At 42.6% G+C, this 72,089-nt stretch overlaps 1 long non-coding RNA gene and 1 pseudogene across 1 annotated transcript; one reads left to right on the top strand and one right to left on the bottom strand.

Annotated features, from left to right (window-relative positions):
- Positions 1-20,930: 20,930 nt before the first annotated feature.
- LOC119543787 lies at positions 20,931-23,948 on the bottom strand. Its single transcript, XR_005218719.1, has 3 exons — positions 22,981-23,948; positions 22,050-22,186; positions 20,931-21,288 (listed from the first exon to the last, which is right to left on the bottom strand). It is a non-coding gene; the product is annotated as an uncharacterized LOC119543787 (long non-coding RNA).
- A 27,544-nt stretch (positions 23,949-51,492) lies between these two features.
- Positions 51,493-52,197, top strand: LOC119543054 (annotated as a pseudogene).
- The last annotated feature ends 19,892 nt before the right edge of the window (positions 52,198-72,089 follow it).

Raw genomic sequence — 72,089 nt, 5'->3', positions numbered from 1 at the left:
GCCGGGGAGGGGAAAAGGGGTTGACGGTGGCTCAGCGAAGTTGGAGCTTGACGTTAGTGTGGCGCCCGGGCGCTCGACAAGGGCCTTGCTGCTTGCGGGATGGACGAGGGTGGCAACGCTGCGGAGGGTTAGCTTCTTCAGTGGAGGCGAGTTGTTGATACTAGACTTGCACAAATGATGAGAGGACAGCATTGGTATTGGCCTGGCTTTTAGCAAGTTGGCGAAGTCTGCGGATAACCCAGGGTCCTAGGGTGAGAGCTAGAATAATTATTAGTAGGGGGCCTATGAGGGGGAGGAGGTAAGGGAGGAGGGAGGTAAAGATGTGGGACCAATAGTTGGCAGCTTCACGGTCTCTTTTGCGTTGTTCTAGTCCCTCTCGGACCTTCTTTAGGCTGTCTTCGGCGAGACCTGTGGAATTGGCATAAACACAGCATTCTTCTTCTAGGGCGGCGCAAAGGCCTCCTTCTTTGAGGAGAAGAAGGTCGAGACCTCGGCGGTTTTGGAGCACGACCTCAGAGAGGGAGTTAACAGAATTTTTAAGATGGGAAATAGCGTTTTGTAGGTGACTAATATCTTCGTCCACGGCTGCCCTGAGGTGAGCTAGGGCAGAGTTTTGTCGGGCTAGCGCGGCAATTCCAGTGCCAGTGCCTACAAGACCTAGGAGGGTGGCGATCGTGAGGACGGTGATGGGCTCTCGCTTTTGCAGAGGGGCAGGAGCTGCAGTTTTTTCCAGGCGGAGGAAGAAGTCTTCCTCGCTGTGGTACAGGACCCTAGGGATAAGGACAATTAGGAGGCAAGTTTCTTTAGTTATATTGATGGTTTGCACGTTAAGGCAGGGGGTAAATCCTGTAGAGGAGCAGAGCCATTGGGAGGAGTTGTGGGGAATAAGAAACTTGGAAGAGCTGCTGGGAGATGAATAGTTGGCACAAGCTGTGAGGTTGGGAGAGTTACTTGAGCGAGGGCGGATGCACTTTCCTGTAAAGGAGACTGAATGAAAGGTTAGGGGGACGGCAGAGGTATTCCAATTGCATTTCGAGGGGCTGTCCTCTGTGTTTTCTGAAAAGGAGAGGTTGGAGGCAACTGGCTCATACAGGGAGAAGGAGGTGGAGAGGCAAAGCCAACAAGAGGAGGTAAGATTGGGGTTGGAGGAATTCACTGAGGTGAAGGCCGCTTGGATAAGGCCGAGGAGGGGAGAGGAGCAGCGAGAGGAGTAGCGAGAGGGGGGTAGAGGAGGTCGGGGTGGTGGGGTTGGCGATGCATTGTTTGCAGCTGAGGTGCGGCTGGTTGGAGCTGAGGTGCGGCTGGAGGGCTGTGGAAAAAGGGGGTTAATGACTTTATTGGGACCGATAGCAGAGGGGTTTTTTAGTACAGCCTCCTTTTTTATCAAAATAAGGGAACCTGGGTCGCCTCCTGGAACGTAAATTCGGAAGCCCCAAGTTCGACCGAGTAGCCAAGAGGGATCAGTAGGAAGCTGCACGGTGAGCATAAGCTTTTTGGGGCAGGTGAGAAACTCAAACAGACTGTTGTTGGACATACAGGCATTTTCAGCTTCAGTAAGGGTTAGATAACGATCAGAAACGGGAGGTTTCCAACCTGTGGCTATTGTTTCACACTCCCAGTACGGGCAGTAATAGTCCTTTGGGGAGTTGCAATATGATTTTCCAAGATTTACTTGGGGACACATGTAATATTGGGCCTGGTTAAGACTGGTAGGGAAGCGACCTGGGAGAATAGGTCGGAGGCGTAAATGGAAAAGGAGACTTGCATAGAGATATTGGTTCGTATAATTATGTTATCTTCCCACCGCGCTAGTGTCCATTTCCAGGACTGGTGGGGGTTGGCCTGGGTAGAAGAGGCGAGGGCCAACATAACCATTAGAAGGGAAGCTATGCTTGGGTGAGGGTTGTGGAGGTGTAGGGGGCTGGCTTTTGCCTGTCTATAGAGGCGTATGGTTTCTCTGATTTCTTGTTTCTCTGGGGTTCACTCGGACTGGGGTCCAGGCCCAGGTGTACTGTTGTCATCTGGTGCACTAGGTTGCGGAGACGACGGCATTCTCGTCTCGTTAGACGCGTGGTTGCTGGTGGCGGGCCGGATTGCCCTTCCTGGGATCCAGATTGGCTGTGCTGCATCATCTGGGAAAACACAAGCAAACCCGCGCCCCTGGGCGAGGAGTGGGGAGGGACCCTTCCAGGCATTACTCTCTGGGTCCTTCCAGTAGACCATCGGGGCCTGGGTGGGCCTATACGAGGGCCCCCAATGTTTATGTAGGGGCGAAAGCCCATCCTTATTGAATGTGAGTAGATTGAGGTGAATAAGGGCTGCTATGATAAGGTCCCCTGGAGTTGCCTGGGGGAGCATTGCCCTTTCTTTTTCAATTTGTGTTTTTAAGCGGCGATGGACTGCTTCCACAATGGCTTGCCCCTGAGGATTATAGGGGATGCCGAAATGATGGGTAATGTTATATAACTGAAGAAAGGCTGCAAAGGAGGCACTGCGATAGGCAGGCCCATTGTCTGTTTTTAGGTCCCAGGGGACTCCCATGAAGAGAATTCCTTGTCTTAGGGCCTTGATACAGTGCTTGGCCGTTTCCCCGGCGAGGGGGACTGCATAACACATGGCCGAGAAGGTGTCAATTATTACATGCACATATTTGAGGCGCCCAAAGGACGGAACGTGAGTTACGTCCATTTGCCATCTAGAATTGGGTTTTAGGCCTCGTGGGTTGACTCCCTGAGGTTGCAGGGGGCCAAGCGGTGCAAAGGGCGCACAAGTTGCGCAATTGCGGACAAGATGTTTACAGGTGTCTAGGGGGAGGCCACATAAATGATGTAACGATGTAGCCGAAAAGTGAAACCTGGAATGCAATAACTTGGCTTGGTTAACAGCATCCCCTGGAGGGGCTGCCGTGTGGGTTAGCATAGCTTGGGTATTCTGAGCTGAGACCGCTTGGTCTACTATACTATTGCCATTAGCCAGGGGCCCCGGAAGGCCTGAGTGACTACGAATGTGGCTAATGAACCAAGGATCCTGTCGATGCTCCAGGATGCTCCTGAGGTCAGAAAGTGCTTTATCAATGGCCGAGTTTCCCGGGAAAAAGGTGGAAAACGCGAGGACTCGGCAGACCTGATACGTGTAGAGGCTGTCTGTGAAAATGTTTACTGGGTGGTTACAGTGGGTGTTTAGCGCGTATGACACTGCCAGAATTTCCCCCACTTGGACTGAATGAAGGTTGACATAACTGAATAGGCGGGGTTCCGGGTGGTCCTGGGAATAAGAGAGGAAGGCGAAACGGGTTTTGGAGGCGTCAGTGAAGACGGTAGTGGCACCCGGGATGGGTGCAGAGGAGGGGAAAGGATGGAAGGGGCTGCGGAAGGGAAGCTTGGCGAGCCCCTGTAACAGTCGATGGCTAGGATAGTGGCAGCTGAATTCCCCATGAAATCCTTCTAAGAGGATTTGCATGTCCGGGTTATCATGTATAAGCAGGCGGGTTTGGCCTGCGTCCAGGGGCCAAACAATTTTTTCCGGCGGCTCTCCAAATACATGAACAGCCAGGGTGACTAGATCTGAAGCTAGGCTGATCCAGAGCCGCACTGCGGGGCAAATTTTCCTAAGCCGGCTTTTAGCAGGATGCACCCAAAGTAGAGGGCCTTCCTGCCACAGGCAGCCCATGGGTGTGCCGGGCGTAGAAAGGATGAGTGCCATAAGGTTGCCCTCTCTAGTGCTGAACCTGTTGAGACAGCAGGCGGCGAGCGCCTTGTTAATGGCGGCAATGGCTTCCTTTGCCTCCTGGGTGAGCTTAATGCGCCGGGAGACTGCTAGCGGCGGGGCTTCTGGGACACTCAGCAGCATAAAGAGTGGTTGGAGCTGCGCGGTGGTGATTGGCAACGCAGAGCGGAGCCAATTGATCTGGCCGCAGAGCTGTTGAAGCTCAGTGATAGTGACCCGATCCGGTATGTCCAGCTGGGGAGCGGACGGGGCAATGGTTTTATTAATACTAAACCCTAAGAAGGCTAATGGTGGCACAATCTGAACTTTTTCGGGCTGAACTGTAAGGCCGAGGTCAGCTAAATTAGTGGTGAGGTCTTTAAGGATTAGAGGAAGCGCCTCGGCATCCTCAGAGGCCACCAAGATGTCATCCATGTAATGGATGAGCATGGCCCGCTTTCGCAGGGGGGCCACTGCGTGATTAACATACATTTGGCATATGGCCGGACTGTTACGCATCCCTTGAGGGAGGACTTTCCATTGGTACCTGCTAGCCGTGCCCGCATGATTGGGGACGGGAACTGTAAAGGCAAAGCGCGGGCGATCTCGCTTATGTAGTGGGATGGAAAAGAAACAGTCTTTGATGTCAAGGGTGGCTACATGTTAGTGGGCTGGGATGGCCACCGGATGGGGGAGACCAGACTGCGGAGAACCCATGGGAAGAATATGCTTATTGATCTCCTGCAGATCATGGAGGAGCCTAAATTTCCCTGTGGCTTTTTTATGAATAACAAACACTGGCGAATTATAGGGACTAGTAGAAGGTTCTATGTGGCTTGCGTCCAATTGTTCTTGGACAAGGGCTTGGAGTGCAACTAATTTGTGCGTGGGAAGGGGCCACTGCTCCACCCATAGCAGGGTGAAACGAGCAGTGGCGCACATTACTGGGGGGGCTGCGTGGTAAGCACTGCCCCAGAGGCGGCGGCAGCTGCCGGTAGCGGCTCCGAGGGGGAGCTTGTCGAAGGGGGAGGCGGAAGTGGGAGGCCCCAAGCGTCGCAAGATGGCGGCGTGGTAGGCGTGGCTAAGACACAAGATGGCGGACTAGCTCCGCCCTGTGAAAGGGCGGGGCCTAAGGCATAAGATGGCGGACTAGCTCCGCCCTGTGAAAGGGCGGGGCCTAAGGCATAAGATGGCGGACTAGCTCCGCCCTGTGAAAGGGCGGGGCCTAAGGCATAAGATGGCGGACTAGCTCCGCCCTGTGAAAGGGCGGGGTAAAACGCATGCGGTTTCCGGCCCGGCTTAGGGCTGACATCATCACTAGAGCACTTCCTCCCCTCAGTAGAAGAAGAAGGAGGAAGTTCGCCATTTTGGAGCAGTCTGGGGGGGCGGTTGCAAAGAGGCACACAGTGCCAAACAAAGAAACAAAGACACAAAGGACTACAGCAAAGTAATGGAGGGGAAGAGGGAGAGCTACTGGAGGAAGAGTGTCAGGAGGAATGGGGGACATAGGAAGAGAAGACGAAAGGTAGTCAGGGGCAATAGCCGGGTTAATACGGGAAAGGAGGAGCGGCCCGGGCGCGGAGCGGCGAGGGAGAGGCGGCTCCGGACGTGGAGCGGCGAGGGAGAGGCGGCTCCGCGGGGCGGCGAGGGAGAGGCGGCCCTTACCTTGCAGGCGAGGAGAAGGGGAGTTGGAGAGGCGTCCGGGCGAGCGGGTGGTTTTACTGGACCGCTGTGTGGAGAGGACCATCCTCACACGGGGCACCAGTTGCGGTCGCGTCTACTGCTTCGGGGGGGGGGGCGGCCGGTTGCTGAACCCTCGGCTCTCGGTGCTGCTCGGAGGGTACCGGCGGCGGGGGCTCTTTCCCGGAGGCGAGGGCGAGGCGGGGGACTTGGCCAGGTCCCCGGCGGTGGCGTGCAAGGTGTGGAGGGCGGCGAGAAGGGAAAGACAAGACACTCTTCCTCCAGTAGGGGTAGAACAAAAGGGGGGCAAAAGGAACTTTATTCAGGGGTGAGCACAGGTTATATAGGCTGGTAAGAAGGGCGGGGTCGGAGTGGGGGTGTAAGAGCCTTAAATGGTAATGCTGAGGGGAGAAAGGCTAGGATTGGTTCTGAGAGGACGCAGAAGCTGTTGCAGCGGGCGGGAGTTGCTCTGGCAACGGGGGGTGTGCGGGCAAGAATAGGGGGTGGGGAAAAGGCGGTTCCCTCCGGCAAGCCTCCCCTAACGGTGGTATTTTGGGTGAGGAAATGGGGCCTGCCTCCGGCCTCACTTTCTCAGGCCTGGGGGGCTGTGGAGGGCGCTGTCGCCCGTGCCCACTGTAAGAAAGGAATAAGTTTCGTTTTCACATAGAGACAGCATGGAATAAGGGAAATGGAGGCAAAACCAGTTTAAACAAGCCCCAGACAAAGAGAAGAGAGAATCTGCCTGATGTAAAGAGACATGAGGTAGTATCAGAGGCGGGAACTCACAGCAAAAAAAAAATAAAAATTTGGGGGGGCATTGGCTAATCAGTTCAAAATCTCAATAATGAGCTAGTTGGCTCTCTGGGATTGGCTGTACAAATTAAAATCTCAAAAGATGAATTAGTTAGTGTTCTCGGATAGGCTGTAACCTCTGTAGTACCCAGTCAATGGGGAAACAGGGGAGGGACTTGCGAATTAGGAGTAGGAGATTTAAACATCACCATTCTCTTCCTCTGGGGCGCCAGCCTTCCGCGTGTTTGGCTGGACGCCCCATCTTGCAAGATCGTAAATAAATTCTTTTCTCCTCCAGAACCGAGAGAGCGTTTATTCCCTTACAGGTACCACTTTATTTCCGACAACTTGGGGGCTCGTCCGGGATCCAAAGCTTCGGAGGGGGACCCCCGAGGTGGACAAAGGGAAGGCGCGCCCCACTGATTGAGTGGTCCCGGACTCCGCCATTGGGGGCCCATCTCCGGCAGCTAAAGGGCCCGAGACCAGATGCTTGGATCTGCCGGTTGTGGATGAGAAAAGGGGGAAAAGAAAAGGCCTGCCTCTGGTTAACCAGGCAACTCCGTGCACGGACCAAGGTAAGGAAAGAAATATTATATTACCTTGGTGGTTAAAGCATTCTGAGAGTCTGGGGCTGATCCTGAGGGAAAGATGCCCAAACAAGACTCAGAATGGGGACATTCTGATGAGCCTAGAGCTGATCCTAAGGGAAAGATGCTCAGGCAAGACTCAGAATGGGGAATAGAGGCAGTCAGCCGGCCGGGAATAAAGGGAAGGGGGTACCTTTAGGGTCCCCGGGGAACATTCCTCTAAATAATCCATTGGGAAACATGTTAAAACATTGGGCTAAAAGTAATTGGACCAAGGGAAAGGGTAAAAGAAAATGATCAAATATTATTGTTATGTTTAGACAGAAAAAAAAAAAAAAAAGGCATTTTGCTGCCAAATATATTCTGGCCAAAATATAAGGCAGATAAGAGTTGGCTTTGTGCTGACCTCGTGTGTCATGTTAATAAAAATAAACCTTTTTCCAAGGCAGAATTGAACTGTGCCATGTGGTGGCTGCAGGGAAAAAAGAAACTAAAACCTGGGATAAGCATTCCCCCACCTTATGGTTTCCCCTCCCCCACTGGGGCGGGAACCATTAAAGCCTGAGGTTTTGGTGGAAGCAGTCTATGCCCCCAGGCAATTGAAGAGCCAGTTAATGCTGACTGCTCCAGTAATTACAACCCACCAAAAGTTAAAAAAAAAAAAAATGGAGAGATTTCCAAAAGTTTCTGTTTCTAAAGGCTCTTAAAGAAAGGAAGGTAAGAATCATTAATAAAAAGCCTAGCAAGGCTAGCTGAATAACAATTAACTTGATTCTTAAAATCTGGTTTATGTAAATATCCCTTTCTTCGGAGAAGGGAAATGGGAAAGAGGGCGGCTATGAGAGAAAGAGAGAGACTGCATCCACCTAAAATAAAATTGGCTGTACCCATATCCCCAAAGAACGATGAAAGTTGAGGTTTGAAGTCAAGTGGTCTCAGGCTGGGAGAGTGGAGTGGCCCACATGCATGAAAAGGGTGAGTTTGCCCTGGGGGTTGAGGGTGGGCCTTCCGCCTCAATGCTCTAGAAAAGTTTTGCCGCCTCAGGACCCAGAGGGTGGAGCACATTCCCAGGGGAATGGGAAAAGCCTGGCTGCCACCCCACTGTTAGGTAGAGCCTTTACCCCGAAGAGGCAGAGTCTGGGTGGCACCCCGATGTTTAAGGAGGGTGGGGCCAAAAAGGTAATCTCCCCAACATCACCCCAGACTTTGAAAAGAAAAGGGCTGCCACAAAAGCCTCTAAAAAGGGTTGGACTCCCACTCCCTCAAGCCCCAAGAATACAATGTCATTCTGTTAATAACTCAGACTTTAAAAGGTCAGCTATATAAAGGAATTTTAGCCTAATATTCAGAGAAGATCCAAAAATCGATGAATGGCTGAATAAGCCATTAGAGGAAATATTCAGAGAGTCAACAAGCCAGGGAGGAAACAGACAAAAGTGAGATAGAGAAGTAATTGGAGCAGTTTAAAAAAAAAAAAAAAAGGAGGAAGGAAATTTGTAGCATGGGGTTTGTGTGATTCTCTATTCATATACTTATGTGGGGCTAAACAGGTATTAATAAATACATTTACATATTTTAGTGTGCTGTGTAATTAAGTCTAAGGCATGTGGAAGCTACATTTAAAGTCCCTTAATGTGTGTATCAGGGTATATAGAAAGTTATATGCACATTTTTTAGGACTGTATTTGGATGCATTCTGAGAGTTAAAACTTCATGAATCTAATGGGAGTTTAAGTTGTATGTTTACACAGGAATGTGGGATAGTTGTATTTGTATGTAATAAAGGCATGTAATATAATTACGTAGGAGTCTTTCAAACTGTTAAAGTTTGTCAGTGTGTAATTTAAAACTTGGCAAATTTTTTTTTTTTTTTTTTTTTTTTTTACTCATCTATAGTGAACTGAAGCTATTTCTTTGTGTCTTTATAGCGTTTACTAGTTTGTGTGTACTCTAAAGCTGGGCAATTGTGCGCAGTTTCACAATAGTGTGAAAAATGAAAAAAAAGTGAGAAAAACTGTGTAAAAGTTTTCTATGTATGTGTAACAGTAGTGTATTGGCTATACATGCTTGTAAATGGGAATGTATGTCTGTTTCGTATGGTTATGAGTGTGTATATAAGTTGTATGTGTCTGTATTCCAGATATATGAGACTGTGTATTCTTGTAAAAAGCAGAATAATTTTTCTGATATATTTTGGGCAAAAGCAAAAGGTCCATACTCAAAGTGCAAGTAAATGTTCCTATAAAAGGGTTTAAGGTTCACTAAAGCTGAATTAAACAAACTTAGAACAGTGAATGGTTCATATCTCTTCCCAGGTCTCCATTTGGTAATGCCAGGTTGCTATCTTAACATTAAGTCTAATAGGAATAAAGACACCACATATATTGTCAAATACTACACACCAAGGCTTGTCCTCCTCTCCCTGGAGAGTGGGTTTTTACTCATCTAACAGCAAAACTTGTGTGTATGTTCAGGGTATGCATATATGTGAATCACGTATATTCAAGCATCACTAAACTAGGTGTACTAAAAACTGAATTTTAATTAGCATTTAAGAGTGGTAAGCCTTTTTATGTTCATTAATCTTAGGTTATTGTAAATTATTGTTGTCCTTTAGTCTAATTGTTCTAGCCTGAAATGTTGGTAAGTTCTTGCTGCTCTTCATGCACATGACTTCAGGAGTGTCTGTACCTAAAGCAGGTATTAGCAGTTTTACACTAGGGGAGTCATTAGAGGGGTGCAAGCCATGTGTAATTTAGTACTTAGGCAATTACAAGGTGTAGGCCTTTGGTTTTTGGTTTGCCTTTCCCCAGGAGGACTGAAGAGCTCCCCTCCCTAGACACAAAGGATCTTTTTCTTAAGAATTATATACTGGCCTTGTCTTCTACTTTATCATCTCTCAGGCACCGTGGACTGCTGGCTCAGACCCCGCCTCTTGAATTTGCTGCCCATCGACATCAGCCTGGCAGCTGGGTTCTGATCCAGTCATGGAAAGAATCCAAACTTCAACCGATCTGGGAAGGACCCTATCAAGTCTTGCTGACAACTGAGACGGCAGTCCGAATGGCAGAAAGAGGCTGGACTCATTACACACGAGTGAAGGGACCGGTGCCTGAACCAGACGATAAGTATCCAGCAACTCAACCTGAATCCTGGAAAGTGACTCCTACCTCAGATCCCCTAAGGATCACTTTAAATAGGCAACAGTTAAAGGAACATATTAGAAGGGAGAAAGGGCTGGATTAAACCCTATGTTTGCATTGCGCTCTGTGTATAGCTTAATGATGAAATTGCTTATGCTGATCATAATGTTCTATATTCAAGGAGTAACAGGTTCTGCTAAGCTGGTTATAAGTGTAGTCAAAGGCTTAAAGTCTCAAACTGTACAATTTGATGTTTGTCAAGTAATGAGCTGTAAAAATCTAAAACATCAGCAACAACTGAGGGAGGAATATAAGCATTTATGTAAGCAGACTGTTCAAATAGAAAGCAAGATTGTTGGGGGGCGAACATTTGAGAGTATAACTTATGAGACACCTAACCCCTGTTATTCTTGGAACACTGCTTGGTGGACCACACAGTATGAGGGATGGGTCTTACCCAGGTTGGAGGAAAAACCATTAAGGGAAACTTGGCTGGAATTTAACTCTCCAGTACAAATTGACCCCAAGGTCATTAGAATACTTAAGACCAAAGACTTAAAGCAAACCACAGAAATAGAGACAGGTTATGGAAATACAAATGCCTGGGTAGAATGGGGCAAACATACCATCCAGAGTCTAAACAGAAGTGACTGTTATGCTTGTACAACCAAACAACCCACTGTTCAGATTATGCCCTTCCCCTTGGGGATGAAAAAGCATGAAAGGGAGTTTAAATGTATAACACTCCTCTTTCAAAATGCTACTCCTGGTGAAAGTTGTAGTACGTTGTCCTCCCTTTTCCCTCCAGTTCAGGAGGGAAGTGTCAAAGCCATACCAGCGTCTCACCTTGGTCCCGGAAACCACTCTGCCTGTCTCTCCAGATGGGAAGAAGGGCTCCAGGATCTTGGTACCATGGCTTTGTGTACACAGGTGTGGAATGTGAGCAAGGATAGTACTGGCAACTTCTCCAGCCTAACTATACCCCGAGCAGACCTCTGGTGGTACTGTGGGAAGGGCATCCTCTGGCCAACACTACCTGAAAGGTGGGGAGGAACCTGTGCTCTGGTTCAATTGGCTATCTCATTTACCCTGGCACTTGAAAGTAATAAAGTACCAACCCAAGGCAAAGGAGAAAAGAAAAATGTACAAAGTGTACCTAGTTCCTTCAATAAAAAATGTTTGTAGATAGTATAGGGGTTCCCCAGAAAGTTCCTAATGAGTTTAAAGCTAAAAATCAATTAGCTGCAAAATTTAAATCGTCCTTATTCTGGTGGGTCACCATCAATAAAAATGTCAATCATCAGCTAAAATTTATCAACTATACCAGGAATGTCATTAAAGAAATAGCAGAACAGTTAGATGCCACTAGCCGAATGGCATGGGAAAACAGAATGGCCCTAGACATGATGCTAGCTGAAAAAGGAGGCGTCTGTGCTATAGTTGGGGGAAATTGTCGCGCATTCATCCCCAATAATACCGCACCTAATGGAACTATCACCAAAGCCCTACAAGGCTTAACAGCCTTATTTCAGAAACTAGAAAAGAATTCTAGCATTAACAACCCACTCATAGAATGGTTGGAAAATTGGTTCGAGAAATGGAAAGGAATTGCAACATCTATTTTAATTTTCCTTATCATTCCAGCCAAAATGTTTATAACAGCTGGGTGCTACATAATCCCGTGTGCTCAAAGGCTAGTTCAAAAAGCCATCAAAACCACTAGAATCAAAAATAAGAAAGATCCCTATAATGAGGAATGTAAAAAAGCCCTTAGCAAATTTGAGAATCTAAAATGTGAAAACTAAAAGTGTTTAAAAAAAAAGAGGAGGGAATCTGTAAGAAAGGAATAAGTTTCGTTTTCACATAGAGACAGCATGGAATAAGGGAAATGGAGGCAAAACCAGTTTAAACAAGCCCCAGACAAAGAGAAGAGAGAATCTGCCTGATGTAAAGAGACATGAGGTAGTATCAGAGGCGGGAACTCACAGCAAAAAAAAAATAAAAATTTGGGGGGGCATTGGCTAATCAGTTCAAAATCTCAATAATGAGCTAGTTGGCTCTCTGGGATTGGCTGTACAAATTAAAATCTCAAAAGATGAATTAGTTAGTGTTCTCGGATAGGCTGTAACCTCTGTAGTACCCAGTCAATGGGGAAACAGGGGAGGGACTTGCGAATTAGGAGTAGGAGATTTAAACATCGCCATTCTCTTCCTCTGGGGCGCCAGCCTTCCGCGTGTTTGGCTGGACGCCCCATCTTGCAAGATCGTAAATAAATTCTTTTCTCCTCCAGAACCGAGAGAGCGTTTATTCCCTTACAGGTACCACTTTATTTCCGACACCCACCACCCTCCCCAGGGGCGGATCCGGTCCCCTGGCCCAGGCCCGCCAAGTCAAAGCACGTAATCAGTATCCCGCAGAATCCCACTCTCTCAAGCCTCAAGGATACAACATCATTCTGTTAATGACCCTCAGACTTTGAAATCCAATGGAGTTTGCCCTGCAGGTTTTAGGAACTGTTTTGGTCCTGTTAACCCTGTTTTCCTTTCAGTTTCTTTATGGCAATGGGAATGTTTACCCTATGACTGTCCCTCCTTTGTATATTGGAAGTATATAACTTGTTCTAAGTTTCACAGGTCCACAACTAGAGGGGAATAATGCCTTAGGACAAACCATGCCTGTAACTGATTGTGATGGGATCTTGTACTTACCTATTGTTACTGAAATGATTTAAGTTTTGTAATATTGTGATAGGATGAATGTGTGTTGTATATGGAAAGATCATGTCATTTTGGGGTCCAGGGGGTGGAATGTGCTGGTTTGGATGTATTATGTCCCCCCCAAATGCCAGTATCTTTGATGCAATCTTGAGTGGGCAGGAAATGTATTGGTGTTGATTGAGTTGGAGACTTTTGATTGGATGTTTCCATGGAGGATCACTAACTGTGGGTGAGATTTTTCATTGGAAAATTTCCATGGAGGTGTGACCCTGCCCATTCAGCATGGGCCTTGATTAGTTTACTGGGGCACTATATAAGCTCAGATGGAAGGAACCAGCTTGCTACAGCCAAGAGGGGCACTTTGAAGAACACACAGGAGCTGAAAGGGGAGCATCAGCTTACAGAGGCATTTTGGAGATGGCCTTTGAAAGCAGACCTTTGCTCTGGAGAAGCTAAGCGAGGACAAATGCCCCAAGAGCAACTAAGAGTGACATTTTTGAGGAACTGAAGCCTAGGGAGGAACATCCTGGGAGAAAGCCATTTTGAAACCAGAACTCTGGAGCAGATGCCAGCCATGTGCCTTCCCAGCTGAGAGGTTTTCTGGACACCATTGGCCATCCTCCAGTGAAGGTACCTGATTGTTGATGTGTTATCTTGGACACTTTATGGCCTTAGGACTGTAACTCTGTAACCAAATAAACCCCCTTTTATAAAAGCCTATCCTTCTCTGGTGTTTTGCATTCTGGCAGCATTAGCAAACCGGAACACCCTCTTTTATTGATTTCTAGTTTCATTCTGTTGTGATAGAAGGTACATTGTATGATTTCAATATTTTTGAATTTATTGAGACTTTTGTGTCCTAACATATGGTCTGTCCTAGAGAATAATCCATGTGCATGAAAGAATAATGCATATTCTGCTGCTATTGGGTGAAGTGTTCTATATATATATGTCTGTTGGGTCTAGATAGTTTAGTGTAAATATTCAAGTCTTCTATTTCCTTATTGATCATCTCTCTAGATTTTCTAAACGTTATTGAAAATTGTGTGTTGAAGTCTGCTATTTTAATGTAGAGTGCTCTATTTCTCCCTTCTAATCTGTCAATATTTTCTTCATGAATTTTGGGGCTCTGCTTTTAGGTGCATATATATTTATAATTGCTATGTCTTCTTGTTTAATTGACCTCTTTATTGGTATATAATGACCTTTGTATTTGTATAACTACCCCAGCTTTCTTTTGGTTACTTCTTCCATGGTATATTTTCCCCATCCTTTCATTTTCACCATATTTGCATCTTTGAATTTAAGGTCTCTTATAAATAGCATACAGTTGGTTCATGCTTTTATCCATTTTGCTAATCTTTGCCTTTTGTCTGGGAAGTTAATCCACTAAAAGAAATATAAGGGACCTAAAGAGATGGCAAGATATTCCAAGTTCATGGATAGGAAGGCTAAATGTCATTAAGATGTCAGTCCTACCCAAACTGATCTACAGATTCAATGCAATTCCCATCAAACTTCCAACAATCTACTTAGCAGACTTGGAGAAGCTAGTCATAAAATTTATTTGGAAGGGAAAGATGCCTCAAATTGCTAAAAACATTCTGAAAAAGAAAAATGAAGTGGGAGGACTTACAGTGTCTGACTTTGAAGCCTATTATAAAGCCATAGTAGTCAAAACAGCATGGTAGGAGCCTATTGGAAGCAATGAAGTTATTTCAGGATATTTGTTTTTCCTATTCCTTTGTTTTATTTTGTCTGGAAATGTTTTTGTTTTTTTTTTTTGATAAATAAAGTTAATTAAAAAAAAAGAAAAAAAACACATGATATTGGCAGAAAGATAGACACATGATCAATGGAATCAAATTGAGAATTTGGAAATAGACCACCAGATCTATGGTCAACTGATTTTTGATAAGGCCCCTCAAATCCACTGAACTGGGACATAACAGGCTCTTCAACAAATGGGGCTGGGAGAACTGGATATCTATATTCAAAAGAATGAAAGAGGACCGCTGTCTTACATGCTATACAAAAATGAACTCAACATGGATCATAGATCTCAATATAAGAGACAATACCATAAAACTCCTAGAAGATACTGTAGGGAAACATCTTCAAGACCTAGTATTAGGAGGTCACTTCTTAGACCTTACACCTAAAGCACAAGCAATGAAAGAAAAATAAATGGGAACTCCTCAGAATTAAAAGCTCCCATACCTCAGAGGAATTTGTCAAAAAGGTAAATAGGCAGCCAACTCAATGGGAGAAAATATTGGAAACCATGTATGTGATAAGAGACTGATATCTTGTATACAGAAAGAAATCTTACAACTCAATGTCAATAGGACAAACAGCCCAATCATAAAATGGGAAAAAGATATGAAAAGACATTTCTCTGAAGAGGAAATACAAATGGCTAAAAAAAAACACATAAAAAATGTTCATCTTCGGTAGCTTTTAGGGAGATGCAAATCAAGACCAAAATGAGGTATCATCTGACATCAATAAGAATGACTGCCATTAAACAAAAAGGAAACTATAATTGCTGGAGAGGACATGGAGAAAGTGGAACCCTTATTCATTGTTGGTGGGACTGTATAATGGTACAGCCACTCTGGAAGACAGTTTGGCAGTTCTCAGAGAACTAGATATTGAGTTACCCTATGATCCAGCAATTACACTTCTTGGTATTTACCCAGAGGATCTGAAAGTAGAGACATGAATACAGATATTTGCACACTGATATTCATAGTGGCATTATTCACAATTTCCAAGAGATGGAAACAACCTAAATGTCTTTCAACAGATGAGTGGATAAACAAAATGTGGTATATACACACAATGGAATACTATGCAGCAGTAAGAAGGAATGAGGTCATGAAACATATGACAACATGGATAAATCTTGAAGACATAATGCTAGGTGAAATAAGCCAGACACAAAAGGGGAGATCTTGTATGTTACTACTAATGTGAACTGTGTGAAAAATGTAAAATAGGTATCATATTGTAAAATATAGGGGACCTAGAGATAGACAGCAGCTAGGGAAGGGGGAACAATGATCTAATAAGAACAGACAAGATATTGAGGGTGGTCTTAATGATATCGGGATGTTCAGGTGTAACTATGGTTTGTTAATTTTCTTTTGGTATGGTAGGAGTATTTTGGAAGGAATGAAGTTATTTCAGGATATTTGTTTTCCCCATCACTTTGTTGTATTTTGTTTGGAAATTTTTTTTTTTTTTTAATTTGATAAATGAAGTAATCTTAAAATTAAAAAATCCATTTACATTTAAAGTCACTGTTGATAATGCAGGATTTTTTCCTGCCATTTGCTATTTTGTCTTTGTATGTCTTATATATTTTCTTGACCTTTATTTCTTCCATTAGTGGCTACTTTTTTTTTTTTTTTTAATTGTACCATTTTGAGTCCTGTCTTAGTTCTGGGGTGCCCAAGTAAGTTCCATGCAATGGATTGGCTTAAACAATGGGAATTTATTATTTCATGGTTGTGAGGCTAGGGAAAAGTCCAAATCAAGGCATCATCAAGGTGATGCTTTCTTCCTAAAGACTGGTGTTCTGGGCCTGGTTGCCAGTCATCCTTGGTTCTTGGCTCTTCTCTCACATGGTCATGCACATGGAAGCCTCTCCTGGAATCTACGTTCTTTTCCAGGTTCTGTTGAATTTCAGCTTCTGGCTGCTCCTTGTGACTTTCAATTTGTTTGACTTTCATTTCAGTTATAAAGGAGCCCAGTAATAGGATTAAGACCCATCCTGATTGAAGTGGGCCATACCTTAACTGAAGTAACCTCATCAAAAGGCCCTACTTACAGTGGCTCACACACATGGGAATGGGTTAAGTTTAAGAACTTGATTTTTTTGGGGGATACATACAGCTCCAAACCACTACAAGTGACTTCTCGTTTCTTTCTGAGTGTATTTTTCATATATTTTACTTGTGGTTATCATGGGGTTGAAGTTTAACATCCCAAATGTATAACAACATGTTTGATTTTATACCAACCTAACTTCAGTTGCATACATGTACACCCATTCCTACATATCGCTGTACCCCATTTTTTTGCACTTGTTACAAATTATATCTTTGTACATTGTATGTCCAAAACCATAGATTTATCATTTCTTTTTATGCATTTGCATTTAGTAAGAAATGGAATTAAATATCAAAAAATACAGTAATGCTGGCATTTATAATCACCCATATGGTTTACATTACCAGAGATCCTTAGTTCTTTGTGCTGTGTTGATCCACTGTCTAGTGCCCTTTCCCATCAGTCTGAATAACTCCTTGTATCATTGCCTGTAGGGAGGCCTAGTGGTAGTGAACTCCCTCAGCTTTTATCTGAGAAATATTGGGAATGTCTTAATATTAATATGTCCCTCATTTTTGAAAGAACATCTCACCAGATAGAAAATTCTTGGTTTGGAGGTATTTTCTTTAGCACTGTAAGTATTTCAATCCACTGTCCTCTTGCCTCCATTGTTTCTGAAGAGAAATCAGCACTCAATCTAATTGGGACTCACTTGTAAATAATCTATTACTCTTGCAGCTTTCAGAACTCTCTCCTTGTCCTTGGCACTGGACAGTTTGATTTATGTGTGCAGGGGCATGGTTCTCTTTGAGTTGATCATGTTTGAGGTCTCTGGGCTTTTTGAATCTGCATATTCATGTCTTTTATTAAATTTGTAAAGTTTGCTGTCAATAATTCTTTGAATTTTCCTTCTGCCTCTTTCTCTCTTCACCTGAGACTCCCTGATGCATATATTGGTATGCTTGATGCTGCTCTACATGTCTCTTATTCTCTTTTTGCTCTTTTTAATTCTTTTTTTCTTTCTTCTCGGGTTGAATCATTTTAATTCTATTGTCTTTGAGATTACTGATTCTTTCTTCTTCCACCTCCAGTCTGGTGTTAAAAGTCTCTAGGGAATTTTTCATTTCAGTTATTTTATTCAACTCCATTATTTCTATTTGGTTCCTATTGAGAATTTCAATGAGATTCCCATATTGTACATTCATTTTTTTCTCATATCCTTTAGTTCTTTCTCCATGTTTTCCTTTGTTCTTGGGCATATTGAGGATCATTTTTTTAAGTCTTTGCCCAGTAAGTCCAAAATCTGGTCCTCTACATTGGTGGTTTCTGAATTTTTATCCTCTTCCTTTGGATGGGCCATCAATTCCTATTTTTTTGTCTTGTAAATTTTTTTTGCACACTCTACATTTTAATATTCTAAAGTGTTAACTTTGGGATTTAGTCCCTGGGCTGTCTCTTCCTTAAGTTTGTATTCAGCTAGTCATATGATAGAGATTTTCTTGAAAGTCAGGAGCTAGTCAAAACAAACAAACCAAGGCAAAGAGCACCTTGCAAATTGGCTTGGATTTGGCATTTAGATTTCATATCAAGAAGATCAGCCTGATGCAGATATGAAGTTTGGCCTCCTCTCTTTCTTATCTGAGCCTGTGTGGAGCCACAGAACTGTCTCTTTTTCTATGCTTGTGCTTTCTAGTGGCCTTAGGAATTCCCCCATTTATAGTTTTTGGGAGTTTGAATGAAAGCCCCCTCTACTCCCTTTTAAATAGACCTTCACCTCCTCCTGAGTGCTCTGTGTGATTTAATGCAGGTAATCCTTTGACCCAGGCAACTTTGACTTAATTATTTTTTACAGTGCTTTAATGTTGGCACTGTGCTTCTCTGCCTTCAGGACAAATTCTGGGAAGGTAGGCACAAGACAAGTTTCCTACTTCAGTTTTTCAGACGTCTTCCCAGTAGATTTGTGCTGATATAAGGCACTCCATTATGTATGTAGGGGTTATTCTGCTCTCTTTGGAACAGGGCCAGGGACCTTCAATCGGAGCACATGCTGGCTCCACCCTGCATTGTGGAGGTGTGGGGGAGGGGTTAGCATGAGTTATGGAAGCTTGTTCTATGGCTTTTGAAGCTGAATTTTATTGATTCGCACTTGCCCAGTTAATGCAGCCCTTATTTTCCATAGTCTTGAGGGTGGTACTGTCTTGAAGATTCCTTGGCTGCTTTTGCCTGAGGAGTGTTGGACAATGGTGGAGGCTGCTGGGATTTTTATAGGTATTGTGTTGAATCTGTAGATAGCTTTGGGTAATAGTGACATCTTAATAATATTAAGTGTTCTTATCCATGAATACAGGCTGTCTTGACATTTACTAGGTCTTCTTTACTTTCCTTCAACAATATTTTATACTTTTCAGTGTATAAGTCATTCATCTGCTTAATTAAATTTATTCTTAGGCATTTTATTCTTTTTTGAGTTATTGTGAATGGGTTTTTTTTTTAAATTTCCATTTCAGACTGTTCTTTGGTGTGGTGCATAAAACACAACTGATTTGTTTGTTAATCTTGTAGCTTGCAACTTTGCTGAATTTATCAGATCTATTATTTTTCTTGTGGATTCGTTGGGATCTTCTATATAAAGGATCATGCCATCTGTGAAAAGAGATATTTTTACTTCCTGCTTTCCAATTTGGATACCTTTTATTTCTTTTCCATCCCTAATTGCTCTGGCAAGGACTTCCAGTATAATGTTGCATAGCAGTGGTGAAAGCAGGTATCCTTGTTGTGTGCCTGATCTTAGAGGGAAGGCTTTCAGTCTTTCACCAGTGGGTATTAGGTTCAGTGGGTTTTTCACATATGCTCTTATCATGTTGAGGAAGTTACCCTTATATTTCAATACTTCTGAGTGTTTTCATCATAAAAGTTTGTTGCATTTTGTCAGAAGCCTTTTCTGCAACAATTGAAATGATCATGTGATATTTTTTACCCCTTCATTCTGTTAATGTAGAATATAACTGATTTTTTTTTTAATGTTGAGCCACCCTTGCTTTCCTGGGATAAATCATACTTAATCATGATATATCATTTTTTCAGTATTCTGGTGGATTCAATTTGTGAGTATTTTATTGATGATTTTTACATCTATTTTCATAAGAGAAATTGGCCTGCAGTTTTCTCTTCTTGTAGTGTCTTTATTGGGCTTTGGTATTAGGGTAATGGCTCTATAAAATGAGTTAGGAAGAGTTCCCTCTTCTTCAATTTTTTTGATAAAGCTTGAGAAGGTTGGTACTAATTCTTCTTTGATTGTTTGATAGTACTCAACATTGAAGCCATCTGGTCCTAGACTTTTCTTTGTTGGGAGGTTTCTGATTACTGATTTAATCTCTTTACTTGTCATAGGTCTGTTGAAATCCCTTTTTCTATTTGAGTTAAGTTAGGTAAGTTACATGTTGCTGGGAATTTGTCCATTTCTTCTAGATGATCAAATGTGTTAGCATACAACTGTTCATAGTATTCTCTTATAATCCTTTTAATTTCAGTGGGATCAGTTGTAATGTCCCCCCTTTCATGTTGGATTTGAGTTATGTCCTCTCTTGTTACCTTTTATGTCCTGGGCCAGAAAACCATGCAGTGTCACTCTGCTGCATTCTATTCATTGAAGCAGTTGGAGAGGCCCTCCAAGTTTAAATGGGAAGAGGAAACAGTTAGAGAGGCCCTCCAAGTTTAAATGGGACAAGTTTAAATGGGAGCGTAGCAGTGTTCTGAGAGAACATGAGACCAGAACCATCACAATGGCCAATTTTGGAAAATATAGTATGCCATACTGCACAACCCAGTTTTTTTTTTTTTTTTTTCCCAATTTGTTCCCCTAGAGAGAGACTGGTGCAAGCCAAATAAAAAGTTTATTTTTTATTTGCTTTTTGCTTTTTACTCAAATACAGCTTGTTTTCTAGTATATATAAACAACCTTATGAGCCTTTAAGAGGCCTTTTTTCTCATGTTATTTCCCTCCCTATTTTCATTTTATATGATCTTATCTTTTTCTCTTTGCTTACTGTTAGAAAAATAGCTTTTAAAGTAAAGAACAATCTTTTCCTTCAAAGGATACTTCCAGAAACAATTGCACTTTCTAAAAGTCCTTTAGTTGTTTTAACCTTCTGAGAAAATATAAGTTGACTTTGAAAAAATAAACATATATATATATATGAGAAAGCTGACGTTAGGACAATGGCCCTATAAATTGTAACCAATCCCCATCCTTGGCTTGTTCTTCTTGCTTCAAAGGCCACTCTTTTCAAAATAATTTTATGCAACCTAATTTCAATGCTATATACTATTTGGACCAGTTGACCAAAATCACCTATCTTTTATACATTATCTGTGTAAATCTCAAGATTATTTAGACAATAGAAAAACCTAATACTTACCCATAGATTTTAAACTACTTATATTACTATAAACTTCATGAAATGGCAGGGTTGCCTACAAGCCAGGATACACTTAGCCCCTCTGTGATTATGTATTATGAGCATCTCTGAGGAAACCAAGGGAAGCTGTGAGCTCTCCTGATGCAGGGACCGCTTGGCTGCCCGAGCCCTCACTGGCTCTTCTCCATCCATGATTACCGGGTAGACTGTTGTTGGGATTTGGGAAGCCTCAGCCTGATCAGCGGCCTGTGCAACCACTGCCATGTGCTGCTTTCCACTCTGGCCCCCACGTGGTGCATGTCACGCAATGCACAACTCCAGTGGGTACCATGTTCATTAGGGTCATCCTAGACCAATCTTCTGATGGAGAGCAGTGCTGTCTCTTCAGAAATGAGGTGCCCATATTGTTCTGGGAGGGAAAAGAACATTGGTCCTGGAATAAACTGATGGGGTTTGGGCCTGCCTCTTCTATTCTCTGGCTGTGTGACTATCTTGTGTCTCAGGGTTTTGATGTCTCAACTGTGGGTTATAATGATAACCATCTTAATTAGGTAAAAGTGCCTTTAAAACTGTAAAGTGCTGTGCAAATATAAAGTGGTGTTACTTCCTGCACCCTGATGCTTTTATCTCTGATGACTCAGTTTAACTCTTGGACAAATACCTCTAGATGGTGGGAAGAGCCGATCAGAGGTGGTGGAGTTGGCGCATGACATGGTGGTGTGGCTCTCCTTGCATTAAGGCCCTCTCTTCCCTGTCACTGAGGATGCTAACGTACTAACTCAGTGAACATTCAGTGAGGACCTGCTATGTGTCAGGCCCCTTGTGGGAGTGGGGGAGAGATGGCCCAGACCAAAGTACAAGGCCTTCAGAGACTTCTGAGCACAGTTGACCCTCCATGTAGTTGGAAGTGATGCCTGTGTTCCCTCAGATGCCTGTAAGCTCCTCTCTTCTAAGGACCAACAAATCCATTTGCTGTAGGGAGTGAGCAGCTTGCTGTCCCTTCGCTCGCTGATTCGATCAGATAGCTAAGTAAGCAGTGTTACTCCCTGATCAAGCATTGATGGGGGGGAGGACCAAAGATGAATCTATTTTCCTTTGTACATGTGCTTCATTTTCATAACATTTCTCAAAATTAATGGTAGGGAATCTTACTTTCTGAACTCTACTCACCCTCACCCCCCGCCTTCTTTTCTTCTAGAAGGGTGAGGAAGGAAGCCCACATCTCTCCTCCAGATGATAAATGACCATTACCCTTCCACAGCATCCACACTTCCAAGCTGGGACTTTTCTTAGAAATCAGCAGGAGTCTGAGCAGATGAATAGAAATGAATCACATCAAGTCCATGTAGATTTCCCCATATTAATAATAATGTTTAACACTAATGTCACCTTGGGGTTCTTATTCTCTTCTTTGGGGCCATAGATACCTGAGTGATTATTTCCTTTTCCCCTTTAACTTAATGGCTCTTCCTCATTTTCTGAGTGTGGCTTTGCTTTTATTCTTGGAATGGGACACAGAAATCAGTCTGACTCTGATGACAGCCTGTCAGAGGGATGTTGGACCAGGAGAGATCTTTGGGACTCTTTATTCAGGTTCCTGTGCATGTGGCCACCTGTGGCTGTGGATGTTCAATAGGTTCTTGTGTGTGTGACAGAACCCCAGGAGGGGCAGAAAGTTACACCTTTCAAGTTTCTTAACTTCCTTAGTGATGTCACCAGTTGGTGTCAGTGGCCCCCCCTTAGCATCACTCCAGTTCCAGATTGTGGAAGGGGAGCCACTTCTCCCCATTCTTTATGTCCTCTCTAACCACCCCCCTCCCCCAAACCCTAATGGTCTAATTTAATTTGCCTGCTTCTCTCCTAGCAGATATTTAGTGCATTTCATCTATTGATGAATCTAGTGGGTGATTTTTAATCTCAGAAAATTGCTAAGGGTGGAATTTCAGAAATTTTCAGGGAGTATGCTAAATGGTAGATGGGCCCTCTCCTCACATGTAGGTAGGTGGCTGAAGTGTTAGTTTGGCTCAATTAGGCTATCATTTCCTGAGACAAATGTCATTCATTCAACATGAATGAATAAAAGTTGGGACCATTTTAATACCTCCTTAGGAGTCCTCTCAGGGAAGTGTATCTGAGCTCACTTTTCGCTGTGGGCTTGCCCGCTCTGTGGTGAAGTGGCCCCTTCACAGCCAGAGCCGCCTCATCACAGCTGGAATCCAAGGTCAGCCTCCTCCTTCCTCCAGGATCAGCGCGAGTAAGGCATCGGGTCCAGGGACAGCTCCAGACCAGAGGCTCTGGTGACAGGCTGTCTTCTCCTGGGGCCCCAAGGCTGGGTCCACAGCTGGTATCTCTGGGAAGGGGGATAATGTGCACAGGCGGTCCCCTGACAACAGCACAGCAGTATTCAGGTGAGGCCTTTTCCCCTCAGGCCTCAGGGCCTAGGAGTGTGTGGCCAATTTCACAGCAGTGTGTGGGTTGGCGGTGCCCAGTGGCTGAGATGAAAAGCCTGGCTTTGCTCTCAGCCCTGACACTTGGTTGTGTGACCTTGGGCAAGTTGCTTAAATGCCTCTGAGCCTCAGTTTCCTCATCTCTAACATGGGACGCGAAGCCGGCCCTGCAGGGTAGTTATGGGGACACGTGGGCCGGCATCTGAGCAGCTGGCTCTCAGTGGGGCGAGACGGGAGCTGCCCTCAACGCGCCAACTTCTGAGAGACGCCAGAAACGTCTTTCCATGCAGAGGGAGAAGAGTGGGCAGAGTGGTGACAAAGACGCTGAAAAGCCGGGAAACCACAGGATCCGAAGCCTCCACGGCCGCTCGTTGACTCAGCCACCCCTCCCCGCGCGTCCAGGGCCTGGCTGGCTGCCGCGGAGGGCGGGGAAGCCGGCGGCCACCGGACAACGACCTTGATCCTCTTCTCCTGCGCGGGACGGAGCTCTTCGCGGCCTGTTTTCGCGGCGCGTCACCCGACTCCTCTCTGGGATCCTCCCGCGGGAAGACCCGCCCGCGGGGCGGTACCAGGTTTTCCGCCGCGTTCCCGAGAGCGCCCGGGCCCAGCGCGGGAGACCCCAGCCGGCCTCCGGGCGGCTCTGCCGCACTTCCGCGGACACCACGTGACCTCGCGTCCGCGGCGCCGATTGGCCGGTCGCTCCCGGGCCACGCCTCACGCGCCGGGCTGCGCTCGAGGGAGGCGGCGCTCCTGACGCTGCCGAGGCGTCTGCATCACGCAGGAGGGCGATGGCCGCTTGGTCTCTGTGAGGCTCTTGCCTACTGGGTGTCTGGGCGGCTGCGCGCCTTTCCGGTGCTGAGCTTCACGCCCTGCTGGACTCTCCTCCTTGGTCCGCAGCAGCCTTCTGTCGTGGGGCTTTCGAGAGAATGTTCCAGAGCTCCAGGGCTGGTCAAGGCAAGCAAGCCGGCCACGCGGGGTGGCGCCCACCTGACTCGCTCTCGCTGCCCGGAGGGGCCCTTCCCAGGAAACCCTTGCAGACGCCACCCCACTCTCCCCGCAGTATCTGAGCCCAGCCCCAACTTGCTTTTCACCCCCCCCCCCCACCCGTGGTTCTCCAAGGTGACTCACGTGCCGGCCGTAATTTCTTTTCCTTCCTGGTAGAAGGTGGCCGGGCTGGTGCTGGGCTCCATTGTGTGTGCCTGGCAAGTCACTGGCACGAATTCTGAGCATCGCAGCTGGGCCGTGGTCCTATCAAATACTCCCAACAACTCTGAGACGCTTTCTCCATCTCTTGGAGGGGGGAGGCTGAGGCTCAGTGAGGCCGTGATTTGCAGAGGGTCTCACGGCTTGTAGGGCCACGAGTGGGATTCACTTCAGAGTGCTCTGACCTTAGCTCAAGCTCTCTCCCATTCCAGCCTTTCTACTCACACCCACTTGCACAGTAAGATGCGAGGGAACCAGAGCTTTTAAGGTTGCCTTCAGGGGTTGGGGATTGCTTTCATAGTTCCATTTGAACTGGCCTTTTAGGCAGAGTACAGGTGACAGATGAGGAGGGGGATGGCACTTCAGGCAAAGTATTTGGAAAGGTGTTCCTGTTTGCTAATGCTGTGGAAAAGCAAAACACCAGAAATGGATTGGCTTTTATAAAAGGGGTTTATTTGGTTACACAGTTACAGTCTTAAGGCCATAAAGTGTCCAAAGTAAGGGGGTACCTTCACTGAAGGATGGCCAATGGCGTCTGGAAAACCTTTGTTAGCTGGGAAGGCACGTGGCTGTCCTCTGCTTGCTCCTGGGTTGCGTTTCAAAATGGCGTTCTCCAAAATCTGCATCAGCTTCCAACGCGGTCTTCAAAATGTCTGTGTCAGCTATAGCTAGCTGTGAGCTCCTCCTGTCTGAGCTTTTATAGAACTCCAATGAACTAATCAAGGCCCACACTGAATGGGCTTGGCACACCTCCATGGATATACTGAACCAATAGGTTCCAACCTAATCCACACTAATACTTCTGCCCCCACATTTTCTGAGGGACATAATATATACAAAGCAGCACAAAAGATAATTAGGAAGGATCAAGCCTTGTTCTGGTGGACTTCTAAACCTCTTTGCAGTCTCTTTTCTTCCTGTGCTTTTCCAGCCACCGCTTGGCAAGGCCTGGTTGTCCTGTGGGCGCCTTAAGCTCTGCATTTCCCAGGCGGAGCCTTTGCCTTGCTTGTTATGTCTGATCTCTCCTGGGCACAGCTCTGGTAATGACTCTTCCCCTTTCTCCACATTCTTGAGGGGACTAAGACTTTGCTCCTTGAAGATCCTGCTTATGTACAGTTGTTTGCTAAAGTCTAACTCTTTGGTTTTCTGCTCCTTCCCATTTCCGTTGCCCTGTGGCACCTGGACTATTGTAGTTGCCAGCAGACTGCATTCCTGTTCCTCCACAGGTGTGGTGTATCAGTGAACTTGGCTCATCCAATCCACTCATTCCATTTTGCTAATCCTTTTCTCCACAATGTACTGGGCACTTCATTTGGACAACTGTCACCCTTAAATGCTAATTTTTTGTCTCCTTTTACTCCACACTCTGAGCCTGGGCTTGGTTTGAAAGACCAAAATCTGAGTCAGGGTCTGGGCTTCCAGCTTGCTTGGGAAGGGAGTTTAGGCACGTAGTCTAATTTCTTGCCTTTTCAATTCATTCTCTATTTGCTTAATGGGACAAATTTTTCTCCAATAGTCTTTTTATAAAATTAAAATTTATATTTTAATTAACTTTTCAATCAAGATATAATATACATATAATAAAAAGAATGCACCCATTTTAAGTGTACAGTTTGATGAGTTTTGAAAGATGTGTATACTCATGTAACCACTACCTAAATCAAGATATAGACTCTTTCCGTCATCTCCTCCCCCAATTTCCCTTTACCCCCTTCTTAGTTATTTTCCAGAAGCTCCTGGACCCAGGTAACCATTGATCTGAGATCTATCACCATAGATTAATTTTGCTTGTTCTGTAATTTCACTTAAATGTAATCATTCAGTGGATATTCTTCTGTGCATGGCTTCTTCCACTCAGAATATTGTTTGTGTCAGAACTGTTTTTTTACATTGCTGTGTAGTGTTCTGTTGCATAAATATAGTACAAGTTGTTTGTCCACTCACCTATTCATAGGTGTTTGAGTTGTTTCCAATTTTTGGCCATTATGAATGAAACTGCTATGCATATATGGGGAGCAATCTTTTTGTAGACATTTTTCATTTCATTTGGGATCTCTGGGTCATATACTAAGTATAAATTTAACTTTACAAGAAACTGCTAATCTGTTTTCCAAAGTGGTTTTACCATTTTGCACTCCCACCAGCAAGGTACGAGGGTTATGAAAGTTACAGTTTCCCCACAATGTCACCAATACTTGGTATAATCAGACTTTAAAATTTTACCATTCTAATGGGTTTGTGGTGGTACCTGATTGTGGTTTTAATTTTCTAGGCAATGCTACATTGTTCAGTTTCTGGATTTTGTTGTGTTCCTTTAAATACTGTGGGTCATTGTGGCAGGCAGTTAATTTACTTGCAGGTTGGCTTCGTTTTTTTCAGTCCTTGCTTTAAGCTTTATTAGGATGGGTCTAAAGTAGCCTTAACTCTGTAACTATATTGGCCCTTCTCCTACAGCTTGAGTTTTCTCAAGTCACTATTAAATAACCCAGAGTGTTTAAAAGGGTCTGCCCACTCTGATTGGTTGGAACTTGAATATCTCCCATCCTGTGTGAGCACTGGTTGTTCATTTTATAGTTTCTCATTTTTACGTGTTGGACAACAGGCAGTGCAAGCCTGTAATTGGCTAAAGAAGGAAAAATTGATAAGCCCTATGATCACTTTATCTCTCTGCCTGGAGACCATTCCTGGATGTTGGTGCAGGAAGGGTATACCTAAGCTGCACATGGCACTCTCTTTTAGCTGATGAGACAGAGATAAGAGTTTAAGGAGGCTGGAGCAGCTGGAATTTTCAGGGAAAACCACCAGAAAGGAGGTGCTAGACCGAGAAAGAGCTCCAGAAGTCTCCTTGGCTCTTTGGATGAATACTGAGTGTGCTTTGCAGGGTGGAATGATTAAAACTTAGAAGCTTGGAGGAGGCGCCATCAAGGTGAAACTCTGGCTTTTGAAGAGGAGGCGCTGCTGGGCTGGTGCTGGCACTGGTGCTTCTGAGAGTTCTGCAAGTTAAGAGTATCCCATCTGGATTCAAAGGGAAACAACTGCCATTGCCAGAGTGAAGAATTTTTGAGGTTCCACCTCCAGCCTCATGGTCTCCCTCTGGCGCCCCCTTGTGTCAGCAACTGGCAGGGAGAGCTGGCAATACAGGAATGTGGTTTGCAGCGCCTCTGAGCCCAGTAGACAGGAGTGTGGTTGTAGCTGAGAGACAGAACATAAGACCTGGCAGCCTACTGATGTGCTCTGGTTCTCATGGTCTGATTCCAGCCTCGTTGCTCACTCCCTACTCCATGTGCTAATTCTGTGCTCCCCTCCAACCTCTCTCAAGTCAACCTCTGCCTTCCTGCTGCAAATCCTTGCTTGTGCTAGTACTTACTTGCCTGGGATAGATTTTCTCTTTTCTATGCCTGTAAACCTTTTATTCAATATCCAGCTCAAATTCTACTTCCTTCATGACACCCTCCCTATTCACTCCAGCCAAGGACATCATTCCCACATTTGCATTAATTTTCCTTTTACTGCCCATTTGGATGTTGTCGTGTCCTGGGCTGCATTTGGCTGTTTTTGCATGCATCTTCATTCCAGAATCCTGACCTTAAGCATTTTGTGTTCTCCAGTGTCTGGCACGCTGCCCACTGCACAGCAGCTGATCATTTGGGCATTGATGACTGACCACAGGAGCTGAGCTGTGAGAATCAGCCTCCTGATCAAGCCCACCAGCCACTGGTAAATGTCCCTGCAGGAAAACTGGCTTGGCTGTGCTCCCTGGATCTCATTTACTTGTTTACAAAGGAAAACCAAAGGAGATTCATTGATTAGACTCTGTGAAACCCACTGCTGAATTTTTTCCCACCTAGTGAACTTCTAAGGTGTTGCTGTTTGGGTTTAAAATGGTTGAAGTCCTTTGGAGTCCTGTCAGCTTTCTAAATATACTACTTATTTTTTCTAACGGGGATTCCCAACCACTACTGAATCCCTTTATTTCACTGGTTTTTTTCCTGATGCAGTGTAAACTGAACTACAGTTTTGGGTTTAAATCTAAGGTTAACACAATCACTCTCTTATTCTATAGAGACCTAGGCCCCCAGTGTGAGAGAAAAGCAGCTGGGCACGAGAATAGACTACACTGCTGTAGTCTGTAGTCAGGGGGCTGCTGATGGCAGGGAGGCTCCCTGACCAGGAAGCAGGGTCCAGATGACCTTGCTGGGGGGCAGTGATGGGGAAGGTGAGAGCGTCAGGGCCAGAAGTGCGCTCCATGGAGAGAGAGCGTATGTGCGTGAGAGAGCGAGAGAGCGAGAGAGGAAGAGAGAGAGAAAAAGAAAGAGAATCTCTAGATGGTTATGTGGGAAAAAAAACAAAACAAAACAGGGCCTTTGGAATGTCATGCACTATGCTGCACATTCAAAAAATCCTACAGCAGAACCTACATTACTCCTTTCGCCTTCTGGAGTTATTTTTAATTTGTTTTTTTTGCCTCAATCCTCAGAGGAAGACCTCAAGGCAGTGTAGCCACAGTCCAGTTACATAAATTTATCGGAATATAAATGTTAAAGATGCGTTTAAATAGATCTCAGAATGTTTGGGTTGAGTTGATTTCTTCCCAAAGAGGAGGGGCAGTTGAGCTTCAGGGACAGCAGAACCAGAGACCAGCCCTGGAAGGAACCTGGGGGATTCTGTCCGTCCCTCAGTGTGGCCCAGGCCCCACCTACTTCAAAATGTCTATTCTGGGCCTTAGTGGGACCTACTGATCTAGACCCTTCAGTGGACAGCGTTTGGGGATCTGCAATTTTACTGACCTCTCAGCAGCTGTGGAAGCACCATAAAAATTAGAGAACCACTTCTCTAGGTCAATATTTTATATTGTGTAAACCGTAAATGGAAGACAGAAGGAAGCCAGAGACCCGTGTTCAAGGTGGGGGTTGCTGGATGACTTTGATCCGCAAGGCCACCCCAGACTTGCTGAAATGGACATGTTTCCACTTTCGTTTCCTCACAACAAAACAGAGGCTAGAGTCATCTCCAGAATGAGGGAAAAGCAGAACTATTGAACATTTTAAAAAGATATGTCCAAATGGCAGACTCAAAATACTGCTTTCCAGTGTTGTCCTTTATTGCCTATGCTTTTTCCCTTTTCTTTCTTGCTGTTGCCTTCACTTTTTTGTCTGTTGTGTGGTTGATCAAAAATCTCACTTTAGAATATAAGTGGTATTCACGTGAAGATTGATTAGATTTTCTGTGGGAATACCTGCCAGACGAGGTGAGCAGAGGTGCGATTGGCTCCTGGTGTGACCCTTATTGCCCTCTCACCTGAGCTGTTTACCTGCTTCATATCTCAGCACCAGGCAGGCAACTGCTACTTTCCATTTTCAGGAACAGCTGCTAGTAATACAATGTGTCCTTTTTGTAGATGCATATTTTATCTTCTCTATGATGTAACAGATCTGTAAAAGAAATTTGTATTGATTTAAGCTTGACTCCATATCATTGTTATACATAGAAATCTAAAAGTCAGGGGAGAGAAATACAATATGAGGACTTAACACTCTCCAAACCAAACCTTGCTTTCATATGTCTCAGTTTCCAGCTGTTGTGGGTTCAGTTTCTTTCCTCCTATTCTTTACTCTGTTCTCCATACTTTCCCCAGGAATAGAGGTGCAGCAGGCAACAGGGAGGTGCAGAGGTCTATAATTAACTAAATTTGGCTTCTCAAGGGACAGGGGAGGGAAACTCTGGAGGAGGGGGGACTGACCAGGTCCCCCTCCCCAGGGACATTTGGCAATGTCTGGAGACATTTTAGGTTGTCACACTAGATGGGGGAGTCTACTGGCATCTAGTGGGTAGAGACAAGGGCTGCTGCCAAACATCCTGTAATGCACAGGACAGTCCTTCACTAAAAAGGTATATCCAGCCCCAAATGTCAATAGTTGGAAGTTGAGAAACTCTGCCCTAAGGTAAGGAATAAAAAATGTCTGGTAATCCGCATACCTAAATTTGTGTAGGGCTTTTGCCCTCGATGCACAGTTTCATATGCAGTACTTGACTCATTCTGTTCTCACAGTGAGCTGAGAGGTAAACAGTAGAATCCTTATTTCACTGTCAAGGACACTGAGGCCACACCAAGCTTAAATGCTCTGCCTCAAGAACTTAAGCTATAAAATTCTTAGAAGGAAAAAACATATAGCCTTCAGGACATTGTATTAAACAATAGATTCTTAGATTGTACACCAAAAGCATGAATGATGAAACAAATGGATAAATTGGACTTCATCAAAATTAAAAACTTTTGTGCATCAAACATTATCAAAAAAGCAAAAAGACAACTTACAGAATGGGAGAAAATATTTGGAAATTTGGAAATATATCTGATAAAGGTTTACTAACCAGAATGTATAAATAACTTCTTCAACTCAGCAACAAAAAGTCAAATGACCCAATTAAAAAGATGGGCCAAGGTCTTGAAAAAACATTTCTCTAAAGAAGATATACAAATGGCCAATAAGCAAATGAAAAGACACTCAACATCATTAGCCATCAGGGAAATGTAAATGAAAACCACAACAAGATAATCACTTCACACATACTAGAATGGCTATTTTTTAAAAATGGAAAATAACAAGTGCAAGGATGTTGAGAAATAGGAGCCCTCATACATTGTTGGTGGGAATGAAAAATGGTGCAGACATTGTGGAAAACAGTTTGGCAGTTCCTCAGAAAGTTAAGTATAGAATTGCCATATGATCTGGTAATTCTACTTCTAGGTTTATACCCAAAAGAATTGAAAGCAGAGGCTCAAACAGATATTTGCACACCAGTGTTCATGGTAGCATTATTCACAATAGCCAAAAGGTGGAAGCAACCCAAGTGTCCATCAACCAATGAATAAACAAAACGTAGTATATCCATGCAGTGGAATATTATTCAGCAGTAGAAAAGAAAGAAGTTCTGATGCAGCCTACAACATGATGAAACTTGAGGACCTCATGTTGGCTGAAATAAGCCAGACACAAAAAGACAAATATTATATGAGTTACTTATATGAAATGCCTAGAATAAGCAAATTCATAGAGACAAACCAGAATATAGGTTTCTAGAGATGGGGGTGGGGATGGGGAATGGGGAGTTAATGCTTAATAAGTACAGAATTTCTGTTTGGGATGATGGAAATATTTTGGTAATGGATAGTGAAATGACAAATGGTGAATTCACAAGGTGAATGTAATTAATGTTACTGAGTTGTATACTTGAAAGTGATTAAAATGGGAAATTTATGTTTTACTTATGTTACCACAATAAAAAAATGCCCTACTCTGAATCATACTGGAAAGAGGCAGGTTATAAACTCAAGTCCCCAACCCAGGTCTTCGACTGCCCTGTCTCAGGATGTCATGGGGTAGTGGTGGTGGTGGTAGTAGAGGTGGGTGGGGAGTGGGGCTGGCTCCCAGGGCTCCAGGAAGCTTCAGGTAGATTTTGCTCTGCTTTTACTTCTTCCCTCCAGGGCCACCTGTGCAGGAACCCTGCAGGCCTTTCACCTTTGGCCTTGGGCTGGGCCCCAGACCTGACCCCCTAACTGTCCCATTGTCTACACTGGTCTGAGCTCTTCCCCAGTTGATAGCTGGGTGGGGAGGTTGTATCTCTGTGTCTGTGTGAGGGGCCTGGGGGGTAGGTAAACCTCACCTACCTGACAATATTGGTGCTACAAGATCTACACATAAGATCTTATTGGATCCTTTGGTTGTGTGCATGACCAAACTGGCTTGGGCTGGCCCACAATACCCAGACCTGGACCCTCCTGCGTATGTGAATAGAGGAGTTTTACCACGTGGATCAGTGTAGACTGAGCAGGGGGGGACAGGTGGAAGGAGTGTGAGAAATCTCCCCAAGAGGTCCTGAAATCTCACTCCCTATAATTTGACAATTAGATTCTAGACCCTTGCTACTCCAAAGTGTGAATCTCAGCATCACTGGGAGCTTGCTGGAAATGCAGAATCTCAGGTGCTTCTCCAGACTTACTGAATCAGAGTCTGCCTTATAATAAGATCCCTGGGTGGTTCATGCTTACACACTGTGGGCAAATGCTGCTCATGATAAGATTGTGAACTTATAGGCTGGATACAGGGGCAGAGGGAGAAGGCTATACAATTTATCTTTTTATTTTTTATGATCATGAAGAGTCCACATTTTTTTTATTGACAATTCAATCTCTATGCACATACAGTTTTTCACAATGATAAATGGATCAACAATTAAATTAACAATGCAAACTCATGAGCATTTACAGAGAACTGCTGTTCTATGTTTGGTTTATTCTGTGCCAGGTACATGAATGAATGTGACAAATAAAGGAACTGGGGTGCTACTTCTATCCATGAGAACTAGCTTTAAAAAAGGTGTATTTTCCATCTCACTGACCATTTCAAATCCAGGAAAATTGATAGCTAAATGAAAAAATAAACACTGTTAAAGAAAATTTGGTGATAAAAACTTGAGGTTAAAATGTTAAGTTTAACGGGGGGAAAATGTGGAAATATTAAACTTCCCCACCTGGGAATATTGATATTCTCACAAGCATTGTGAGCCCTCAATCTGGGGGCTTGCCCTTATGAAGCTTGTTACTGCAAAGGAGAGGCTAAGCCTACTTATAACTGTGTCTAAGAATCACCCCCAGAGAACTCTTGTTGCTCAAATGTGGCCTCTCTCTCTAAGCCAACTTGGCAGGTAAACTCACTGCCCTCCCCCATACATGGGACATGACTTCCTGGGGTGAAAATTTCCCTGGCAACATGGGACATGACTCCTGGGGATGAACCTGGACCCACCAGTCATGGAATTGAGAGTCTTCTTGACCAAAAGGGGGAAGAGAAATGAAACAAAATAAAGTTTCAGTGGCTTTCAAATAGATTCTAGAGGTCATTCTGGAGGTTATTCTTATGTGTTATATAGATATCCCTTTTTAGTTTTTAGTGTACTGGAATAGCTAGAAAGATATACCTGCAACTGTTGAACTGCAACCCAGTAGCCTTGATTTTTGAAGATGATTGTGTAACTATGTAGCTTACATGGTGTGACTGTGTCATTGTGAAAATCTTGTGGCTCACACTCCCTTTATACAGTGTATGGACAGATGAGTAGAAAAATGGGAACAAAAATTAAATGAATAATAGGGGTAATGGGGGTAATGGGATGTTTTCGGTGTTCTTCTTTACTTGTATTTTTATTCTGGTGTTTATTTTTCTTTTGGAGTAATGAAAATGTTCAAAAAATTTATTTTGGTGATGAATGCACAACTATATGATGCTACTGTGAAGGTACACTGTGGATGATTGTAGTCTATGTGACTATATCTCAATAAAACTGAATTAAAACTAAATTTTGGCATAAAATTTATCTTTGATAACTATTTCAGCAGAAAGAGCAGGAAGAATATCTCTATTTTGTCCTACTTTGTGGAAGAGTCACAAATAGCTTCTTTTAATGGAAAACAAAATTTCTTCATCCTCTGCAGTTTAGCCCTGTCCTACCCAGCTGATCTCACATCTCATTGCCTAGTAGTGTAGACCCTGGTCCCACCTTTCTTCTTTCTTTTCTCCAAACCAACATGCTCGTACTTGCCTAGCACCAGCTCAACCGACCCATCTCTCTGTGACTTTTAAAATCTCTTCCTCTCCACTACAGCCTTTCCCTACTGGTTTTTCTGTTCATTGTGATCTACTGCATATTTATCAGAAGGGCTTCTTTTGGAGCTCCTCAATACCCTGTTCTGAATTGTTATTTGGTAGTTCCATATGTTGAATCTCTCTCCTAAGTGACACTGTAAGTTACCAACAGGCAGGCACAATGACTAAATACTAGTTTTGTCAAAATCCTTGGGCATAGAAAAACTTTCCCGTTCTTTAGAAGGTGACAATCTATTCAGTGTCAGTGAGATCTCATAGCTTGAGTCAAATCTCAGTCTGTGGATCATGCTTCCAATATTAATTAAAATTGGCTCAGGACTGATAAGTATCATTATTTTCTCTGTACAGTGTAGGAAGAGAGTGAAAATAATTTGCCTCAAGTCATCCAGTCACTGTGGATCTTAGGTGAGGAGCGTAGAGAAAGGGCAGAGTATTAAATGGTATTTACTGAGTGGACACAAAAATTAGTGAGATATATGTATGTATTTGTATATATGTAATGCAAAGAGAGTTACAAATCCAAAGTATGAGAAAAACCATCAAGCCATTTGAATCATAAAAGTGTATTTTGTGGCAAAATGTCATCTTATTTTTGTTTTGAGTAAAGTTGATAACAGACAAAACCAGAGTTGGAAAGTTTAGAGCTTTTAACAGCTCTTCTGTAATTGAGAGACATCCTAGCCACATTTTCACTCCACAGCCTTTGGCAGAAGAATAGAGATGGCGCATGATTGGGAAGGATATGTATGGGATCAAACTAATTACTGTTGAAAAGGAAGCCCAAAGAAAGTAAGCACTCATTACCGATGAGAAAACTCTTGTTCTGGCAACACCATGACCTGGAGAAGTGGCTTTCCAGTAGATCCTACACATATTGTAGGTGTGGCAATGAAAATCTAAGACTTTATGCATTGAAAATTGCAAGTTGGAGTTCTGAAAAGCATTTCTAAATAATCCAGCACATCAGAAGCACAGGGTACCACTAGGCAGTCATTTGTGGGGTGACACTATTGGGGGAGATGGCTTGGACACCCTTTAAATCCCTTCCCCACACCCGATCTGTGTTGGAAAAGTGTGGGAGCTGGAACCCGTACCCCTGAAGACTGATGCAGCCTGGGCAGGAGGCTTCCATTGTGGGTCTGCCTTGAAGAATCTCTGGTTTTTAGAAATGGTGGAGGGATGCTTGGCCCTCAGGTCCACGGGCTGCTGTGAGGCTGAGCACATGGGCGAGTGCTCTCCAGCTTTGTTGGATTACAGTTGAGAAATGATGGTGATGGGCCAGAGTAGCTCCCAGTACTGGTCAGTACACAGCAGCACTAGCAGTAACGCTGAGGGCACTGGCCTCTCCAGCTGTGAGCTGGGAGAGAGCATCTGCAATCACTTTCCATAGATGATACATACCTGAGTGTTGACACTGAGAGCCCGGCCAAGAACCAAGAGAAACCCTCAGAAGCTTGTTCCTTTAGTTTCATCATGTAGGGTGCAGGTTTATGTCTCCCAATGGCCAGGAAACAAATATCAGGGCTGAGAAGGATTTCCCCCTCTTCTGCCTTCACAGAGACTAATTCTGTTCCGTGACTCCTTTCTTTTGGTTTAGTGTCTTAATTGATAGTGTGGACTCCAGAGTCAGACTGCTAGGGTACAGATTCTGGCATAGTCCTCACACCCAGCTCCCTACCCAAATCATTTAACCTCTTGCCTCAGTTTCTTCATCTGTAAAATGGAGGATAATAGTACCTGCCTTGTGGGGTTGTTGGAAGGATTAATGAATCTTGCCAAGAGATTAAACAGTGCCAGGCTTGGAGCAAGTAATGAGTGCTGTATGTATTAACTGTTGTTACTAGTGTTACTTAAACTAAATAGCCTAGCATTCTTTCTGTAATTGTTTTCAAACCCATTTAGATATTCCTGTGTTTGAAAAAAATGTCCCATTTTCATGTTCCAAAGTATATTTACAAAACATTCCTCCAGCAAGGTTGTAGATTGCTGGGTAATTCACATGGGGGGCAGGCAGGTGGTGGAGCAGTGTGAGCTGAGGAGTGGCTTGATCCCAGGTGCGGTCTGTGTTCCTGATTCACACCCACCTAGAAGTAGGTCTTAGGAGTTCAGCACACGGAGGAGTTAAATCCAACTCTGTAGCATGCTAACGAGGCATGATTTTGTGGGGAGTCAGAATAGGTTGAATCTGTGAACCTTAGGGCAAACTGCATGAAAACTTGCTTCTTGCTCTGTTGGAGCTCCTCTTCCAGGGCTGACCTCTCCTTGCTCTCTGTCCGGCCTCTTTCTTGAGCAGATCCTGATCTTCCCTCTGTAGCAACCATCCCTCCTTGTGTGGACTTGGGCATTTGAAGTCCAGTGATTCCAACTCTGCTTGCTACAATACATGCATTCTCTCTTTCCAATAGATTCAAGTTTCTCCGGAAACAGAGCATGTTCTCATAACCCACCATTCTTTATCTGTAATCCTAAAATCCAAAAATCTTTGAAAGCAGAAAGTTTTTCATAACTTTGAAACAAACTCATTTGGAGCAAAACCCTGACCTGTACTGAGGCTATTTATAGTCTTTATTTATCCCACTTAGTGTTTTGCTACAGAACTGCTAACGTATTTGATTACAGACTACTGGTCTAGAGCTCACTGGGGCTGCTATGAAATGTGAGGTCTATGCATCTTCGCTTTATGAAATCCAGAACATTCTGAATTACAAAGCACCCTAAGGGTTTTAGATAGATTTTGGACCTGTCTTACTTTTATGTCTCTATCACATGCTGGGCACAGAGACAGTGCTCTGTTGGCTTCCTGAGGACAGAGACTAAATACCCTCAAGACCACTGCTTTGTGCTCTGTGTGTCACAGCTCCCCATAAGGATTCACTGAATGAATGAATTGTTGCTTCAAGTTCACATAACTGCTGTTCAGATTCACGTGTGCCTAAATCATTTATAATTGGCTGCAGGGCTCCCAAATGTCCTTTGATTAATTTAGCCCATGCCACGAGATCTTTGTTAGGTTATTATTGTTCTCAAGTATTTTTGCCTGTAGAGTTTTCCTGTCTAAGGACTTTTCTTACCTAGTAAAATTACTTTTCTTTCTTTCTGTTGAAATTACTCTCAAATCTTTTCTGACAGAGTTGCAAACATGATGACAGCCCCCAAATTATCTGATAAGGGATCCTTAACTGGGTGGAGGTGTTCACCAGGGGAAGACCCCTCCCTTTCTGATGAGCCCTGGCTGTGTCAGAAACCAAAGTGGGTGTGTGTTTGACAGATCTGCCAGGAGCTGCAGAATGACTTTCCTGATCTGAAAGAGCAAATTGCTGATATTGTACACATTTGCAGGTATTTTAAAACAGCTCTTGCAGGATGCAAACATTACACTTACAATACTTCAGTTTTCTCCAATATTTTTTGAGAGAAGAGCTCAGCCATGTTTGGACTGAATTTCAGGTTTGTTCAGTGATGTCCTAGCCAACCTTACCACCCAGCTCTTCACTGGTCCCCAAACTCCACTCCCTGTGAGGTGCCCACTGGCTCAGGTGTCTCGTGTCCTGCTTTGGGTTTCATTCACCAAGATCTCCTTCTGGGCCTTTGTCCTTTCGGCCAAACCAAACCCACCACGTCCTTCGAGATTCTGCTTTTACATCATTTTCTAAGAAACCTTTGTAAATTTCTAATTTCCATATGCTGATATTTTCATTACTAGCCTTCCCTACACCCCCGATAAAAGAAGAAAAGTGACAAACACATCTGTATGGCAACAAATATTTACATTCATAGAACTCTTCTCTTCTTTTGAATTATTCACTTAAATTCCCTGGAGTGAATTTATTGGCTCAAAGCACATAGAAGTTCTTTATGGCTGATAAAGTTCATCCATTAAAAAATATTTGCTGAGGATCCATAAAGTGCCAGGATTGTGCCAGGTACTGACAATATGGCAGTGAACCAAATGGCAAACTCTCATTCCTGGAACTTACCTCCAGTGGGGGGAGATGATCACAACCAAATAAACAAGTAGATGTATAGACTATCAGATAGTGATGATGGCTATGGGTAGGGATATAGGAGATGCTCGTAGGGGCAAGGCGTGGTAGGGAGTTGCTAGTCTATATGGGGTGGTCAGGGAAGGCCTCATTACTGGGGTGACATTTGAGCAGAGACTTGGAAGAGGAAAAGGAGTGAGTTGTGCTGATGCATAGGGAAAAATAACTCAGGCATAGGAGCAGTAGATGCAAATGTCCTATGGCATAGGGCCTGCCTTCTGGGACTCCCATTATGTATATGATCGTACACTTGATGGTATCCCGCAGATCCCTGAGGTTCTGTTCTTTTTTTCCCATTCTTTGTTCTTTCTTTTCCTCAGATTGGATAATCTCAATTGATCTATCTTCAAATCTGCTATTGAGATCCTCTAGTGAATTTTTCATTTCAGTTATTGTACTTTTCAACCCCAGAATTTATATTTGGATCTTTTTTTATATATAATTTTATCTCCTATTGATATTCTCTATTTGGTGAAACATTGTTCTCATGATTTCCTTTAGTTTTTTAGACATCATTTTCCTTTAGTTCTTTGAACATATTTATAATAGCTGATTTAATGTCTTTGTGTAGTAAAACATCTGGGCTTCCTTATGGATATTTTCTATTGACTCCTCTTTTTCCTGTGGAAGGGCCATACATTCCTGTTTCTGTATATGTGTCATAATTTTTATTTGAAAACTGGGCACTTAAATCAGAAAATGTGGCCAACTCTGGAAATCACACCCCCCTTCTCCTACCCAGGCTTTGTTGTTGCTGCTGTTTGTTTACTGATTTTCCTGAGCTAATTCTGTAAGTCAGTGTTACTTGTCATGTGTGGTTACTGAGATGTCCAGGGAACTTCCAGACAGGTTAGATAATGACAGTTCCCTGGGAAAAGGGGATTTCTTGGGGAGCTCCAACCCCCTACTGACCCCTCCAGTGACTGCTGAGTTTCAGATTTTCATGGGTACTTTGTAGCTGGAAAGATGGAGATAGGAATGGGGCAAGTTAAAACATTACAAAGTTCACAGTTCTTACTGAGATTCAGCCATTTTTTTTTCTTGAATAAACCTCCTAGGACTGTATCAAGACTTGGGTTAATTTCTAGAGTTCTGAAAAAGTTGATTTTGTCAATTTTCTGTCATTGGAAGCTAGACCTAATTTCAACTTGTACTTGGACCTTAGGTTTATATAGCTTACATTACAAGTTTGCAGAACTCTTTGCTCATCATTCAGTAGAGCTCATCTTTAATTCAACTCACCCTCATGTGCTCAGATATTTCCTGGTCATTGTCATCCTGTGGTAACTATTGCCTTTCTAGAATACTGGCCTTTATTCTCAAGCCCTTTATCACATCCAGGAATTTCATTTTCCCTCTTCAGCTGAGGCATGAAGACAAAAAGGATCTGTCTTCTGAATATATAATCACACTTTCCATGGCTAAAACTGATTGGAAATTTGGCTAAACTTTACATCTAAATGTGATCAACATTATATCTAAACTTTCAGGTCAGTTTTCTTAACATCCCTGTTTAACATTGAAGAACAGGTATTATGAGCTAACACTTTATTAGGTGGGGGGCTGATTAAAGGCCAGAGAAGCCAGAGGGATAAAGGGATGGAGGCTGGCAAGGAAGGAAAGCAAATACAAGATGGTGTGTTATTGATCTGGCCCCAGATCCACCAGAAAGCCCCACTGGTTGCTTGGGTCTGCAGAACCTCTCCAGAGAGGCTATATGGACATGCACCTTCTCAGAACTGTACTTCAGGGGGAGGAAGGGAGACCCCTCCTCTTTTGTCTCCAGTGGTGCAAGTTCCCGTCACAGACCATTACCTTCCCACACTTTGGGGTCCTTCCACCCTAGTGGCAAATTTTGGAACCTCTCATGAGATGTAGTCACCCCCTTCTTTGGGCAGCCTGGCTTGTTTCTTTTAGGGAGCATTTATTTTTTGTTCTCTCTTTCTCCCCTTCTGGTTAGTAGTGGAACAACTGTGACTTTCTGCTTCAGAAGTGGTCTTGGTAGGTGAAATGGTCCTCAGGATTCTTTCCACCCGGGCTTTCATTAATGTGACTGAAAACCTTATCCTGGGGTGAAAGGAGTCAAAGGCAGTGAGAGTAGCAATGAGAGAGGTACGGCTGAGAAGGGGTGATATTTAGCCAGTTTTCATCAGTTGCTTATGCCTCCTGTACTTGGCTCCTGTGTCCTGGTAGATTCTGCTCTGGCTAATCTCACAGACTCTTGCTTGTCCAAGGGCCTCCCTCCCCTTGGCTTCTTTACTTGGAACAGAACATCCACATTAGGGTAGACACCTGCTTGTCTAACTAAGAAACATGTCCCCACAGTCTCTATTTCTCCCTTTGCTTGCTTATTTTATCTCTTGCTTCTCTGTCCCTTTGCCCTCTTCCCTTCTTCTTAGATCAGCCCTGGAAAGAACCTTCAAGGCCATTTAGAAGAGTGGTCCTCAAACTTCAAAAAGCATCAGAATAAACTGAGGGGGGGCTTGTTAAATACAGATTGCTGGGCTCTACTCCCATACCCCCAGAGTCTCTGTTTCAGTAGAATGCAGTGGAGCCTGAGAATTCACATTCCTTACAAGTCTCCAGGCAATGCTGATTCCACTGGTCCAGAAACCACACCTTGGGAAACTTTGATTTAGACCCAAGTGGCCCAGCAGTGGTCCTGCAGGGGCAAAAGGCATATGCATGGTGGTTGGGAGTGAAGACTCCAGAATCAGCCTTGTAGCCTTGAATCCTCACTATGGGCAAGTTGCTTAACCTCTCTGTGCCTCAGTTTCCCCATCTGTAAACTGGGGATGATGCTAGGTTTGTGAGGGTTCAGAAAGTTGTGTCGCTAAAGCACTTAGAGTGGTGCCTGGCCCATTGTTCGAGCTGTATAAATGCAGGCTGTGTAATTATTCTTGTTTGTTTCATAGTGAAAGGAAGGTGAGGGAGTGAATGGCAGGCCCAAGCAGGTGAGGGAAACATCTGAGGCTAGAATCCTTGCCTTCTCACTCTGGGGCATTATCTTTGCACTTTCCTTTTAGTCTCTTGGTTCTGGATCTGCTGGAGTTAGCCGCCAAGAAAGTACATTACTTAACCTGGGAGAACATGGAAGACGTTTGCAGAGGCTACCCCAGCATTTACCCAATGCTTTGGCAAAGGAGAGAGAATTGAAGTGAAGGCTTTTAACATTAGCATCTACCTCTGAAGTCTGTGGAAGGATTAAATTTGATGGCACATTTGTAACATACCTAGAAAGTTTCTGACCCAGAGTAAGTACTCTATAGATTTTAGTTATCACTTTTCCATGGTAAAATAGATGGTTGCATCTACTGCAAGACTGGCACGGGTTTTCTCTGTATTAATTGTCTACTTGGATTAAACGGAGATCTCCTTATCTCCTCAGGAGGTTTTCTGGTGTGTGGACCCAGCTGTCAAAACAGATGGCTTTGCTGCTTCCTTCATTAAAAGTATTAAAAATAAATGAGTCCAGAAGTGACCTCACGGTGGGGTGGCAACACTGGTTCTGCAAGGGGTGATGTCCCTGACAGCCCCTACCCCACACCATTGCCCCCACCATGCTGTCACTTGCTTTCCTTCTATACAGAATAACTCAGTTTTGTGCTGTTATTTTATACCATTCTTGATTTCACCTTGTGGCCACACATTTGCATTTTAAAATCCTTTTTATCATTGGACGTGGCTTTGCACAAAGCCCTGCCCTCTGGCTCTTAATTATTCCTGACACCCTCAGGAAAATTGAAAATTCTCCACTTTTGAACTGTTCTTTTAGGGGAAAGAGACAAATCATAAAAACCAAAACAAGCAACACACAAACAAACAAAAAGAGATAATGATTTATTTAAAAACAACTTTGAGGGTAAGTCCTTGCACCACCTACCCCCATTGTCACTAGGCACCATGGCTGATGTGTACTGAGATTGGGCCAAAACTTTATATGCAGGTGAATCTAGGTTTTGTGGGCCTGAAGCTTACAGCACTTCAGGGGATGTCTTTAATAACAAAGAATATGAAATTATGAATATAGAGTTAAGTATGAAAGTGAATATTTATTTAGAAGAGAAAAATCATCATAAATTAAAAATTTAATAATGTAGAGGAGGAGGAAGATGGTGGCATAGAGAGGAGTGGAAGCTAGTTAGTTCCCCCCGGAACAACTAATAAACAACCAGGAACAAATAGTAAATAATCTGGAATAACTTTGGGGGGACAAATGTGACTGTCCACTCATCACACACCAACCTGAATTAGGAGGAATGCCTGAGATTGCAGCATAAAATCTGTAAGTAAAAACTGCGGATCCGAGCCAGGAGCCCCCTTCCCTCATGGCCCGAACTGCAAAGCTGGCAGTGCTAGAGAGCAGCACTATCGCAAAACTCAAAGCCTCACTGGGCTAGAGAGCAGGACTCTCTGAGCAAGCAATATAGCTCAAGCTGAGCTCCAGCTGGGGTTTAATTAGCAAGCTATGAATCCCCAAAAACAGATAGAGGCTTTTGGTGACGACTGACCTTGGAGAGCTGGAGGACCTCTCTGGGAGGGAGGGGAGCACAGAGGGCTGGGTGCTGTCTCTGGCTGATTGGTGCAACTTAGAGGGGCTGCAGACTGAACCGGTAGGGGGTCCTTTCTGTCCTTTTCTCAACTCAGTGGAGAAAGCCTCAGTCATTTTCAATTCCCAGTGCTCAGACCCAGACAAGGGTGGAGACAGCAGAGTCAGAGATGATTCAAATGCAAATGACTTCTCCTCAGGGGGTATATCTTCCCTAAAAGGAGACGAGGTGGTGCCAAGCCTCTACTACATGCCTTCCATTCAGAACCAGACCCCAGGGCCTGGGGGAAAAACCAGCCATGGGCCACACCTCCTTACACCAGTCGAGAGTGACAGGCTGACAGGTGCCACCTGCTGGGCAGAAACGCACAGTGACTTGAGGCCTCACTGGTGCACCAATCTTCTAAGGCACACCATCAGGGAGACCTGAAACTATTGCCTTCTTCCAAGACCTCAGCTGGTTTGGTCTAGGAAACCTGAATTGGGATAACCAAGGAGGCCAGATACCCAGACAACAGAAACTACAACCTACACTAGGAGGAAACGAAGTATGGCCCAGTCAAAGGAACAAACTTACACTTCAACTAAGATACGGGAATTTAAACAACTAGTGCTGGATCAATTCAGAAAGTTTAGGGAAGATATGGCAAAAGAGATGAAGCATATAATGAAAACACTGGGCATACATGAGGTAGAAATTGAAAGTTCAAAAAAACAACTGGCAGAATCTATGGAAATGAAAGGCACAACACACAAGTTGAAGGACACAATGGAGACATACAACAGTAGATCTCAAAAGGTTGGAAGAAAACCACTCAGGAACTGGGAGAACAAGGCACCTGAAGCCTACACACAAAGAATGGAAAAATATGAGCAACATCTCTGGGAACTTAAGGACAAAACGAAATGCAGGAATGTACGTGTCATTGATGTCTCAGAAAGAGAAGATAATGGAAAAGGGGTAGAAGCAATAATAAAGGAAATAATCAATGAAAATTTCCCATCTCTTATGAAAGACATAAAATTACAGATCCAAGAAGTGAAGTGAACCCCAAACAGAATATATCTGAATAGGCTTATGCCAAGACACTTAATAAGCAGGTTATCAAACATCAAGATAGAGAGAGAATCCTGAAAACCACAAGAGGAAAGTGATCTGTCATGTACAAGGAAGCTTGATAAGACTATGTGTGGATGTCTCAATAGAAACTATGGAGGCAAGAAGGAAGTGGGGTAATATATTTAAGATACTGAAAGAGAAAAACCACCAACCAAGAATTCTATATCTGGCAAAACTGTCCTTCAAAAATGAGGGAGAGCTTAAAATATTCTCTGACAAACAGACAATGACAGAGTTTGCGAACAAGATACCTGCTCTACAGGAAACACTAAAGGGAGCACTGCAGACAGAAAGGAAAAGACAGGAATGAGAGGTTTGGAACATGATTTTGGGTAATGGTAGCACAGCAATGTAAATACACTGAACAAAGATGACTGTGAATATGGTTGAAAGAGGAAGGTTAGGAGCATGTGGGACACCAGGAGGAAAGAGGAAAGATAAAGACTGGGACTGTATAACTCAGTGACACCTAGGGTGCTCGATTGTGATAAAGGGTACAAATATGTTTTTACATGAGGTAGAACAAATAAATGTCAACATTGCAAGGTGTTAAAAATGGGATGGGGTTGGGGGAAAAATACAACGAATGCAAACTAGAGACTATAGTTAACAGAGACATTGTATTATGCTTCCTTTACTATAACATAGGCAATGTATCAAAGCTGAATGCATATAAGAGGGGGATATAGAGGAAGGGTATGGGACTCTAGGCATTGGTGATATTGTCTGACTCTGTTCTACTTTAGGTTAATGCTATCTTTCCTTTTGTTGCTTCCCAGCTGTCATGTTTTTTTGTTTTTTTCTCTTTCTTTTTTTCTTTTTCTCCTGTCTACCTTCTTTGACTCTTCCTCCTCCTTTGTGGAAGAAATGGAGGTGTCCTTATACAGATAGAAGCAATGGTGGTGAATACATAAATATGTGACTATACAGGGAACCATCGATTGTTTACTTAGGATGGAATGTATGGTGTGTGAACAAAATCGTCTTTAAAAAAAAATGGGTTGATGGAGAAACCTTGAGAGCACTATATTGAGTGAAATAAGACAGACACATCAGGACAAATATTTCAGGGTCTCACTGATATGAACTAATAATAATATGTAAACTCAGACATGAAACGTAAGTTATCAGGATATAGAACGAGGCTAAATAATGGGGAGCGGTTGCTTATTATGAGCAGAATGTTCAACTAGGGTGAACTTAAACATTTGGAAATGGACAGAGGTGATGGTAGCACATTGTGAGAATAACTAACAGTGCTGAATGGTGTGTGAAGGTGGTGGAAAGGGGAAGCTCAGAGTTACGTATGTCACCAGAAGTAAAGTTGGAAGTTAAAAGATGGGAATGTATAAAACAGTGAATCTTGTGATGGACAATGTCCGTGATTAACTGTACAAATATTAGAAATCTCTCTCATGAACTAGAACAAATGAATGACACTATAACTAGAAGTTAATAACAGAGGGGCATATACTTATGCAAACTATATACTACAGTTAGTAGTATTTTAACAATCTTTAATCAACAGTAACAAATGTACTATACCAATACTATGAAGCAGTAATGAAGGAGGTGTGGTTAGGGGTATGGGAGGATTTGAGTTTCCTTTTTTTGTCTTTACTTCTTTTCTGGAGTAATGAAAATGTTCTAAAAATTGAAAAAAAATTAACTGTGGTGATGGATGCACAGCTGTATGATGGTACCATGGACAATTGATTTTACACGTTGGATCTTTGGATAATTGTATGGTATGTGAACAATCTCAATACAAAAATAAAAAAATTAATAATGTATACATTAAAAATCCAGAAAAGTAACATAATATTTTATTAACCACCTGAACCACATTTTTCCCTATATAATTTTGGCTGCTTATTCTTTGATCTCCTCTTCATGTGACAAGAGTTTTATAATATTAGTTTCCTTTAGAGAGAATAGATGGATAATTCAGTCTTTCCTCTAGCATGTAATCATTTAATTATTCATAGTTTTTCTAGAAAAAGTTTTTTTTTTAGATTTACTATTTGCTGTTGGTAATGTCATGTAGAGTTTTAGGATTGTTGTGAAAAATGGGAAAATCTCTATCAAGTTTCTTTCACATGTGAACGTTAAGTTTTGGGGGCATTTCAAGTTTTCTTGTGAGTGTTCTTGAATATTTTTGTATTGACATCCCTCCTTTACTAGATGATCATCAGTGTCCTCACTGTAGGGGCATATTATGAGCTTTACATGATCTTTATCAGTGTGAGAGTTCAGTTACCAAATAAGCAAGAAATTGAAATCTTACTTCAATGTCTCCTACGATGCACTTTTTTTCATTAAATGGATAACAAATCATCAATGAATCTACTTATTACTTCTATTAGAAATTTATTTATTTCTTTTAATAATTTACTGCTAAACTGTTGTTAAAATTCTCTCTTCAATATTGGAACAATTTCTGTTGTTTCATTATTCATCTTTATTGCTTGTAAATATTCTGTTAATTTTATGTGACATTTCTTTCAGCCCTTTAACAAATTTTTAAGTGTAAAAAGAAGGTACAGAGGTCTGTAATTTCTCATTTGTTTTATTGACACAATCCAAATCATCTTTTCAAATTGTAGTTAAACTTTTTAAATACTTTTTTTTGGGCATCTCTATTGTCTTTGGGTTTCTCTTCTGAGTCTTTAAATACATCTATTAGAGTCTTTATAATATTATATCCATGTTGCAAGGCTTGAACAGATTTATAATGGAATCCCTTCATAATTAGATTCTTCAAAGAAAAATCCAGTCAACCTGTGTGCTTAAAAAGTCCATCAATGAATGAACCTGAAATGAAAAACATAATTGTTACATAATATCAAGGTTTTCAACAACTTTAGGTCCTGTGCAAGCAGTTTTTTCTCCTATGAGAGTGAAAGAATTAACTGCTTATGGCATATGTATTGTGATTATTGAGTTTCAAGCCAGGTGAGTTGGCAAAGTAGGCAGGTGAAGTATTCCTGAGAGTCATTCCTATACCAAAATAGCTAGCAGTTGATTGGTTCAGGTGATTGCGAACCACATACATTTATCCTATTAAATTCAAACTAAACCCAAACTCAAACCTCTCTTAGCCAGAGTCTCAAAATTTCTGCAGCCACTCAGATTCCACCAGGCATGAGAGGAATGTGATAGCAGGGAAGTTCAAGTGAATAGACAGCAGTACAAATCTTGGACCCCTGTGTTGATGTCATTCATCAGTTTTGGGCAAGAAATTCAGTTAATATCTCTCCAAATATTTATTCTACCCCATTCTCTCCCTTTTCTTCTCTGGGACTTCAATCACATGTATGTTAGACCACTGGATATTGTCTCACTTTTCTCTCGCCATCTGCTTTTGTTTCATATGATTTTTTCTCTCTATTCTTCAATTTTCTGGCTTTCTACTGACATTTTCAAGCTCACTGATTCTTTCTTTTGTTCAGTCTGCTATTGAGTCCATCTACTGAATTCTTTATTTTGAAACTGTATTTTTTAAGTTCTATAGTTTTCATTTTGGTTATTTTTTATTTTTCATTTTTCTGCTTTTCACCCACTTTGTCCATATCTCCCTCTAACAGTGTTAACATTTCTATATTAATTAAAGTCTTTACTGAAAACAATTCTAAGTGATCTATGGTACTGTTGACTCTTTTTTTTTCTTTTGATTGTGGGTCTCATTACCAGCTTATTCACCTGTCTGGTAGTTTTTTTTTTTTTTTTTTTAAACTGAATGCTACACTTTGTATGAGAAAGTAGTGAAGACTAAAAGAAATAATTTCTCCAGGAAGTGCTTGCCCTTTTGTGTGTCAGGTATCTTGGAATGGACTCTAATATTACTCTCAATGTAATCGCTAGTTGAGGTGAATTAGGGCTGGGGTTACCACTAATTTTGGTTCACCTGTGATTTCAGATGTCTTGAGTGTGAGATGACTCTCCCTCCAGCAAGCCCTGTGAGATCTAAGCACCATGACTCGATAGAATTTCTGTTTCCCTCTGTCCTCTCCCAACTTCCTGGCTACCATTTTTACTCAGCAAAATCTCTGTGTGGGAAAGTCAGCAGTCAGGGAAGCCCAGCTCTGTGTTTAGGACTCCTCCAGATTCCAGCCTGCATGTCAGCTGTTAAATGCTCAGCTTCTCCTTATTCCTTACAATTTTCTCTGCCTGTGCAGACTTGCTTTTCTGCCCTCCCACATTCTCTCACTTGGCAACTTGCCCCTGGAATGGAAGGGCCACTGATTTGGGCTTACCTAAGATGAGTGCATCCCTTCAGGAATTTAGTGTTTTTGGACTTCTGTGAATCTACAGCTCTTCAATGGCTTTAAGGAAAAGTACAATTTTTAAGTTTATGTAGTGTTTTCTCATTGATATGATGAAGTGGTGGTCTTTGTGGTATTTTACATCTTAACAAGAGCAGAAACTCTTCCTTTCTTTTTGATGTTATAAAATATCCTCTTTATATTTTATGTTTCTTTAAAGAGACTATTTCTTTTGTTTATTAGCTTTTATGTCCCTTCTAATTTAGATTTTACTTATGAACTTACTCCTTGTATTTCTAATTCTGTTCTGAGTTCTGCTACCTGTCTTTTCATAACTTATATATCTGAGCATTTCTAATTATAATTTGTCACATTTGAATAACATCTATCATTCTCTTTATTCGTTTTACCTCATTTCAAATATTAGGTTCCATTTTCATCTGTTTTGTTGGTATATATTTCTGTCATGCTCTCATTGTCTGCAGGGACAGCATTGTGTTCTTATTCTCTTTTCTCTTATAATAACTTTATATTGGAATTGGACATGATCATTTTCTATTGCTCTTTTTTTTTTTTTAATGTGAAATAAGTTTTTGTGTTTTTTAGGAGTGAAGTGTAGGCCAAGGTAGGTTTTCTAGCTTCGTGGCTGTAGATAGCACTCCCTTTTCTGCTGTTTTTGAAAAGTGATAAAAAAAATATAGTTTTTGAGATCTGAGATTTCCATCCCCACTTTTTTAATGAACCATCTCTTCTCTCTGCACCTTTTGTTCCTGTTCTCCTCTTTGGGGAGTTTGTCTTGAAAGTAGCTTCAGAGTGTAAGTTTTGAGTGCTTTATAAGTCCCAGACAGCTCCAGTATTGCCAGAATGCAATTACCCATGAATTGGATCTGATAGACCCTTCTCTCAGTCTGCCATTCTCAAACGGGTCCTCTGTGGTTTTCTTGTACTCTGGGCTGTCAGAATCCCAGCTGACTTCCTCTGTTTCTTCCTACACAGATCCTAATACCACACAGGTCTTGGAGCTGTTGGTGGTTTAGCTCATACATTCATATTGTGACATTTGTTGGGATGCCTTGTTGTGCAGTGTTGTTGTCAAAGTCTGTGGTCTTTGATTTTGATACACTAGTTGATTGATCTCTTTATGATGGGGGGGATTTGAGGAGATTATCATGCCCCACAATCTCCTAAGAATCCTTGTCATAATTATTTCAAAGGATAAATGGAGGAAAACAAAGTTGTAATGTGTTTCCTGGCGCATAATGGATACCAATAAATGCTATTTTCCATTTCTCCTCTTCTTTTTCCTGGCCCATAGTTAGCCATAAAAAGTAATATGAACCAAAGAAAACCCAGTTAATTGAATATATGTTTAAATTTACACAAATGAGAAACACATTACTCTCTCCTCTCTAAAATAAATGTCATCATCATAGTTCAAAAAGGGACTGCTTCCAAACTCGGTAAGTATACCACTAAGCTGTTCCACCAACAGCCTTCTGAGATAGTCCTCTCTGCAGAAACAGGGTTTCAAGAATTCTATATTATGGTATTTTTTTGGCAACTGGCAAGCTGGTGTCCCACCTAGTGGTCAGTAGGAGGTAGCCCATTTCAAAGAGAGATGAGAAGACACTTCATATTGCCTTCTGTTGGACACAAGCCTGAAGAACTACCATCGACTCATCCTTTTCTCTCCGTTTACAGAGCCTGGGCAGTATCAAGCACAAGGTGTGGAACTGGCAGGGGGTGTAGTGCGTGCATGCGTGCCTGTGGCAAGGGTGGGGGCTGATACGAGAAAGTTCTGCTGGAAAGAGAAAGAAAGAGTAATTTCTTAAAACAGGAAATATTTCAAACATACAGAAAAGTTATAACAAACATCACACCTACCACCCAGCTCGTGTAAGTGCTAACATTTTGTTATCGTTGCTTCCTATTTTGTAAAGAAGCAAAACAATATACATTGTTGTTCTGGTTTGCTATTGCTGCCATTATGCAAAACACCAGAAATGGATTGGCTTTTATAAAGGGATTTATTTGATTACACACTTACAGTCTTAAGGCCATAAAGTGTTGAAGGTAAGACATCAGCAATCAGGTACCTTCACTGGAGGATGGCCAATGGTGTCCGGAAAACCTCTGTTAGCTGGGAAGGCACATGGCTGGGGTCTGCTCCAGAGTTCTGGTTTCAAAATGGCTTTCTAGGCTGCAGCAGCGTCTGGGCCTGTGTGGCTCTTCTTAAAGTACTCCAGTGATCCAATAATGATCGACGCTGAATGGGTGGAGCCACACCTCCATGGGAGCATTCAATCATGAGGTCATACCCCAATCAAAGGTGTCACTCACAGTCCAGTGAGTCACATCTCCATGGAAACACTCAATCACAAGGTTCCAACCTAATCAACACCAATACAGCTGCCTCCACAAGATTGCACCAAAGATAATGGTGTTTTGGGGGACATAATACATCCAAACTGGCACAATTGTCAAAGCCCGTGGTATTTCCTTCTATGATCCATTTCTGTTCTCTGTCACCTCAGAGGTGACCATCATCTTGAATTTTGTGTTTACCTTTAATGGCATTTCCAAAGTCTACGACTATCCATGTGTAAGTCCATGGTTTTACATGTTTCCAAAATTTGTTTTATTGATGTCATAGCATATCTATTTTTTATATTATACACAATATTACAATAAATGCTCTTGTTCTCTTTTTCCTATGGAATTTTTGCAAGAGTTTCTCTATAGTATTTACTAAGAAGAGGAACTGCTGGGTCTAAGAGCAAGTTCATTTTTAACTTTGATAGATGCTGCTAATTTTCTCTCCAGAGATATTGTGCCCTTCAAATACCTGTGTGTAAGAGGTCTTGTTGCTCCTTATCTGCACTGTTACTGAAATTGTTCAAATTTCAATATATTCCAATCTGATGGCCATAAAGTGATATTTCATGTGTTTTAATGTGTATTTCCTAATTAGTACTTATATCAAGCATTTTTTTCATATGTTTTCTTGGACTTCTATTTTTCTCTTGTGTGAATGGCCTATTCATGTCTTTCGTTCTTTATTTTTTCTATTTAGTTATTTGTTTTTTCTTATCAACGTGCAAGAGTTCTTCATAAATTATCGGTACAAATACTTTTTTTTTTTTTTTTCCAATTCTATGCTTTGCAAATATCTTCTCCCAGTCTGTGGGCTTATCTTATAGATCATAAATGTAAAGCTTAATGAAGTGGGTTGGGTCGGCAGATGCTGGGGTGATCAGCAGGTGGTTCGTCTGTGCTCTTGGGCTTTGTTCGTTCCGTGCCTCATCTCTCCCTTGAAGGGGAGGGAGGCTTCAATGTCGAATAGGTTCCACTGCTGTCGCAGTTTGGAGCTCGAAGTCACTAGGACTTCTCTCAAACTTGTGTGCTGAGGACACTCAGATGTTGGCCTGAGCTCCTAGGCTGTACTCAGCAGATCTGCCTGTGAAAACTTCTGTATTCAGACAAAGGAAAGGATCTGTCAGAAAGCAACACCTATTATCCTGGGCTTGGCAGCAAGGAAGAGGAGGAGTAGTGGAAATCCTGCAATCTGAGAAGCAGACTGGAAGATGACAGAGAACCTGAAGATGGGTGGAGGAGAAAGGTATAACATTCCAGTTTCCCAATCTAGAAATGTTAGTAAGGACCAACAACAGCTTAATAGACAGAAGACCAAGGACCAGAATTCCCAGATGAAGATTGTTCATAAGAAGAAGGAAAGACGACATGGTTACAACTCAGCAGCAGCTGCCTGGCAGGCCATGCAAAATGGGGGCAAGAACAAAGTACATTTTTCAAATAATCAAAATTGGAACTCTAGGTGTTCAAGTTCCGGCTTACTTTTTAAGTCTCAAACTAGTCAGAGACTATGCTGGAGCCAAATTTAGTGAGCCGCCATCACCAAGTGCTCTTCCTAAACCACCCAGCCACTGGGTTCCTGTTCCCTTTAATCCTTCTGAAAAGGGAGTAATGACGTTTCAGCTTAAAACCTTACTTAAAGTACAGGTATAAAATAAGAAAATATTAATGTTTAAATTTAGGCATCACATTTAAGACTAGTCAGTTGGTCTGGAACAAATTTATTAGGAAATTACTCTATTTGTATAAAACTGCTAATGTAGAAAATATGATTAGACTTCATCTCATTTATTTTATGTATTGTGGACACGTTGAGGTAATGGTAGTGTCAGTGCTACTTAAAATAACTAAATTGTTAATGATTGAACTTAACTATTCTTAATTGAACAACTCAAGTGAAACCATTCAAGTTTAGATTTGGAGGATGACAAAATCTTTTTTAATGCTTGTTGGGGGAAACTACTAATTTAAAATTATCATTCATGGGTCAGTAGAATTACTTGTTGAAAGCTAGTGAATCAGGTTACAAACATCTAGCTAAGACATAGAGTGAATGAGAACTAGGTGAACATTTGAAAGTTGAATGTCCTATGAACATCTGAGCAAGTAATATTCCAACAGCCTGATGCACTGCCAACAGAAAATGTGAATTTTCCTTAATGAATAGTTAAGTACATTTAATAAGTTTTACAGTGGTTCATATGGAAAGGGCAATAGGGGCTTATTAGAATGAGGCACGGCACATCCCGATGGCCTTGCTACACACAGTGGGTAGGTAACTGCCAGTACATATTCCAAAACCATTTTTAATAGGAATGGTATTTGGTAGTCACTGAGTAGCTTTCAAAACACGTTTTTTGTATTCTAACACTGCACAAGCTATTGACAGTGATCTAGCCTCAAATGATCCCTGTAGAGGTTGGCATTAAGTGGGGAATTATATAATGTGAAAGTTTTATGTACCTAAGGAAGAAAGAGCCATGTAAATAAGTGTATACAACTTGTAGCATATGTAAAATTTTGTTGGCCTTTATCCCACAAAAATAAAATGTTTTGGTATGAATTTGCTGAATGTAAGACCATGGACTGTTTTTTTATACTATAGCCTAATTTTAAAGGTTCAGATTAATTTTAAAGTTTGCCTTTGTGCTAAAAGTGCCAGTGTATGTATGTTATAATTGGTATGGTTGTGAACTATTTTTCAAAGTAAATCCTAGTGTAAGAAGTTTTATATTGTAATTGAAAAGATTTAAGCTACTAAAACACTTCCTATTTTTAAGAGATGTGAAATGCACTATAGGACTGTTCTTTTTTCAGCCCAAAGATGAGTATTAAAGGGTCCCTCCAGCCTTAAAGATCCATTTTGACTCTCACCAATTTTTGCAACCTTTGATACTAGTAGTTTATTGTATGATGCCAGTGTATTTTATTTTGCTGTAAGTGCAACCCAGGACCACTTACGCAAGATAGTAACATGTTTAACCTATCTTAAGGATAAATGTTAAACAATAATTAATCCAATGTTAAGTTTAAAAAGTGAGGGGGGCAGTTTAGATTAAGAACTATTGTAAATGCCCTAATTTCTAACTTTGTAGCTCTTCAATATTTGTAAGAACTGCTAAACTGTATTTCTCCAAATAAATTCAGATGACATAATCTTGCTCGAAGTCTAATACTGATCTTGTAAAGACAAGTTTACATAGTAAACTTTGAAGCATGAGATTACAAATAAAATTGTACCCCGCCCCCCCAAAAAAAGCTTAATGAAGTTTTACAGAGTGAAACACCATGTAATTCCTACCTAAATCAGGAATTAGAATATAACAAGCCCCCAAGAGGGCCGCTTCGTGACCATCCCAGGATCTGCTATAAACTAAAGGTGAGCTCCATGCAGGCTTCTGAGTATTTTGTCTTTTTTATGATTTCATACAAATGACTTCATTTTGAGTCTTCTCTTCTTTTAATCAATATTAAGTCTGTGAGATTCATCCATGATGTGTGTAGCAGTTGTTTATTTTCCATTGTTATTTAGTATCTCCTTATATGCATGCACTATACTAATTAATCCATCTGATTGTTGAAACCCACTTGGTTAATTCCCACTTTTGGACGATTATAAATAATGCTGTATTGAACATTCTGGGACAAGTCTTTGGTGTCCAAGGAGTGGAAATGCTAGGGCATGGAGCATGCACATGTCCAGCTTCCATAACTGCTGTCTGCAGTCCTGGCGCTGATGCTCCTCACATCCTCCCTTCGTGACTGAGCACTCACTCCCCTACCTGTCGGGACGTTGACTGCTGTTGGCTGTCCTCTGAGACCCTCCCCAGGCACTGCCTCAGCTGAAGGGACCTGCCTCCTTCAACATTATGCCACCATCCCTGTGGGAGATGTGGGGATAGAGAATGGCCCCTGTGTGTTCATTCTGGACATCTCCGAAGGGCCATCCCTGTTTCAGAGGTTCTTGAGGGATTGGCTGAGGGCTTCTTTACAGTGTTGAATAGAAATGCCTTGTTACTAATTGTTGTAGTTTGCAGAGCTACTCTCACAAATACCACACAATAGGTTGGCTTAAACCAAGAAGTTTGTTGTCTCATGGTTTCAGAGGCTAAAAGGCTTGCTTCCTTCAGGGGGTTGATAGACTTCCGGTGCTTGCTTGCTGCAATTGTTGCAGTTCCTTCGCTTGTATCCCTGTCTCATGCAAGGCAATGTCCTCTCCTCTCTCACTTTGGTGACAGACTCCAGTAATCTGGATTAAGGACCACTGTACTTCAGTTGGTGAAAATAACCTCTTCCAAGGGTCCTGTTTACAATGGGCTCTCATCCACAGGGGTAAGGATTAAGATTGAGAATATGTGTTTGTTGGGGTACATAATTCAACCTACCACTCCAGTATAAGGGGAAAAGCAACCTGGAATAAACTCCATTGATCATGATGTATGACTCATTTTATGTTTTCCTGAATTCTATTTCGTTAATATATTTGTAAAAGGATTTTTGGATCTGTCCTTTTGAGGGATATCGGTCAGTGGTTTTCTTTTCTCATCTTGCCTTTGTCATAAAATTAGTAGGGAAGTGTTTCCTCCTACTCCATTTCTGAAAGAGTTGCATAAGGTTACTCTTTTTCTATTCAATGGAATTTGCTAGTGAAACCATCTGGGCCTTGTGAGGTGGTTTTTAATGACAAATTCAATTCATATCTATATTTGATTTTTTATTTAGTGTCAGTTTTGGTAATTTGTGTCTCTCAAGGAATTTGTTCATTTCCTCTAAGTTGTCATATTTGTTGACAAAGTTGTTTATTATATTCTCTTAACTTTTTACTGTCTGTAGGTTCCATAGTTATGTCTCCTCTTTTAATCCATACATTGGTAATTTGTGTCTTCTGCCTTTTCTTCATCAGTCTAGCTAAAGATTTATCAATTAAGCAGCTTTTGTTTTCACTTATTCTTCCTATTGTTTGTCCTTTTTCTGTTTTATCGATTACCACTCTTTATTTCCTTTATTCTGTTTATTTTGTTTTTACTTTCCTCTTCTTATCTACCTTCTTGAGGTTGAAACTTAGATAATTGACATTAGACTTTTTCCCTTTAAAATAGACTTATTTCTCTCTGAACATGGCTTTAGCAGTATCTCACATATTTTGATGTATTATGTTTTTATTACAATTCCCTTCAAAGTATTTCTGATTTTCTTTGTGATTTCTTTTCTGACTCATGGGTTTCTTAGAAATGTGCTGTTTAATTTCCAAATATTTGTAGATATTTTAGATATCCTTTTTAGTGATTTCAAGTTAAATTCTGTGTGTCTGAGTACATACTTTGTATGATAGCAGTCTTTTAAAATGTGTTGATCCTTGTTTTATGGCACTAGACATGTCTATATTGAATGTTCCATGTATACTGGAAAAGAATGTTTGAACTGCCATTGTTAGGCAGAGTGTTTAAATAAAGTAAATTAGGTCAATTATATGGATGATGTTTAATTTGTACCCTTGCTTATTTTTTTGCATATTTGTTTTATTTATTTCTGAGAAAGTATTTTTGAAATATACACCTTTAATTGCAATTTTAAAAAATCCTATTATGGAAGGTCTTATAGGGAAGACAGTTCCTTAATTTCTGACAAAAGATACTCATCTCTTATATTTCTTGCATCCATTTCTCCATGGACCCCTTGTTCCTGTTATTAGAGGATGGTATTAGAAACCAAGATCTGGGTGCTAGGTGTTGCTTGTTACTACTGGGGTGTCATTGCTTCTAGGCCTGCTCAGATAACAGAGCAAGGAAATATATGTATACCAACTTGAATATAAACACATATCTATACATATTTCTATATGTAATCATCTCTAACTACATGAAGCAAAACATGAGTTCATACTGATGTCTCCAACTCTAATCCATTACCACATGGATCAATTTAGCTTTGTCCTCTTGCTTTTCTGTAACCTAACACTCCAATAGTGAGAAGCATGGTTTCCACCATCCATTTATTTAATTGTTCAGTTCCAATGTACATGGAATTGTTCATCAATACCCCACGCAAGACAACATTATCAACTAGAGTGCAGTGCTTACATACCATTCTTTTGCCTTTAGTCTTATAGACTCTACTCATTTGCTAAGTTATTTAGGTCAGCACCTTCTCTCCCTACCTCCCGTCAATGAGGTTGTTTCATTCTTTGTAATACATTTATTATTACAAAATCTGTCACATTGTGCATTCCATCCTGGGATTTCCTCAACCTGCTAAATGAATTTTTTAGATTTTCATATCATAAGGATCACTCTTTGTGCTGTGTAGTTGTATAGATTTTGAAAAATGCATACAGTCATGCACCAACCATTATGGTATCATACCTTCAAGTAACACTATACCACTTCACGTTCAGTACAGGTAACTTATAACAGAGTATTCCCAATTCTCCCTTCCTATCCCTTTTGATTTTGTAGTCATTAATTTCACTTATCCATATTCTCTAAAATTACCCAATACATTGCTCCTATTATTATTTTAAGCCAACATTTATTTTTTAGATCAATAAGAATAAGAAAAATTTTATTTATTCTGACACTCTTTTTCTCTTAATGTAAGGCTGAGTTTCTGACTTACGTCATTTTCCTTCTTCCTGAAGAACTTCTTTTAACATTTCTTGCAGAGCATGTTTTGCTGCTGGTGGATTTCCTCAGTTTTGTTTGAGGAAGTCTATTTCTCCCTCATTTTTGGAGGATAATTTCACTGGAAATAGAATTTTGGGTCAGCGTTTGTTTTTCTTTCGTCACTTTAAATATTTCTCTCCATTCTTTTCTTGCTCGCATGTTTTCTGATGACAAGTTCTCAGTAATTCTCATCCTTGTTTCTTTATTGGTAAGGTATTGGTTTTCTGGCTTCTTTCAAGATTTTCTCAAGATTTTCTCTTTGTCTTTGTTTTACTACAGTTTGAATATGATATACCTATGAGTGGTTTCTTTTGTATTTCTCCTGCTTGGTATTCTCCGAGATTTCTGGATCTGTAGCTTGTTGTCTATCATTAATTTTTGAAAGTTCTTGCTCATTTTACGTCAATTATTTCTTCTGCTCTGCTCTCTATCTGTTTTCTTTCTGGTATTCCGATTATGCATAAGTTACTCATTTTTGACATTGTCTACAGTCTTGGATGTTCTGTTCTGATTAATTCTTTTCTTTCCATTTCTGTTTTGGGAGTTTCTGTTGACCTGTCTTCAAGATCACGGATTCTTTTCTCAGCTGTGTCAAGTCTGTTGACAAGCATGTTGAAGGTATTCTTCATTTCTTACTCTGCTTTATATTTCTATCATTTCCTTTTTATTCTTTCTTACAGTTTCCATCTCTTTGCTTACATTACTCACCTGCTCACGTGTTCTTTCATTTTTCCTTTAGAGCCCTTAACATATTAATTATTGTCATTTCAATTGCCATATCTGAGTCTGGTTCCGATGATTGCTTTATTTCTTCAAACATTTTTTCTTAATTTGCTCTGTTGTGCCTTGTAATTTTTTGCTATAGCTTGATTCTTTGAGGCTCATTTTTAAATTTTGGGAGAAAGTCTAGAATAGCTTTTACTCTAGGAGAAGATTAGGCTTATAACTTCTGAGTTATTTACTAAGTGCTCTGAATATTTAGTGAGGTCTTTCTACTCTGACTGGTCATAATTCAAATGTCTCCCAGCCCTGTCCAAGCTCTGGGAATTGGTCCTTTTACAACTCTTCAGTAGTTTTTATTTCCAAAACTTAGGTGTCTCACACTAAACATGCTCAATTTATTATTCAGCTAAAGTTGCAAGGGGAAACCATGCAGATTTATGGAGCTCTTTCTCCTAATACCACCTTCATCTCTGGCACTGTGCCCTGCCAAACCCCACAACGATGGCCACCCCAAACTCTGAATACCCATGAGGCATACTCTGCATTGATTTGATGTAGTCTAATTTTTAAATCTTTTTCTTTGATTTGATATAGTCTGATTTTAACTCTTTTTTAAATGAGTTTAGCTTTTTGTGTCATATAAAAAGATTTATCTGCCCCAGGCATATAAATATAGTCTCTATATCTTTTATTACATAAAAAATCTATCTAGTATTTTTATGATTTTTCCTCAAATTTTGGAATTTCTTTTTGTAAACAGCATGAGGTAAGAATTGAATCTTTTTTTTTATTTTAGCAAGTTGCTCCAATTCAGTTGTTTCTTTACCAATCAGTGAATGGACCATCCTTTTCCCATTCTTTAAGAGGTTTCCTTTATTATATTTTAAATTCCCACTCATGCTGTTTCTGGACTCTAGTCTATTTCATTGTTGTATTCCTGCACTAATGCCACAGTATTTTAATTACTTAGCATTATGTTATGTTTTGACACGCCCTCTTTGTTCCTCATTTCAAAGTGGTCTTGGTTAGTCTTTACCATGTATGTTTCCTCTTCATTTGCCATCCCCTCTGCTTGAAAGGCTGCTCAATATCCACTTGGTTTGCTCCTTCTGGTCTTTATCCAAATGTTACCCTCTCAGTGAAGCCTGCCATTGCCAAGCTACCTAAATTTTACACTCTTTCTCTCCCACTTCTGTTTCCCTCCCCTGCTTAATTTTTCTCCTTTGAATTAAGCATTAAGAAAAAATACCATATATTTTTACCTACTCAATTTGTTTACTGTTTTTCTCCTTGAGTAGAATGTAACTTGAGAAGGGCAATGATTTTTATCTATTCTGTTCACTACTGAATTCTTAGCACCCAGAAACTGTGTAGCACAAAGCAGGCACTCAGTAAACACCAAATTGAATTGAATTGAATTGCTGAGATAAGGCCTTCAAACTCCATTTTCTGTATGAAAATGTCAGTGGCCTCTTTAGCTGATCTCAGAGGCGGGGTGTCTGAAAAATTGTCTTTCTCACTGGCTTTTGGAAGAGGACAGTGTTTTAGTTTCTTAGATTGCTCAAAGCAGACACCATGAAATGGGTTGGCTTTAAACAATGGGAACCTATTAGCTTATGGTTTGAGGCCATGAGAATGTTCAAATCAAGGCATTATTGAAGTGATGCTTTCTTCCTGAAGATTGGCTGCTGACAATCCTTGGCTCCTCTCCACATGGCAAGGCACATGGTGGTGTCTGCTGGTCTCTCCCTTCTCTTCTGCATTTTGTTGATTTCAACTTCTGCTTCTGTGACTTTCTCTCTTCTCTCTGTATTCATTCTGTTTATAAAGGTCTCCAGTATAATGTGATTGTGCTGGTTTGTATATATTATTTCCACCAGTAAAAGCTGTACTCTTTAATGCAGTCTTGTGGGGGCAGACGTATTGGTGGATTAGGTTGCAAACTATTGGTTCAGTGTTTCCATGGAGATATGACCCAACCAACTGTAGGTGATAGTTCTGATTGGATAATTTCCATGGAGGAAATTCAGTATGGGCCTTGATTAGTTTACTAGAGGCTTATATAAGCTCAGACATAACGAGTTTGCTGCTGTAGCTGAAACAGACATTTTGAAGACGGCCATTGGAAGTTGATGCAGACATTTTGGAGAACGCCATTTTGAAACACAACCTGGGAGCAAGCAGATGCCAGCCACGTGGCTTCTCAGCTAATAGAGGTTTTTTGGACACCATTGACCATTCTCCAGTGAAGGTACTTGATTGTTGATGCATTACCTTGGACACTTTATGGCCTTAAAGACTGTAACTGTGTAACCAAATAAACCCCTTTTATAAAAGCCAATCTATTTCTGGTGTTTTGCATTCTGGCAGCATTAGCAAACTGGAACAAGGATTAAGACCCATCCTGGCTGAGGCTCTGCTACTTACAGTGGGTCCATATCACACAAATGGATTAGGTTTAAGAGCATGTTTTTCTGGGGGTACAGACAGCTTCAAACAATCACAGACAGCGATGTCATTAAGGACAGTTTACAGCTGATGTACCTCCTTAGAGACCAAATCTGAGTTAGGCCTCTTCCCTCTATGTTGAACATAACCGGGGGTTCAGATCACTTCTTAAATTCTCGTTGTCGACTTCCTGGAGTGAACTCGCAGGCTCCGTGCATTTAGTGTCTGTAACCTCATCACTGGAAGGCACCTGGCTCAGAAAGGCAATCAAAACAGTATTTCAATGAGGGATGCACAATAACTCATAAATAATGACTTCAGGTACAAAAATAAAATTGATCAAAGACAGTGTAGTCTCTAGAAAAGCAAACTGAAATTTTGAGAAAATTATGTGGATAACATAAAAAATAAAGCACAATATATTTTTCCCATTTTATTTAATTAAAGGAGGCAAGTTCCATCTTCAATTGTCCTTACAAGCAATCTAGATTAGCTCCCAACTTCAGTGGTATAAGGTCCAGGCACCTGACTTTCTCTCTTTAATACCTGACATTGTTTCCACAACCTTGTTTCTTAGAAGCAGTTTGCACTTATCCCACAAAGGTAAGGAATGCAGTTGGAGATTGTACAGCTGAACTCAGGACATGGAATTTTATGTACATTATGAATCCACAAATCTGTCAAACCCACACAGGTGATGTTCTTCTCTTATTTCTGGACAGGAAGTCCCTGATCCCCAGAAGTAAATAAATTTCTCCATCTCCTAGCTCCCATAGGGTCTTAGGAATTGTCCCCTGAAATGCAGTAATGCAATGCATTCTCACAAATAAGGGTGGCAAGTTTGCTTTTTTTTTTTTTTTTTTGTATTGTTGGCAAAATTATTCATCTAGTTAATTATGTGACCTGTGTTATGCATTTCAACTTTCATTTTTCCCACTGAAGGAAGAGCTGTGTTACTTGTTTCCCCAGGCCGTCCTGACCCACAGCTCCCTCACTTTAGCTCCCAGTCCTTGTGACTGTACTCTGGAGGTCTTGACCCACAAGTCCTCCTCTTTGGTGGCTGATGACATTCTTCAGCCTGTCTCCCCACCAAGCACCCCTGGATTGTCAGATCCCATTACAGAGCAGCCCTGCTCGTCTGTCCGTGGGGCTCCAGGGCCTGCTGGCCACCCCTGCAGGAGAGAGGGGCTGTATGCAAGACAGCTTGGAGAGAGAGTGCAACTCTGAAGCCTGCTTGGATCTGTGTTTCTGTTTATGTTTGTTGAATGCTGCTCTGAGACCCTCCCCAAAATGAAGACATTCTGATTTGGTCAGTTGGCCCGAGTCAGCAAAAGATGCTCATTTTAATCAAACTCTTTTGGTTGTCGAAGACATGGTTCACACAGAAGTGAAAGCCTCTGTGAGTGAGAGAGGGAGGGAGAAGGGAAAGGAGAGAGAGGGAGAATGAGAGAGAGGGAGGGAGACAGAGAGGGAATTTAGCAGCAGAATTCTCCTTCCTTGAGCATCCTTGGGCGATTCTGCAGATGCAGGTGCCTTGTGAATTTTTAACAGGAAATCCTAACTCACAGTTTACCTGCACAGCATTTTAAGTCCCATTTTACCAGCACAAAAATAAGCAAGGTAACATGGTGATAACATGATGATAATTGTGATGATGACAACTTACTATTCTGTACCACGGAACATCCCTCCTTTTCAAAGCTGCCCCTAGGTGCCTGAGTTACCTGTAACCAAGAGAACCAAAGGATGCCCGATAATTCTGAGCAGGTCTCTGTTTGCTTAAATGGGAGGCGATGCCCAGGCAGGAGGAGATGTGCCCTGCTGGAGGTGTCTGACGTAGAACTCACCGGCATTTTAAATCTCTGATGCTGGAGGAGCCTGAGCCAGGGCTGCAGAGGCCTCAAGGATGCAAGGTTCAGGGTCATTTGTGCCTCTCAACTGGAGCAGGGAGTAAGGACACAGGCAAGTCCCCCGCCTTTCTAGGTATCCCCAGTGTGATGCCTCACACAGCCCAGGGATCTGCGGGTTAAACTGCTGCTTGGAGGATACTTCCTTAGGAACAGGCATCTCAGATAAAAGAAATATTCTGAGTGTAGGATGCTCTGGTAGAGGAAAACGCTCTTTCTCTTCCAGCTGGGAGCCTGATCAGAACTGGGGAAGAAGAGGCTACAAAATGGTGCCTGGGCGTGGGGAGAGCTGTGTGTCCTTGATACGCCAGGCATGCACGGGGAGGGAGGGAAAACTGGGGTGAGCAGGTCCTGAATTGAAGCAGAGGGGAGAAGCGGCAGCTTCTGTTTCCTAATAAACAAAGAAAAGAACCAGATTGTCTAGCAGAGCCAGAAAATTGTTACACTTTTCTAATATTATAAGATCTCTCTTAACTTATGTAAATATACATTAAAATTGGTGCTGCCCCCATCATTACATTTTGAATCCCCATTAGTATAAAATAATTCAAAGTGCCTGTCAGTAAACTCAGAATTTCAGGTATGAAAACTCTGATGTTTGACGCTGTATATACCCCAGAAAAGAATCGTGTTCTTAAAAGTAATCCATTCCCGCGGGTGTGGACCCACTGTTAAGTAGGATCTTTTGGTGAGTGGGATCTTAAGTTGGGATGTGACCCACCTCATTCAGGGTGGGTCTTAATCCTCTTACTGGCGTTCTTTATAAGATGATAAAATATATAGAGAAAATACTGACAAAAGCCCCAGAAAAGTTGAGAGAAAAAAGATCCAGATGCTCAGAGAGAAAAGCTGAGAAGCTGAGAGACAAGGACACACAGCAAAGCTCAGAGAGGCCCCTGAAGCCAGAAGCCGGAAGTAACGAAACCCGGGAGAGAAGGACCAGCAGACGTCACCATGTGCCTTCCCGCATGATAGAGGAGTTGAGGATCGCCCGTAGCCAGTCTTCCAGGAGAAAGTATCATCCTGTTGATGCCTTGAGTTGGACATTTTCATGGCCTCAAACTGTAAACTTGTAAGTTAATAAATCCCCATTGTAAAAGCCCACCCATTTCTGGTATATTGCATGTTTTCAGCTTTACAAACTAAAACACCATATAAAGTGGAGCAATATGTCAATCCCAAGCAGTCAGCTCTCATCCTAACCTTGGAGAACAACTGTTCCAAAATGCCACAGCCGTAGACCTGGCCAAACACGGGTAATGCTGATCTTCGTCTTTCTGCCTCATCCCTTTCATTTTTCTCTGTTTACTTGAAAGCCAGCTTTTGGTGATGGGAGTGGGGCCATGGAGGGAAAGCAACCAGACTGAGCTTTGAATCCTAACCTGGCTGCACGTGCCATGAGAGGGTTGAGGAACCTCACACAGAGCCTCCTACCTCTGCAGTTTGGGGCTAATCACGCCTGCCTCACAGAGTAAAGATAACAGATAATGCATGGGAGGTCCCAATCACAGAGGAGCAATTAATAAACAAATTCACTTATTCATTTATTATTCAACAAATATTTATTGAGCAACTGCTTCATACCAACCACTATTCCAGGCACTTGGGAAACAGTGGTGAACAAAACAGAGAAAATCCCTGCCCACCCGGAGCTTACATTCTAATAAGGAGCAAGGAAAGAAATAGACAAACATAGACCAGATCAGGTAGGTATTGGAGAAACACCTAGGATAGGTTTTTGTAGACAGTGGTCAGGGCAGGTGTCTTAGTGTCTTGGGGCTCCTGTAACCACATGCCGCATACTGGGTGGCTTAAAAGCAGAGATTCACTGTCCAGGTGTGGAGGCTGGCGGTCTGAAATCCAGGTGTTGGCAGGGCCGTGCTCCTTCTGATATTTCCAGGGAAGAACGCTTCCTTGCCGGCCATCCTTGGCACCCTTGGCTTGTCGCTGCGGCATTCTAGCCTTTGCTTCTGTTATCACACGACCTTCTCTCCCTGTGTGTCTGTCTGGGTGTTTGTGCCCAAATTTCCCTCTCATAAGGACACCAGTCACGTGGGATTAGGACCCACGCTAATCCAGTTTTGCCTCATCTTATTCAACCGCATCTACAAAGACCCTATTTCCAAATGAGGTCACATCCATGGGAGTGGGTGTAGGACTTGTACATGTCTTTTGGGGGAACACAATTCAACCCATAATGGGGGGTGTGCTGGTTTGAATGTATTATGTCTCCCAAAACTCCATTATCTTTGATGTAATCTTGTGTGGGCAGATGTATCAGTGTTGATTAGATTGTAATTCTTTGAGTGTTTCCATGGAGATGCACCCCACCCAACTGTGGGTGATGACTGACTGGATAGTTTCCATGGAGGTGTGGCCCCGCCCATTCAGCATGGGCCTTGATTAGTTCACTGGGGCTCTATATAAGCTCAGACAGAAGGAACAAGCTTGCTACAGCCAAGAGGGACACTTTGAAGAACGCACAGGAGTGGAGAGAGGAGCTTCAGCTTATAGAGACATTTTGGAGCTGGCCTTTGAAAGCAGACTTTTGCTCCAGAGAAACCAAGAGAGGACAAACGCCCCAAGAACAACTGAGAGTGACATTGTGAAGAGAAGCTGAAGCCTAGAGAGGAACATCCTGGGAGAAGCCATTTTGAACCCAGAACTTTGGAGCAGACGCCAGCCACATGCCTTCCCAGCTAAGAGAGGTTTTCCGGACGCCATTGGCCATCCTCCAGTGAAGGTACCTGATTGCTGATGTGTTACCTTGGACACTTTATGACCTTAAGACTGTAACTTTGTAACCAAATAAATGCCCTTTATAAAAGCCAGTCCATTTCTGGTGTTTTGCATCCTGGCAGCTTTAGCAAACTGGAACAGGGAGCTTCCTTGATAAGGTGATATTTGAGGAGAGAAGTGAAAGATATGAGGACACCAACTCTTCAGATGTTGAGAGGAAGAGCTTCCAAGGCAAGTGTGAGGACCTGAGACCTCTGCTTGGGGGGTTTGAGGAGGAGCAGGAGCCGGTAGGAGCAGAGCGGAGCAATGGAGGGGCAAATCTGGAGTGAGGTTACAGAGTGCCCAGCCCACATTAAAGACGCTGCTCTTACTCCAGGTGAGACGGAACCACTGGGTGGTGGACACGGCTCTGTGTCCAGCCTTCCACCAAGTGCTCTTGGACACAGGAGCATTTGCACAGGGTAAGGCATTTTAACTTTTTAGAGGTTTACCTTTGGAAAAGCTTGGGTGCAGCTTATAAAAAGTAAATGCCTACACAATAAGACAGTTACACACAAAGGAAAAATGTCCCCCAAGAGGACTAGAGAGGTAGCCATTTCCTGGCACTAGGTGTGAAATGAAGACTGAATTCAGCTTGGGTTTCTTAACTCTGAACTTCCTGGCAGCAAAGGCAGTAAGGGGCAATTTGGTTAGTTACACAAATTAATTGCTTCTAAAATAAAACATAAAAGTCATATTTTAATAGAATGATGAAGATCTTCACCTATGTTTTGGCAAAGTCGTGGAAACCTTGCAAGTGTCTGTTTCCTGTCTTGACCTGTTTGGCCTTGCACAGTAAGTCAGCTTTGTGATGTCTAGCTAAAGGCAATTATTACATGCAGAGTTGATTCTCTGGGAAAGCTGAAAGCAGTGTGTTAGATTTTAATCCAATGAAACCTTTCTTTGTGGCGAATTGAAATAATACGCTTCCTAATGATTAAATTGAATAGAGAGTTTGTATTTAGAAGTCCTGGAGGGATGGACAGCTAATAGAATCAGTAGGTTGAGTCTCTTAAATGTCAGATAATCTCAGTGAGACTGGCATGTGCTGAACTGACCTCAAGTCACAGTTAGACTGACCACCCCGACATGTTATTCCTTGATTTCCCCATTCTGAGACATCTCTCCCATTCCTTGCCTTGGAATCTCTGCCTCCTGCCTCTTCCTTCCCTCCCTCATTCCGACAGGGCCACGTCCTGGTGGATCTACTTCTGCAGAGTCCCTGCCACGCACATCTCTGCTTTCACCTCCCACCCCCACCTCAAAGAGGCCTTTGTATTCCTTTTTGGGTGACCGCATCACCAGCTTTAGTGGCTTTTGGCTTTCTCTGCTCTCAGAGGAATTGTGTCAAAACACAACTCTGATTGTGTCAGTCCTTCTGGTAAAGACTGTCAATGGCCCCACTTCCTCAGCTTTGCCTCAGGGTGGGCTGGGTGGGGTAAGTGGAGTTTGGAGTCACACAGCCCTGCATGTGATTGATATTTATCCTCTCTGAGCCTCAGCTTCCCTGAATGAAAATTAACTGTTGTCATAGAGTCGAGTGACCTGAGGGATCCCAGGTGTGTGATACCTTTGGCCAAGTCTTCCTGTGTTGGGCTGGGTGCTCCGCTGCCTTGGGAGGTTCTGCTCTGCTCCTCCCTCGTGTTGACACTAGAGTTCAGTTCTCAGGGAGTGATCTGACTGCTTCCATTTTTATGGGGTACAGCACCATATACCACCTGCAGTGTTGTAATGTTGCTAGGATTTGGGGGCTGTGTCAATCAGGGTTCTCCAAAGAAACAGAAACAACAGTTATATGTGTGCATGCATATGTGTGTGTGTGTGTATGTGTATGTGTGTGTACGTGTATATACATATACACACATATATATGTATATATATAAAGAGGTGTGTTTGAAGGAATTGGCGCATGTGATTATGGGGATTGGCAAGTCTGAAATCTGCAGGGCAGGCTGGCTGCTGGACGCTCAGACAAGAGTTCATATTGTCGACTTACGGCAGAATTTCTTCTTTTGGGGAACCTCAGTTTTCTGCTCTTCTGGCCTTCAGCTGTTTAGATGAGGCCTACCCGCATCAGAGAAGATAATCACCTCCATGATAATCAGCACTCAACGGATAGTAGATGCTAACCTCATCTACAAAATACTTTCACAGCAACATCTAGGCTAGTGTTTGATCAAACAACTGGACAGCCCAGCCCGGCCAAGTTGACACCTAACCTTAACCATCACAGGGGCTTTTGGCCAATGTGGGTTGGACATGGTGACCAAATCATTGGCCGCGTGGTTTCTCAGACCTTGGTGTTTCGTGCTGCATCTTTGCAGGGCTAGACAGCAAATCACTCTCAGAAGAGAACTCTTTGAGAAATCAGAAGGCTGTTGCTGATTTCAGGAAGATCCCCCATCCTTTGTAACATAATGTACATCATCTTTTAATTTTAGGGCCACAAGTTTAGGGAAGAAATGATAACTTTCAATCATGCCTAAAATATTGGTCTCAGGGATGGTGATAAGCAGCAAAAGGGTTGCTAATGAAATAATTAGAAGTGGCTGCTCAGTCTTAATAATACTGACATTCTTAATTTGTAGTGACAAATGAGATTGACAGGCATTTTGACTGTCAAACCCACCAGAAACAATGTTCCCAATCAGGGTATATTACAGATAAATTATTTCCATCCAAGCACTCAGGACTCCCAGAAATTGTCTATTAGCTAATGGGCACTGAGTGCACAGAAATCTCAGTTAATTTCAGGCATCTGAGGGGGCCGAGAGGTGATGGTGAGGACTCCCGGGTCGCTTTCTGTGGATGTGAGATCGGAATGGAGAAGAGTGGAGCTTGGCTCCACCACCTGTCGGTTATGTGACTTGCGTCAAGTTACTTAAGCTTCCTGAGCCTCAGTTTCCTTGTGGGTCACATGGGGATAATTAAACCTAGCTCGCTGGGTATTGTGGGGTTCACATGAATTGGTATATGGGAAGCACCCAGCACGGTACCTAGCGTTCGGAGATGTGGTAGCTGCTAGTTTTACTTTAGCACCAGGCTGCTCATAAGTGGGAGAGTCTGTATTAACTGAGGTTGCCTTTGCTTCTGTCCAAATTACTTTCTTTGAGAGATGGGGAAGACAAGAGCTTACAACTCCAGACTTAGGGGAATTTGCTTGCTACAAGCAAGGTCTGCAGTAAACCATTGATATTAAAGTCTGGAAAGGCTAGATGGTCAGAGCGTGTGATTGCACATTCTAGGAATATTTAGCTGCTGGGGGTGCATTCCCCAAACTTTTCAGAATTAGAAAAAAGTGGAGCTACCTTTGAATTTTGAGTTGGGCCACCTTCCTCCTTCTTGCTGTGCAGCAGCAGTGGGTCCCTCACATTGGGGCAGTGCCAGTAAGAAGAGGGAGGAAGGTAAGGCTCTGCTGGGTGTGGGGCTGGGTGAGGAAAGGGGCTGGCAAGAGAGAATGGGGGAGAGGGGTTGGAATTATACCATGTGTTCTAGTCTGCTGATGCTGCCAGGATGCAAAACACTAGAGATGGACTGGCTTTTATAAAAGGGGGTTTATTTGGTTACACAGTTATAGTCTCAAGGCCATAAAGTGTCCAAGGTAACACATCAGCAATCGGGTACCTTCACTGGAGGATGGCCGATGGTGTCCAGAAAACCTCTGTTAGCTGGAAGGCACATGGCTGGCATCTGCTCCAAAGTTCTGGTTTCAAAATGGCTTTCTCCCAGGACATTCCTCTCTAGGCTGCAGTTCCTCAAAAATGTCACTCTTAGTTGCACTTGGGGTATTTGTCCTCTCTTAGCTTCTCTGGAGCAAGAGTCTGCTTTCAACGGCTGTCTTCAAACGGTCTCATCTGCAGCTCCTGTGCTTTCTTCAAAGTGTCCCTCTTGGCTGTAGCTCCTCTTCAAAACGTCACTCAGAGCTGCACTGAGTTCCTTCTGTTTGTCAGCTCATTTATATGGCTCCAGTGATTAATTTAGACCCACTCTGAATGGGCGGGCCAACACCTCCATGGAAATTATCCAATCAGAGTCATCACCCACAGTTGGGTGGGGCACATCTCCACGGAAACACTCAAAGAATTACAATCTACTTAACACTGATGGGTCTGCCCACACAAGATTACATCAAAGATAATGGCGTTTGGGGGACATAATACATTCAAACTGGCACATCATGTCCAAGGACGGTTTGCGTTGGTCCAGACGAGGGTAAAGGAGAGATTGTGGAGGATGGGTCCTCAGGAGGAGATGGCAGCCGCCAAGTGGCTTTCCCTTGCCTTCTCTAGGGTTCTCTGCTTAGGTTCTCTTGGATGAACATTCCAGAGGTGATTTAGGCTTCTCTAGCACAGTAACTCGAGCGGTCATTGATGGCTATACTGACTCTACTTGTTGAGTGCTGCAGTGGTCCAGACACTTGGCTAAGCTCATACTCACATTATCTCATCCATCTTCACATCCCACTTGGAGATGGGTTCTGCCTAGGAGACTTTATGTCGGAGGGTGCTTGTGCTAAGGAAGGTTGGGGGCAGAGCCTGGAGGACATGCACTTACCTCCTTCTAAGCCGTGGGTGAGAGTAGCTCCTACCACATGCATTCTTCTATCCATTCACCATGAAACATGATGTCCAGTGCCTGTCAAATTGAAAACTACCTTGTGGCATCTTCCTGCCAATAGAGGGTGTTTTACATTGCTAACGTTGCAAAATGCAGTATACCAGAAATGGGTTGGCTTTTACAATGGGGATTTAATAACTTACAAGTTTACAGTTCTGAGGCCATGAGAATGTCCCAGTCAAGGTATCAACAGGCGATGCTTTCTCCCCATAGACCTGCTACTGGCCATCTGGGGCTCCTCTGTCACATGGCCACACACATGGCGGCGTCTGCTGGTCTCTCCCTTCTCTCCCAGGTTTTGTTGCTTTTGGCTTCTGGCTTCTGACTCTTCCATCTGTGGCTTTTTTTTCCAGCATCTGAGTCTTCATCTCTGTCTTCTGTCTCTCTTAGCTTCTGAGTGTCTTTCTCTTTGAATTTCATCTCTTATAAAGGACTCCAGTAAGAGGATTAAGGCTCACCAGGGGCAGGCCTCATCTGAAATAATCTAATCAAAAGGTCCCACCCACAATAGGTCCATACCAACAGGAATGGATTAGCTTTAAGAACGTGATCTTTTCTGGGGTACATACAGCTTCAAGCCATCACAGTGTTCCAGTGATGTCTTCCTAATGGAGCCCAGATACAAATCAATAGGAGGATTATGGATGAGGGAAAGCCCTGCAAAGCCAGGATCCACCCATGGGACTAACCTGGTCCTCCCTGCCTTCCTTTGGGTCTGTGGATTTTGATTCTTTCCCATTGGACCCTGGGAGCTTGTGCATTAATGTCAGGGTCAGCATTGGGTAGCAAGATATTCCCGCCATGGTGGCTTGAAAGCTTCTTCCTCCAGGCCCCAAGACAGGCCCTGCATGCAGGGACATCTCCCAAACTTTGGGAGTGAGCCCCCCACCACTGCCGGGGCTGGAAAGCACTTGAGTTGCTCCTCCCCCAGCACTGAGGAAGCTCTGCAGTTCATTCTCGCTTTCCTTTGGCGGTTCCCCGACTCTTCCCCTACCTTTTGAAATCTTCCCTGTTGGTATCATCTCAAGTGGTCCACCATTAAATCAAAGCCATGGTCTGTATGCTCTAGTTATGGAGAAGATAAAAGTTTTTAAATTTTAAAAATATTTTATAAACAACATATTTCTAATTTTAGAAGACCATAGAGATGACTGGAATATACAAATGATAGAAATTGTTAGTGGTTTGCAAAAAATGGTCAAACCGAGATCTTTCCCTCCTGTCCTCCTTCGTGTTATCAATTTCTATACTGTCTTGGGATTTATCTGGGTTCTCTTCTGCCTTTTTTGGGTGCCCAACAACTTCTGGGTTCTAGGTAGTCCTTGGGGCCAGGCTGCTGGCGAGCAATTACAGACAAGCCTCTCTTCTTTCACGTAGGGGCTGTGCTTTGTTTCTATGCCCTCCGGGCTTACTCAGCACTTCCAGGCAGAATTTGTCAGCTAGTGGCTTGTGGCTTTGTGCATGGAGTTGTTAACTGCAGGTGAGTGAGCGTGTCCTTTGGCCTGACCCACTGTGGGTGAAGGCACTTCTGAGGTGTTGGTTCACCTTCGGTTGCTGACAGTGTGTTTGGGGGCAGCCGGGTGGGGTACGGGTGGGGTGGGGGTGATCACTTAATTTGTTTCTCCACCTAATTTGTTTCTCCTGAATCTTTGGCCTTGGCATTCTCCGCTTAGCAATCCAAGGAGAGGAGGAAGCCTTGGGGACTATTAGTCTTGGGTCCCCTTTGCCATCCGTCACTGGGTCCAGCTGTGTCCGAGGGCTGTTCGTCTGGCTGGCTGACTGCATTTCTCATCTGGGGCTTCTCCCTTCAGCCACCACAGCTGCTTTCTTCTTTCCTATGAGAAAGGATCTGTGCTAAGGCTCAGAGGATTTTATAGGGCTGGTGGCTTCAGCATAGGTAAAAAGTTAAAGACGACATGAATAGAATAGAGATAGGGGCTGTTGGTACTTCCATAAGGAAGCCACAACAATGGTCTAATTGGAAAATTATTGACTAATTATTATTAACAATTATTAATATAATATTGGTTGAGGATGATGTTCTATTTTTCTTGTTCTTTTTTTTTTGTGTGTGTGAAGCTATGTGTGAATTATGGGGAAGGAAGTAGAGGTGGCATGGGGGGGTGCTGTCCAGACAGGTGCAGGAAGAGGAAGGTGGCAATGCAGAATCGGGGCTCAGGAACTAGACCCCCTCACCATGCCCTCGCCAAGCCCTGCGTCAATCAGAAGTGGAAGGGAAATTACAGTGAGGTTTAAGATGGCAGATGGTATTTGCCTTCCATCATTGCTCTTCTACAAGGCAATTTTGCCTCTCTTCCCAAGATCCCCTTTAATCCGTGGGGGCCTGCGACTACCATGGCCAACAGAATATGGGGGAAATAGCTCAGTTCCTGGTGGTGTTCTTAACTGA

The sequence above is a fragment of the Choloepus didactylus genome, chromosome 1, assembly GCF_015220235.1.
Source record: "Choloepus didactylus isolate mChoDid1 chromosome 1, mChoDid1.pri, whole genome shotgun sequence".
Taxonomy (NCBI): domain Eukaryota; kingdom Metazoa; phylum Chordata; class Mammalia; order Pilosa; family Megalonychidae; genus Choloepus; species Choloepus didactylus.
Note: the sequence above shows the minus strand (reverse complement) of the source record. Positions and strands in the feature narration are given on the sequence as shown.